Below are 65,670 nucleotides of genomic sequence, written 5' to 3'. Positions count from 1 at the left end.
AGAAAAAGAAAAAGGAAAAGGAAAAGGAAAAGGAAAAGGAAAAGGAAAAGGAAAAGGAAAAGGAAAAGGAAAAGGAAAAGGAAAAGGAAAAGGAAAAGGAAAAGGAAAAGGAAAAGGAAAAGGAAAAGGAAATGAAGAAAAAAGAAGAAGAAGAAGAGGAAAAAGAAAAAGAAAAAGAAAGAAAAAGAAAATGAAGAAGAAGAAGAAGAAAAAGAAAAAGAAGAAGAAAGAAAAAGCTCAGGCGGAGGTTCCTGACCTCACTAGGAAGTGAGGTGAAAGCAGGTATGGTGGAAAGCAACAGAAAGACAAATGACAGTGCGAAAGGAAGCTGGAAATGCCTTGTAGGAAAGAGAAGACAGAAAAATCTGGGGGGATAAAAGGGTAAAGAAATAAATGAAAGCACGATGTGTGAAATACAGAAGAGGAAAATAAAAGAAGCGGTTTGTCTTTTCACTTCAGGCATATCCCTGTATGCAATCTTGCAGGCATTCCTTAAAGATTCCCCTTTTAATTCTATATTTCGCCCCAAAGATAACGCATACACGGTTGAGAGCATACAGACTATTCAGGGGCAGGAGAAGCTGCTCCATCAGCCTGACTAAGGACACTCTGAAATGACAACAATGTAAATGGATCAATTTTGCAGTAGCCTTTAAAAAAATAAGTCAGCCTGAAGTCTAGAATTCTATCAACAATAAAATCATAGTATGTGTCTCTGCTCCATATTGCGCTTCCTCGGGGTTTGGTGTCTGCGTGCACAGGTCCCGCTGCACAGCCCGACAGCGTTGCAGCGAAGAACAGCGTGTGCAGCTCCTTGGCTGTTCTCTGCCTAATCTGCTTTGCTCCGCGGCACAGAAACCACCCAGCTGCCCAGTTAGGAGCTACAGACACCACGGATCTCACTTCAGCAAACAAAAGCGTTTTGTCACGATCTTATGTGAACTGGGGCTGTTTAGCCTGGAGAAAAGGAGGCTGAGGGGAGACCTTATTGCTGTCTACAGCTGCCTGAAAGGAGGTTGTAGCATGGAGGGGGTTGGTCTGTTCTCCCAAGTAGCAAGTGACAGGATTAGAGGAAATGGCCTCAAGTTGCACCAGGGAAGGTTCAGATTAGACATTACGGAACATTTCTTCATGGAAAGAGCTGTCAGGCATTGGAACAGGCTGCCCAAGGCAGTGGTGGAGTCACCATCCCTGGAGGTGTTTAAAAGACTTTTAGATGAGGTTCTTAGGGACATGGTTTAATGCTAGAGTTAGGTTATGGCTTGACTCAATGATCCTGAGGGTCTCTTCCAACCAAAATTATTCTGCGATTCTGTGATTCTATATTGATGAGGCACAACTTACTGTGCAGATGAGATGCATGGCCAGGTGGGTTCCACCACATCCTAGCACCAGAGCAAGCTGTGGGCAGCGGTCCCGGGCAGCCCCGGTGCAGCCATGAAGTGGTGGCGTCCTGGGACCGCGGCCCACGTCCTGCTCGGAAGCACAGGAACCAGCCTGCCTGTGGACATGAAGCCTGTTGAGATAGCAAGGAGCTGGCAGCTCACCAGGAGCTCACCAGCTCTGTGGTCTGATGCCCTGACCGGGAGAGCTGGGACACTTGGATGTAGTTTTAGGACACTCTTCTCCCCTCTGGGCCTGTAAGGAGGTGGCGTGTTCAGCCACATCTCCCACAGCAGCCACTGCTCCGCACGCTCAGGCAGCCCTGTCAGCGGCACGCAGTGCTCCCTAGCCAGCCACCACACGTGTCTGCCACGAAAAGGCAGCGCAGAAGCACCCCAGGACCCAGGTCAAGCTTTTGGGTTGCAATGCAGCCACTACACACACTCAGTGGCATTCTCACAAGGCAATGGCAGGGCCTGCAGCCGATGAGCAAAGCCACTGCTTGGACAACAGGGAGTAGACACAAAGTACTTCTACAATACAGAGCAGCCATGCGAGATCATTAGAGGAATATCTTGCATTTTCTTTTAAAACTACCTGATGAACTGCCGGAGGCAGAGCGTAGATGCTGAGGATCAGGGAGGAGTGTTCTGGCGCTCAAAACGCTGCCATTAGCAGCTGTACAAGGGCAGCTACAACCTCACGTGAGGACACAAGCATTCATCATCCCCTGCTCTGCCAGTCCTTCCTCACCTTCTTGTTCACCGTTTCAGCAGCATCCGAGCACAAGCAGTGGTGAGGAAAGCTCCTTCATGTACGCCTGTTTCCACATCTTGGCATCCACTTTATGTTCTCATCTAACCCCGACAGGAATAAGGGAGCTTCACACATCAGGAGCAACAAGACCAGTAACTACAGACGACATAGTGGAAAACAAGCGTTCTGCATTTAGTGCAAGAACAAATGTAGCGAGAGACGCTGATCTGGTAAATTCATACACTAACATGCTCAGCCAGGAAACACATATGACCGTATATGCTGGGAAGTATGTTTCGTTTTGGATCAAAATAAGAGATCAATTAATCAAAGTTATCCTGAACCTTCTCTACTTCTCAGCCTGACATGGGGAAGGGACAAATGAACCAGGGAGCAGACACTTAATCAGGGACTTCACATTTCCAGACTTTACATGTCCCAAAACCCCTGTGGGTACTGGTCCTAGCACTTTTGCTCCTGGCCCTGCAAAAGCACCCTCTTAACAACTTTCCATAGACACCCTGAAATAGTTTTTCAGGACCATCAGCAAAAGTCTTATTTGTCCAAAAAGAGAGACAAGTCATTTTGAGGAAGGGACTTTTGAGCTTCCCAAGAAGTTACGAGAAGTGAGATATTCATTGCATTGCCTGCAACCTCGTAGGCAGCTTTCTCAAATCTTCTAAACATGACTGTTTCAGGGATCATGCTAAAAATGGGTTAGGAAAGATGTAATTACAGTGAAGCCCATTCTACATGTTACAGACAATAAATTAGACTAGAATTGCTTGCAGGCACAGAGCTTGGCTGATGCTCATTCTTTTGTTAAATCAGGTGCAGGGCCCTCACTCTGCATAGGAGTTAAGGAGAAAGTAAAAAAATCTCTCCATTTTCTGGAAAATGGTAAAAACTTTACTAAGAAAATTATTTTGACTGAGACTAGTTGATATTGAGAGTGCAGACACATGAATGCAGTACAAAATCAGTATGGTAAAATTCCAATTCTGCTGCAGGCTGTACCTTTCAAAATACAATGAGGCATCTGTCATATTTCTCCACTGAAACAAGAGAAGGTTGCATTATTTAGGAGAAATCATAAAGCAATGTTACTTTTGCACTATTAAAGAAAGAAAAAAACCAGTGTGTTAAAATATAACACAGAAACTAGGAAAAAGCTTAATTCATTCTAGAAAGCACATCAGAATAACCGATTTGCTATTGTCTAAGTTAAATAATTATTAACTATTCTAAATCTTCTCAGTACATACGATTTAAAAGTTTAATCTAAAAAAGCACTTGCCTTTATCTATTATACATACTTAAGAACTGTCACTCAACTTTTAGAGTAAGAAACAAATCAAACTCTCTTTACTTAAAAATTCCACGGGAAGCAGTACAAAAAAGTAGGTATCAGAAAGTTGAGATTTCCCCGGACATTTTCAGCAAACGGTTCCAGAGGAGCTGTAAGTTGTGAGCAGCCAGAAGAGGTGGCTGGAGGTGCTGGTTGGGGCAGACACGCTGCCCTTCAGCATCCACCCTCCGGCAGCTGCTCCAGCGCCGGGTTGTAGTAACCGGACTCCGAGTAGCTGTCCCGAGAGAGCTCAACCGCACTTCACTCGGATCAGGCTCTCTTGGGGCTCGTCAGCTTCTTAAACATCATTACTCCAATGTAAGTGCTGATGGATTAAACAGGATAGAACTAACATTTAAGTATTTTACGGGCACACCCTTTGCTTTTAAATCTGACTCTTAACCTGTGTGTCCAGAAGGCACATGGCTCTTGATGATTAACTGCAAGCTTTATTCCAGTTTATTAAAGTACAGCTTTAATTTATTCTAACATCTAAGGGAGCTTCGTTACGTTTGTAACAACGTAACAATGAGCACAGTATTTTTAATTTATGAAGCTCAGATTTTACTACTACAGTAGTTTTAAAAGAAAGGTGTACCTATAATTAAGTGCATAAGTCTTTCAAATAAGTACTTCTGAATTAAATGAATCATTTGTGTATAATAAGGTGTCTTTTAGATAGTTAATTCAAAACTTTAACAGATATTACAGTAAAAAGAATGAGGCATTTTCAGTCGCTTGAGCAAGCCCTTTTGAAAAGTGACAATGTGTATTACTCTTCTGTAGATTTTTAACTGATACAAATGCTCATCTAGAACAAGAACAATGAATAACTTTACCAAGTATTTGCAAACTTTAGTAATCCACTCAGGTGAGGTCAAACATAATAGATAATGACCAATTTTAAAATATAAGCACCAGACACAAGATGAGATTCAAGTTGGTATATTCCATTAACGTAAGCATCAGTTCAAGACACATCCTGTTAGGAGTCTGACGTATCCAGCACAATGCGGCAACAGATTTAGACATACTAAACTGTACCCACTTCAAAAATGTCTAAGACATAGAACAAGTAACAGCTCAGTCTGCTCCTCCCTCTTCCCCATCACGCTCAGTCCAGCTCGGGATGGCTGAAGCTGTGCCTTCTCATCTGCATGTCACAATCACAGGGTCATTGCTCTAAATCCCTGTTCTACAGTAACTCCTTCAAATATCTGAAAAAGTAAAAACTTTCACCCAAACGGTGTCTTTTCTGTCGCCTTAACCCAGGACACCATGCTCAACTATCTCCTGCCTCTACTGAGCCAGCGCAGCCTCCTGGGTTGCTGGTATTTCGAAGCAACTATTACAACTTAACCTTTAACATTCCTGTCTGTTCTGCTTTATCACTGTGCTACTGACAGGCAGCACATCTCCCCTGCTATCATTCGCCTGTCCTCAATTTTTAGACAACAGATTCACGGATTGAACTGCAACCAATTGTAAAGCTTTCCATCATACTAAGAGGCTACTCGTCCAATTGATTACCTTCCCAGATAACATCTCACTGGAGTCCTTGCTCAGGAAGGAAGCTCTTACTCTTTTGAAAGTCCACAGACACCATTTTTCTTGTCTATAATAATGCTTAGAAACAGCTGTTGATTTTGGCTTTGATCAAACAGATTTGTCAACTTCTGTACTCCATACTGACAGCCGGAGGTGCTGAACTTTATTTCATTCAACTGAAAGCAGCAATATTCATCTGGGTATCTACTCAACATCTCTGTTCAACATATGTATATGTTATGGTGTCTTTAATGTAGTGGCAGTACCCAATCTCATTTACACGTTGTCTGGGACAGTTTAAAAACACAGTTTATAAATAAGACTGAGCATGAGAAACTCGTGGGATGGCTGAGGCACAAGCTGCTGAAGATGCTGGATTATAAAATGATCAGAAGACATTCAAACAATAGTAACCTTGCAAAAGAAGAATGACAGGAGGACCTGGCAGTTACCGTTGCACAAGAATTAGGATGCACAGTTCCAGGTACAAAAGTAGCTGCAAAATCTGTGAAGCCTGGAGTGGGAACATGGACATGAAAATGTGAATGAGAGGCTCAGGCATAACAAGAGACTCCACAACAGCCCGTTTAGAAACGATGACTAGAAAAACATCGACTGACTGCTCCTTTTATTTATTAACACAATTTTTTCAAATAAAATAAACATGACTTTCTAGAAATATATTTGCTGTCATACAACGGTAAGTAAAAAAAATAGATACTTTAATTGCAAAATCTCACAGTGTAATTAGATGCTAACGTGCTGTCCAGCACGCTCAAAGTATGTACAATTATGCCAAAAAGCGGTAATTTCATAGCTTCCTGTTGGCTCTGATGCACAGTGAGGAAATAAATTGTGATAAACAGTTTCCTTGGTAACTTTCCCAGCTGGAAAACAGTGACTTAAATTATAGATAAAATGACACAAGTAAAGTGCAGTAGTAGATCTCAGCTTAACTATCTTAACAAAAAATATGCATGCAGGCAAAAGGATCAGTAGAATTTTAGATGTAATACCATGGTTTGGTATCCAACCAACTAATTTACACGTGATTAATAGTAATAGTTTTAGACCTTTTTACTTCCTTATGACTGTGTTGTATTTTGGCTTTTTACAGAGTTTTTTATTAAAAAGCTTGTGTTCTATCAGACACACATCATCATGGATTGAAGAGGGCTGTATCCTCAGAAGAAAAGAGAATAACCTTAGTACAAAATGGTAACTCTGGGGAAATTCCACTTCTCTGTAATGAGCCAGATGACCACATGACCTGAAAAGAAACGGGTAGAAAAAAAGGCCTGAATTATAAGTGTATTTAGTTAGTATTCAGCCAGCATTTATACATTTGACTGTAATTAGAGGAAAATGCCAACATTTTATCAGCAGCATAAATCACAATTCTGGTCGATTCAGTGAAAGGATCCATTCCTGCAAAACCCCGAAGCAGAGGACTGGACTGAGACACGCTCAGAGGTGGTGCAGACACGGGAAGAAGGAAAAGGCTGTAGAGCTTGTTCCAGTACAGATCAGGATCATACTCAACCAGGCAATGAAAATGTTCTTTGCCTCGCAGGACTAATGATCCAGTGTCCATTCTGGCAGCTTTTAGCAAATGTAGCAGAGAGTGACAACGGCTGCCTTAACTCATCTTTAGAATTGCCAAGGCTGCCCAGTGCAGACACCCCGGGCTCTTTTCTCCATTCTCTTCCACTCTCCCTCAGGTCCCCTCTCCTCCTCCTGACACTACGCCATGTGATTGCAACCCATCCGTTTTTTCTCCATTGTCTTTGTGCACTAAATAGAAAATATCTACCTAGAAGCAAGAGGGAAAAGTGAAGTTCAAGCCAATGGAGTAACATAGAAAGCACTGGGGCAAACATTGGCCAGGTTGACAGAAAGTAACCAGTGCTACAGCAGACTTCTGCTTAATTATCTTGTAGCTTTCATGGTGAAAATATTAAGGAAAATGATGGGGCGATTTTATTGATGAAGTATCTAATGAAAATAGCAGACTGGACTAGCTGGTACCCAGTGTCAGACTGAACAAAAGATGACACAGAGGATGGACCGCAGAGATAGCTCTGTAAACAGTAAGTTCCGCAATTCAGGTTGGAAAACTCCCCTTTCTGGGTTAGCCTCAAATTTGTTTCTATTAAAAGGGGTAAGTTTAAAATAGTATAAAATCCAGCAATTTTTTAAAAAAACAAAACCTTTTACACTTGCAGGGATTTAGGTGCTATTCACCATATAAGCTCTATGCACCTTCTAGCTCACTAGGTATTGCCTTGGGATGTGGGGAAGCAGAGTTTAAAATTTCCCCTCTGTCTGATTCAGAGCAGCAGCCTTAAATATTCACCAGAACAAGGACTGGAACCTGTCTGTCCCAATTTATGGGCAAGTGTGCTAATTACTAGAGTATAGAGTCATTTGCTCGCTCTCTCTAGCCCAACAAACATTTACATTTTACCTCAAACTGGAGGAACAGACGGACCTGTCCTGGGGTGCCACACAAGCTGCACTTTGGGGAGCGGAGTCTGTCTAAAGGCTCCCCAAGTCTGGCAGACTGGAAATCTGAAACTGGGTCTCTCTCACTGTAGGTCCCATCCCTGACCTACCTCACATTCCTCCAAAACTGCCAGCGACTTCTTACAAAAACTAAATTAAATCAGATATCTCGGCAGTGTCAGAGCAAATTAGCTGACCCCACAACCCAACACATTTGCTAAATTTGATCTTCACTGAGAAATGTTGTTGGTTTAATCAAATCTGCATTTTTGGGCTAATATGAATCAAGACATTTTACTACATCCTAGTCCTAACCCTGACATTCAGCAATTGCAGTTCTTACGGCAACTTAGGTGTCAAATCTCAGTTTTCACTGGGGGGAGGCAAGGGGGTGATATTGTTTATTCCAAGGCAAACACATAATTACATCCTCGCTGTAGAGCACCTATTTGATCAACTGGAGTTACGCTTTTCAGAAGAGTACTTAAACATGCACACGTTTTTGCCCCATTTTATGCTGGTTTTGTCCCATTTACCCTAGGAGCATCTCTGAAGAGCTAAAAAAATGCCAAATGATTTTCAATTTAGATGTGACAAGGGAAATACATTTTTCTCAACATTTTTCACACACCTCATTAAGTACCACCTAAAGATATCTATACCACATCAATTTAGAATCCAGTTTAAAATGGACACGTTTAAATTAAAAGAAAACATAAAAGCATTTTACCAACCATTTGACCCATCTCAGTTTTGCTGATCTGAAATCATACCTTAGTCCTGGGATTAAAGTCCCAGTTAGACAACACTGATTTTTAGAGAAAGATTTTAAGTTTGTATGTATAATAGAAGTAAAACCAAACACTTGCATAGGATAAAACCTCCTATCTGAGGGAGCAGACAATGTTTTCCAAAGTTAAGTAAGTGTCAGATGTATAATTAATTACTTGCATTGCAAATGATACAATGGGAAATTTAACCAGTAAGAATTTAAATTCAAATCTTGTTTCATGAAAGCTATGACAGTTTGCCATTAACATTTTAATATATTACATATGAAAATGTAGGCTTAAAAACAGACTTTGCATGAAAGATTATTCACACAAACATACACCGAAATATCCACTCATTCAGTGTGTACATAAGATTTACGCAAACTTGTGGTAAAAGGATTATTACCTCTCCTCCCTTCAAAAAAAACTTCTTATTCATACAAAAGAATGAGTCCACACAACCAAAGCTCTTGTAATAGAACACTGTGTTTACCTTATTCCAACCCATTTCTGTCACGGTGGATATGTGAAAGGTAATGTGAAAAGGAAAATAAAGATAAGCAAATAAATCCACTGAAAGACAGAAAAGACTGCATACACGTAAAAGCCAGTTATTTTCAAGGGGAATATTTAATGTTTAAAAATCAGGAATGCATCTCTAAGTTTTTGTAGGGCTTGTTGCTCTCTCAAGCACACCGTTTGGAAGTACATACCTGATAAAGATTTAAGATGTTATTCAATGTGCTAATGAAATCTCATTTCACATTAATGTACCTTGACCTCCTTTCCAAACAAACCACACACACTACCCCGCACACATGAGAAATTCAGGAGAATCCAATCTGTCTGCAAAGTTCCTATTTTCCACTGGTACCCACCGGTATGTCAATCTTCTGGATGAGGATTTAATGATACAACCAGTGGCAGAACTGAAATCTGGCACGTGATCCAGAAGCCCTAAACTACCCAGGGAGTTTATGAGAAACACTATTTTTGATATATTTGATTCCTTGGTGTAAAATCTGCTGACTTCCTACAATCCCTCAGCAGAAGTTTTGCTCTGTGTCTCTGGCAGCGGTTCTCTGCCAGCACCCACCAAATAGCAAATTCACCAATTTTTGCAGAATTTAGCACAAAAGGGGAAGATACTAAAGAGTGAGAAGTTTGACACAAACCAGGCAGATACTGAAATATCTCTGTAACTCTGTATATGGCTGGATTAGCTGGGCTATCACTCTCCTTGCTACTTAGGTCCTTTAAAGAAAATAATTTTACTAATGAATAGCACGACTGTTTTGATATACTCTTAATTGAAAAAAAATCCCTTTCACTTGTGAAGTCAGGATTTGGGAGCAGTTGTCCAGTAAAGACAAACACTAAACTTCTTTAATAGCACAAAATATTTTATTTTTCCACATTTCTTCTTTTACTTTTCCAATAAAAGAAATCGATTTTTACTTTTCTGCTTGCAAAAATACAACTTGATTGCTGATATACTTTGACGAAATAGTGATAGAGTCCTTTTCACTCATTTTTTTAAACACATTCTAGAGGCATTAATTGCCTGCTTATTTTAACTCCGACTGCTAATTTTAATTTTGATTAAAGCCACCACAAAAGGACAGTGAGTTAAAAATTAGTTTCCTATGCTTTTTGGAGGGTCAGGGGGGAGAGGAATGGAATAGTTTTCCCCTTCCCAGGAGAGATGTCATGCAACTTTTTTCCAAAACACTATAAAGAAGGAAGCGAAGTGAATATTTGTATCATACTGCTACTCTTACCATGCGACTCTAGTTGTTGATTTTGTCTCATCTCGTCTCTTCTCAAAAGCTCACTTTGATCACTCTTCTATTACAGTTTGTCTACTCCCAATGCAAGACTAACCATTCTGCACACGCCCCTTTCTATGAATTTTAACTATCTGTGAATACAAAGCTGTGCACACCCCCCATAGCTGTTATTTGTAGAAATCTATAGATGGCACTTTGCTTTCAGGAGAACTTTCCAAAATGTATTTAACAAAGATTTGAACACCTACCTCTCGCGACATAGTTGAACTGTACACAGCCAATAGTCAGGGTTCATGGCTGCAAGTACACCACGTTTTTCTTGCAAAATTCCCTTCAGGCTGTGCCCATGAAAACAACTCCCGTCTGTGTTTTCTTCAGACCAACTTAACTGAAAACTTGAAGGATTTGGCTTTTCAGCAGGTCGCACTGAACCAAACAGCTTGCCAAACTGATTTTGTAAGTTCACAACCATTTCTGTACAAAGAGATACAAAGACAAGGCAAAAGTATTAAGTATTACAATACTATTGAGAGGTGAATAATACAGGAAGAAAATAGAGTGGTTTTGCCTTTTTTTTTCCTTTTTTTCTTGAAACCTCTGCAAGGAATACTGAGGAAACTTGAAGGTCTGTATGTTCTCTCCCCCATTCAATATAACATTTAACTCTGTCACATGCTTTAGTGAAGTATTTTGAAAGATAATTCAAAATGTGACATCTTTCAGACGTGTTTCCCAAATAAGGCATGTAAAATCCACTTGATACTGCTGGTATTTTTATTCTCATAGAAAACACAGGCCAGGATGCCTTTCGCTGTATTTACCTGGTTGTATGCTATCACTAGGACTGGCAAAGATTTTTTGAGCGGTTACCTGTGTACCAGAATTAAGGAACCCTGGTTTCATACACATATGGATTTAAGGTTAAACTCTTCACAGTGCAAATTTAAACTGGGGAAAAAACAAAACAAAACAAAATAAAACAACAAACCCCCACTGCTAGTGAAAAAACAACAAACTTTCATAAGTTACTACAGCTGAGAGGGGACAGAAGGTCTGATCATAGATCAGTACACATAATGTGACTGCCTAAGCCTTCTTTCCTTAGAATAAAAATCAGGTTAAAAACCACCATTGTTGCAGCTTCAACTTCTTTTTATGACCTGTAACCAAATAAACTCATTCATAAACTGGGAAAAAAAAAAGCAGAAAAGACATCCCAAAGTAATACAAGGACTGGGAAACTTCTCTTTCAAGAGGACACTAAAATCTAACATCAAAAGCAAAGGCTGAGAAAGGCTTCTGAAAACCTGTATGGGGCACCTAAGTGTTCTAGAGCACTCTGGTCTCTACTATTTTAAATTTGTTTTAAGATGAATCTTGCCCAGTTGCAATGGCACCATGTGACATTCCTGCTTGCAACAGCCAGAGGTAAAGCTCCATAATCTAAGGGGTCCCCTTCTCGCTCAAAGAGAAGCAGAGCCAGAAGAGGAATCTAGAGTGCCTCAGAAATGGTGAACAATAAATCATTATTCACTTTGGCTTATAAATGCAGGAACTAAAGGGCATCTGAGCAAATGATCAGCTTGAAATAAATAAACATAAATGTGTTCTTCCACGGAACTTGACTTGACCGTAGGATCACCCCTACCAAATTTTGAAGAGTAAGAACATTCATAGTATCATAGAATCATAGAATTGTTCCAGTTGGAAGAAACCCTCAGGATCATCGAGTCCAACCATAACCTAACTCTAGCACTAAACCATGTCCCTAAGAACCTTGTCTAAAAGCCTTTTAAACCCCTCCAGGGATGCTGACTCCACCACTTCCCTGGGCAGCCTGTTCCAATGCCTGACAACTCTGTCAAAAAAACCTCAATGGGATTGTTGAAAGAGAAATCCAACATGAGTTATTCAAACCAAATAGGACTATACAACCTGTCTAGAAGTCCCTGAACCAGTCAGTTCCAGAAAGTAAGAGAGTATATAAAGGGAAAAATATCACATGCCACTCTGAACATCTCCAAATATCTCTGCTGCTTACTAGATACTACTAAATGTAGAATGAAGAACTTCAAATCTAATTTGTTTGAATAAAATTCTGGCTTTCTGTATTTCCACAGACAAGTGGGGTTTATGTTGTTTTGTTTGTTTGCTTTTATGTCACTATAAAACCCAGTAATTTCTCCTAAGTACTTCTGGAACTGCTAAAATAAAGTAGGTGTACCTGCATTCTGAGCACGTACAGCTGGCTATTCAAGTTCAGACAAGCCTTCCTCACTTTCTACAGAAGACTGCAGGAGGGAGTGGGAGAGAAGAGGGACATGCAAGGTCTACCAGAGGACATCCTGGGATATCCGCACCAAAGGACACGAGGAAGGAAAGGAGAAAGGGGACAGGAAAGCTATGGAAAAGCAACAACAATTCACAAAGATCGTGGTTATGGAAAGGCAGCTGACAAACCAGTGAGGATGAGGACAGAGTACTCAGCCTGAGACAAGGTTCAGCAGGTCATTAGGAAGACTGGCAAAGGAAGTTTCAGTTAAGCATGAGGAAAATGTCTGAAGAATTCCAGCCATGGGTTGTAAAATAGTACTACATTAATTGTAACCACAGATGAAAGAGAGAAGATAAAGTATTTTAAGATGTAAATGTTATCACAGTCAGAGCTGCAGATTCTCTATGATGGGAAAAGTTGGTGCAGACTTCTGCATTGCTGAGAACAGGCAAAGTTTACTCACGTCTTCTCTTAAGAACTTTAGATTTCTTGTCGGCTGAATAAAACAGTGGTTTTTCACATCTCCACTGATACCTACCAGTAAGAGACATAAGAATTGTTAGAAAAAAGAAAGTTGGAGCAAACAAGTAAAAGAATAGTAATTTCTTACAAATACTGCTAGTACGGTAATCAGTTTTCAGTTGTATAAGTTCCTTGTCACAGAAAATGATCATTTAATTAATATGCTAGATAAACATTATGATGTAAATAGAAAATTAAGATAGGGATTCAAACTGTTCATGCTAGCTTGCTAGATGGAAATGATTCTTAACCTTTTAAATTTTTGTAGGGTCAGAATTTCATGTAAAACCATCTACCTTGAAAAAGAAAAGTACTTTAAAACCTCTTACTTGGCTCTTTCTTCATCCAATTTCTTTTGCTCTGCATCCAATGAACATTTTATAACCTTGTACCACTTTTTGAACTCAAAATATGGATGACCTGAATAAAACATTCACATTTTAGGTTAGGAAGAAATCGAAGAAACATGTAACATACAGAAGGTGGTCTCCATGCAGTTAGACCCTGTGTCTTCCACCTGTATGCAAGCCTATCCTGAATTCTACATGCTTTAAGAAGACATACTTGATCTAACCATTCTGTAAGAAAGAGGAATGCAGAAATGCAGTGAAAGAACAGCATGTCATAGGAAGTGCAAGGCAGCTCCTTAGCTGAGAATAGATTTCATAGGTTTAGCACAATACAAACATTTTCCCTCCTTGCTGAAAGTTAAGGCAAGAAACTACCCTCTCTCTCTCTACCGAGTGAACTAGATCTCCATAATGTGAAGTGGCCTTTAGCTGTTTGAAAGCTGACTTCAAGGGATTAGTGAAACTATACATCAAGCTTAGGTTTAAACAAATAAGATCTAAACAAGCTCAGATTAAGATTTCAAACAGTTTCATCAGCTCCCCGCTGTCTATCCTACCGTCCATGAAACATCACAGGGCAGGAAGGATGAACTAGACAATCGTATTCACTTCGCATCAGCCTCCCATGTTTTTGAGCACAGGAACTTCATTCATTGATATGTGAACAAATATTTACCAGCACATGTAAAACCATTAAGGCATGTGGCATTCCAGCAGCCCATCTATCATCAACACTCCCAATGGGCACAGGACTGAAGCAGAACAACCAGGAACAGTAAGTATAACAATTCCAAACAGAACTACAGTATAGATTTATATATTATATATTTAAAATATAATCAACTCCTATTACCCGTGGGTGGATTATCTGCATTGTGAATTAACCAAGCTTTGCATTTCCCCATCACCCCCGCTGCACTGCATGCGGCGCTTGCATCATGCTCCTCTTTGCCAGCCAGCTGTTTAAACTGTTCTGAATGGTGAACAGAATGGTTACAATCATAGAATCTCCTGAGCTGGAAGGGACCCACAAGGATCATCAAGTCCAACTCCTGTCCCTGAACATGACAACCCCACAGATCACTCCATGTTCTTATAGTCGAGCTTACATACTTTTTGTATTATCTGCATTTTGCTGTTCAAGTTATCCTGACACAAATACGGATGGACTCCAAATGCAACAGACAAATGAAGGGAACAAAGATCCTTCAGTAGTTCTTAAAATTCAAAGGTGTGGGTACAACTACTTTTATGAACTCCTTAAACCCCGAGGGCTTTATGTAACTACTCCCAAACTGCTGGGATGGCAGTTGAAGGGCATGGGGAGAAGAGCAGAAATTTGTATTAAACATCCTATGAATTATTAAGCCTCTGTCACAAGCAAAACCATTGTCAGAGACACGATGCTACACTATAACAACCGTGTACCTGGCCAGTACTGCTCATCTGATGTTCCTATGGCTGAGCTGACTAGAAAATGCACAGCTCTGTGATACACACATACATAAATACATGTCAATCACATTTTATTTGAACATAAATAGTACTGTGTTTGCCTGTATGTTCTATGAACAGCACACACAGACATACTAGGTAACTGCAACCAACTGTACGGCTTCCAGTCCGTCTTGAAAAACTGTAGGAGCTGAAATACTATTTTTTTAAATTAAAAAAAAAAAAAGACTAGAGAAAGGATAGTTAAATTTTAAATGGAGCCAACATAAACTGGATCTCGAAAACTCAGTGTTAACCATTATTCATTTCAGCACACTGACTTTGGGAAAACGCCGGAGGCAGTTTAGAGCTCTGGCACTCGTCAGCGCTCCAACAGACATTCCCACATCAGCTCCACTGCGCAGCTGCTGTCACCCCAGCATGGTCAGGACAACATAGCACAGCATATACATCATTTTGCACCAGCTGATTTTAAAGTAAAAAAATGGGCAAAGAAGGAGCTGTTAATTCTCAAGGGCAATGAGACTTGTTAATAAGGGAGAAACCCCATTAAGAGATCAATGGCTTTGCGCCTCAGCCTGTGAGCAGCTGCACAACTTCTGCTCTCGTCACTATTACATGCTTCAAGTTTTCCAGGGAAATTAAAAGGAAAGACATAAGATCCAAACTAAGTTTGTGTATCCACTTGAAAATGAGAATTACCAGTTTTAGTTAACAGTGATGACTATCTCCAGATCCAGTGGTAACTGTGCTCACACATGGCTAACGCCAAGTTTACTATTGACTTAAATTTTCAGAAAGTAACAGAAGGGTCAAAAAGGACCCAAAACTGGACAGAAGGCTTAGAAGATAAACCACTGTAATACATCTTTGATCTTATCTCCAACTGTGATCTGGATCAGGCCACGGAACATCTTCCTGAAGATTTATAATCTTTTATTTGGTCTTTCTGCCCTCAAAGAACCATGTTCACACCGTTATCTCCTCCATCTTAATTGCTGCTAGCTTTTTCACACTCTCTCAGGATTATTTGGACTAAGTAAGCAGATTACATCTGAAATATGTTACACACTAAGGCATTTTATTTAACAAGACTAAACAAGTTTGGATTTTATCATAAATGTGGTCTGATGCCCCTAATAAGTATCTGCTATTTACAATAAAAGTGAGTTCCCTCTTTACTGCATATCCATTCATCCTCACCTACTGTGCATAAAATTCTAAAATAAGAGGTGAACATGCACAAGGAAAAGCAGAAAGGTACCCAGCAAAATGTGTACCAAATTCCCCTATCCAGTACAATGAGAATTATGCAGGCAAACTGAGACGATTTTATGTGAACAAGATCTGTTTTCTCTGAATAAAGATTTGCCCTAAAAGAATAAATGACAACACCAGATTTTGATGATCAATGAAACAAGTCTTTCTAAGCCTGATTACAAAGTTACGGCATTTACAAAACCATAAAGCTGCTTCTACCAGAATATTTATGTACCTTCTTTGTTATTTTTATTTCTTTCTTCAGCAAAGTCTGAAAGTAACCTAAAAAAAAAAAAAAAAAAGAGTAAAATTAAGGCTATTTTGTAGATCCAAATACTGCACTGTTCTCATGCAGTTCAAACACAAGCAACAAAAATTACACCTTAATTTATTCCAAGGTTCAGAGTAAAACTGTCGATTTTTAAAAATAAATTTGATATCTAAAATGCTTTCAGGTGTATGTTTTATGCTACTGAACTTAATCAAAATTCAAATACTATAAATTTAATATTACTAAAGAAAGAATGACCCAAGACAATCATTTGCACTATTTGAAATCTGGGCTTTGCTACAGATTTGCCTGTACACTTACCATTCATAGTGATCATCTAATAAAAACAATAATTTGAGCACAACTATAATAAGTGCAGCAGCAAGAACATCATATTTCACTTTTCTTGTTGACTTATTTCCAGGCACAAGAGTCAGGAAATCCGCTTCTCCAATACAGATCTTTTTCACCACTCGACAAGTCCAATTATGCAATTCATCTGATTAATGCAAATAGAAATATAAAATGAGTATGCTGAGACAAGCTAGAAGTACTTTTACAGTGCAAATACGTTGGTCATTTGAGGAAAACTATGCTTACGTCTTTTAGGACCATTAGACAGCAATTTTTTTCAGGCTGAAAAGTATTGGGTATTTTAAAAAATACTAGGCAACCTTCACTGTGCTTACATGGAAAACAGGTGCTACTTATTATATATTCACATGGAAAAACCTGGCATTACCCTGCGAAGTCTAATCGCACCCGCTAGTGCGGGTTATGCCAAAAAGATCCTACAAAAAGATCCTACTACAGCTCCAAGAGCAGCAGTGCGGTATCTGTATAGTCTCTTACTACTCTGTGCTTATTTTTCATAGATACAAATCCCCCAAATTTCTCACCTTTCCAGTTCAGCAAGAAGTACAGGAGCTGATTACATCACCGTTGGATTCCACAAAGGTTAGCAACATATGACTAAGTACAACCTTAATCCAGCTGTACCTTTATACTCGCTTGCTGCTTACAGAGAGTTCAGTAGGAACTACTTTTTAGTCCTTTTGTACAGAAAAGTAAAAGCTGAACAAAATCTAGAAACCAGATTTTCTTATAAATACTTTCAGTATATTTTCTTTTCTTTCAGATAATTAAAATGGCGTTTTCATTAGTATTTAGCGTCCTAAGAAACACTGCTAATTGAATGCTTTTTTTAGGAATTGTTAGACAACAACAATAGTCCTTTTCCAATTTGTACAAAAACTGTTTCAATGTGATGAATAGCCTAGTTGTAAGGAAAAGTTAAGGATAATATATTAGTCTTTTACAGTAATTTTCAAAGAGTACTTAGCTTTTTATTTCTCTTTAATAAATCTGAAAATGCCAGATTTCTAGCTTTTTCTTTGATTCAATTGATACTCTAAAATCTGAAAAATAATGTGATCCTCTACAGGATCACAACGTGAGTGTAAATCTACAAAATCTGAATTTTTGCTCTGGAACTTTAGCCCTAAATCTGTTGGTTATCTTCTCTTCATTCAACTGTGAGTAAACAGAAAGGCCAAGCAGCTTTTTTCATTGTAACTAATTGCAAAATAAGACAATAAAACTCCCCAAACTATAAATTGTCGGAATGCTTTGGAGAAAAAAAAAAAAAAAAAGTAATTTCCAGGCTATTTGTCTGCATAACTCATCTTCAGTGACAGTGGTATTTGATAGGTAGTATGGTAGCCCAACAAACAGTTCACATACTAGGACTTATTGGTCTTTCTTTGGCAATTCAATACTCAAGACTTAAATGAAGGATAAACAAAAATATTCAATATTTATGCGATATATTATTTCAAAACTAAATTGGAAATCAAGTGAGACAGCAGCTCATCTGTCACACAGCATTGCTCGTTAATGCTCAAATGAATGCTAAAATGTAATATCACAGACTATATAGTCAATATTATATATGAGACAATTCCAGTGCTAAGGAACTACGTCCAAACTTCATGAATCACTTAGTTAAAGATAATGAATCACGTGACTTCAACTAGTGCCTCTTAGTTCACATGGATACTGAAAGATTTGAAGTGAAGTATCCACTCCATAGCCATAGAGAGCCAGCACCAGAGTGCCCCTGCATATCTGGACCTATAATACATACTGGAAATGTTTGATGAAGGTTCTTTCTATAGAAATTATCTTTCAGTTCAAGCTTAAATAGGTATAAATTAGAAGGCAAAGAGCGGGCAATTTTGAAGCAGTAATTCAAGTCTTTTTGCTAGAGTTTAATAAACCAAAGAAATATTTTATCAGTTCGAGCTTGGGAAAATATTTACCAGGTAAATTAGCTTCCATCAAGTACTTCATGCACAGCATGTCTGGATGAAGAAAGCAGCTATCTGTTATATCTGGAAAACGAGGCAGGTCTAAAAATGCTGCAAGCTCAAGCATTTTGTCATATACTTCTTCATAAACGGGCCACGACTGAAAGACAGAGTTAGAGGGTGTTATATATTTGCTCTATTCCCATATTTGTTACTGATTTAAAATTAGTTCTCTCTTTTAAATTCTGTATTATTTAATACAGAATTATTTATACAGACTCTTTTAGTACTCTCTATGATGAAACGCAGATGCAAGAATGGAGCCAGCCTGCAGTACCGTAGAGAGGAATGTGCTAGTTTTAAAGCTTATGAAATAAAGAACAAATATAGCAAGGTGCTTCAGACCTGCAACCAACCTATTACTTTTTTTTTGTGAAGCGATCAGTATGTCTCCAGATGCTCCAAAATTGAAAGTGTTGGAAAAAAAAAAAACAGAGATGCAACTGAGGGTGAACTCTCTGAAGAGCTCAGGGAATGGCAGGAGGGCGGAGGTTGGCAGGGACCGCTTGAGACCCTTGGGTCCAAGCCCCTGCTCAGGTCAGCCAGAGCAGGCTGCCCAGGACCATGTCCAGTTGGATTTTTAGTATCTCCATAGACGGCAGCTCCACAAGCTCTGTGGGAAATCAGCTTCAGTGTTTCACCACCCTTGCTGTACAAAAGAAAAAAAAGTTTGTTGTTTGTTTTGTTTGCTGGGTTTGGGGTTTACTTGTTTGTTTTTTCCCCTCATGCTTAAATGGAATTTCTTGTATTTCAATTTGTGTCCATTTCTCCTCAACCTGTCACTGGATACCACTAAGGAGGATCTGGTTCTTCTCCCTTTCACTCTCCTTTCATATCACAGCCCCCAAGTCTTCTATCTCCAGGCTGAACAGCCCCAGCTCTCTCAGCCTCTCCTCGTTTGTAAGATGCTCCACTCTCTTAATCATCTTCATGGCCCTTTACTGGACTCACTCCAGTATGTCCATATCCTTGTACTAGAAAGCCCAGAACCTGACCCAAAACTCCACATCTATCTCAGCAGTGCTGCGTAGAAAATAACGATCACCTGTCTTGATCTACTGGCAATGCTCTGCTTAATGCTGCACCAGATTATGTCTGTCTTCTTCATCACAAGGGCACATTGCTGGCTCACATTCATCTTCACAGCATCTTGTCCACCAAGACACTCGGGACCTTCACCGAAAAGCTGCTTTCCAGCCAGTCGGCCTCCAGCATGTACTTGTGCCTGTGGTTTTTGCTCTGCAGGTACAGAACTTAACATTTCCCTTTCTTGAACTTCATGAGGTTCTTGTTGGCCCATTTCTACAGCCTGTCGAGGTCCTTCTGTATGGCAGCGTGTCCACCTGGTCTGTCAACAGCTCCTCCCAGTTTTATATTGTCTGTGAACTTGCTGAGTGTTCAGTCCACCCTGCAGCAGTCCACTGAGCTAGTTCTTAACTTCATCACTTTGTCAATGAGGATGTTGTGGAAGACAGTGTCAAAATCCCTTCTAACAAAGAACATCCACCAAGACTTCTACTCATCATAGGTTACCAAGTCAGTCAGATGATTTCCCCTTCATAAATCCATGCTGAGCAGTCCTAGTTGCAGTCCTGACCTTCTATGTTTGGAAATCATTTCCACATTAATTTGCTCCATCGTCTTCCATACTAGTATGAATATGATCGATATGAGGCTGTAAGGCCTTTATATCTCCAGATCCTTCTTCTTGAAGACAGGGGTGATGTTTGCTTTCTTCCAGTCCCCAAAAAACTCCCTCAATCACCACCAAATTTCAAAAATGGACAGTGTCCTTGCAGTGACAACAGCCAGCTACCTCAGCACTTGTGGCAGCATCCCATCATGGCCCAAGAACCTTCATACCTCCAGTTTGTTCAAATATTCCCTAACATGCTCCTTCTCCACCAAGGATAAGTCTGCCTTCCCCTGGACTTTCTCACAGGTTCAAGGATCTGAGATTGCTGAAGGCCACTCTCATCAGCAGAGACTGAGGCAAAAAAAATAAAGCATTCATCACCTTAGCCTTCTCCTTGGTCTTTGTGACTATGTCCCCATTCCCATTCAGCAGCAGGCCCACATTCTCTAGAACCTTTCCACAGAATCTTTACTATCATTTCATTAAATATATATATATATATATATATAAAATTCCATATTGGCATAGTTATTCATTAAAATAAAACTGCAATTCTCTTTGCAATATTGATGTCATGAAGAAAGTTCACCCAATTTCTACTGATGGTTTCCTGCTGGAGAAGAACATAACTTACAGACAGATTTTGTCATGCTTACTCAAAATGAACTCAGCACGACCTGGTGAAGTTTGCGTAAGTATGGACTGTGAGACTTGACCCTAATTTCTTAATACGTGAACTGCTTTATTAAACATTCTTAATTAATTATATTTTAAATGATTACTTGAATTTACCTCTTAAAGCATTAATTTTCAGTTGTTCAGGCTACTTTACCATTTCAAGTGTACAAAAAGCAATGCTTTATCTGCTTGTGTTGGTTCTATTTCAGCAGAACACTTTATCATATATTCATATTTATCAAGTCAATTTGTGCATTTGGTACTTTCCTTTAATAGGAATTAAGCAGGGGTTTATACTTCGTGAACCAGTTCAAAACCCTCCTCAACAAAGGTAAATTCAGGTTTCTGCCTTTTTAATAGACCAGATTAAAAAGAGAGAAATCATGTTTACAACAACAAGAAGACTTAAATAATGTCTTTTTATTCAATCATTTGGTTTCATCTATTTTAATGTAAGCTATGTAGCCAATGCTCAAATGTTATTGTTTTGAATGATTGCCAACATTTCCTTTTCTATTTTCAAATGGTCTTCCCTCAGACTGAAGTTCAGACCTGCTTAACGGTGTGAACATGTGCTTAAGCAAATGAGTAATTCTACTGTCACTTACTATTACACATGCAACTTTTTTTAACAGTTAGGAAGTTGTATCATGTTCAGTATATGTTCTAAACAGTGTTAAAAATCGGCTTAGACTGCTACAGGACTATCTTGAGAAACAAGAAAAACAGGCATTACGAGACTCCTACAGAAGACCAGGCTCACGGTACTTACAATTCCTCTTTAAAAGCAGAGCTCAATTGAATACCAAAACAATCTTGGAACAAAAACTGCATCATACGTAAGTACTCTTGAGCGTAGTTGGAGAAAAATTAAAGTCCCAGATAATTCAAATAAAGCTATTACAGAAATACTGTTCCTAATTAGATATAAAAGAAATATGTTTTAATGAAAAGCAGTTGAATTAGTAGCTTCTTAATAATATATCACAGATGAAAATAAATTAAGACACTGGGAATTCAGTAATCTGAAGCATTCCCATTCTCAAACATGAAACTGTCACCAGTGAAGTTATCTGAACGGTCTAATTTAACACAGAGGTACTTTAAGGAACATAGCCCTTAGCTGGACTACTCAAGGCAGAGCCTGCACCACCTTGTACCCGAGCTCCTCTCACCGCACCAGGGTAAGGAGACAGCTTTCCTGTCCCACGTCCTACTGAATCATCCCTCCTCCTCATGCCAAACAACAACTCTTGTTTCAAAGCTTTTGTTTGCAATCCAGAGAAGGCAATTCAGTTAGTTTTCAAAACGGCTAGAAAACGCTCTTTGCTTTGCAATGACAACTGACGATTTTTTTTTCTTTTTGGAAGAGCGAACACAAGCGGTGTAAAATGTACAAATAAAAACTAACACTGAGAGCTCTCACTTGGCCTACTTTAAAAGATTGTTAACAGACAAAAACTGTTCTTAGTTGATATGTGTTCATAAAGAGATTTAAACATAATTGGAAGTGCAGACCTAGGATGGACATACTAATCCACCGTAAAGACCAAGCAAAGCAATTGCTACTTTCCAGGGCTTAACCCCCTGAGCTCAGAACACCCACTGCAGTCCTCATGTTTCTACAACACAGCGCTGAGTCATGACGACGCAAGCTGAACCAAAAACCACTTCCAGCAGCACACAGTAATCTCTTGAACTGTAAACTGCAAGAGTAAGCTGGATCCAACACAAGATCCCATCTCAGTAGGACACCTCACAGCAAAGGGCTGAGAGGTTCAGGGCCGCAGAGACTGTAGAGTGTTTCAGTAATCAAGCGCTGATGATTTTTACCCGTTGCTATATACTCTTTTCATAATCTGTTTAATTCTGAAAGAGCTGTGAGCTCATACAGCAAATCTCTTCTGCAAAATTCCATATTGTACTGGGAGAGTTAGAAAGAACAACCAAATTCCACACAACAAACATAGCAAATGTTAGGACAATATAATAAAAAAAAAAAAAGGCAAGATACAGCAAACAAAAAGCTTCAAAATTAATAAAAGTTATCATGTTCTACCTAGCTATGTACCTCTGCCAGAAAATAAGAACCTGATAAAACAAGCTGCACTGAAAGTCAAGCAGCAAATCTACTAAGGGAGCACGACCCAGAGCTGGGGCCTCCTTTGGATGACAAACCTCTGCCTCCAGCACCCTGTGATTATACCCCAAGGACAAGAGGGGACAGCGTTAGATCACATGCCACACACTCTCCAAGTAAAACTTTCGCTTATCCAATCACAAATTAAAGAATTTTGCGTTAACACATTTTCAAGTTGTGTTTCTGTGCTAAATATGAGGACAACTCCCCCATCCATCAGCAAGTGGAGTTACTGAGCTCTCACCCTGTTTGGAGAACCTGGGAAACACTCTGCATATAAAGCTCAGTTACAAACCCTTGGAGGCACTTAATAATTTCAGGAAGACTGTCAGAAAATCCCTCTAAAGTTATGCCACCCGCCAGCCTTTTCAGGTGTGTCGCAAGCTGGGATTTCTTCAAGTCTGATCAACAACGCTGACAGAGTCTACAACTTGTCTAGATTGGGTACAGAGGTTACCGAGAACTCTTCTTAACAGCTTTGTCTTTAAGGTCTTTGTATCTTATTCCCACATGTGACAAATAAGGTAGCTTCAGGTCTTCTCCAGAAGATCAGTACTACTTGAGAATACTTCGTTTTCTTTTCCCCCTGCTGACTTCAGCTGAGCACAGGAGAACAAAACACACACTGTCGAGGTGGTGAAATAAGTGTCTACAACAACATTTTCATGACGATAAATATTCATTTGACTATTAAAATTGGTTGCCTTTATCTTTCAAAGTTACATGGAATTTTTCACCTGTATTAGAAAAGAAGAAGGTGGTTTTCAGAAGCAGATGAGCCAAACTATTAGCATGATAATCAGATCGCAGTAACAGGTAATTGTTTCGGGTAAGCTAAGATTGCAGCCTCTCCTACTTGTTTGGACAATATCAGAATGTTGCTGATCAACAAGTAGAAAACAGTGCGCATTGGCTGGCTTTCTAGATTAATTTGCAGACTCCATAGCTGCTTCTTTTAAATGTGGTCTGACTGACTCTCTTCTGAGATGACTGTACAGGCCATTTCCTTCTCCTGTATCAGGACAATGTCCCAGCAGGCATTACTCACGTATTCACAGTTCAGTTTTATTGCGATAAAGTTCTATCCTTTTTAAAAAGAATTATAGAGTTGTTTTATATTCTCCCTTTTATACTTTTTCTCCTCCATCCTCCTCTCCTGTTCAGTATTTTTTCCAAAGCGCAGTTCCTTTCCTCGTCATTCTTCCACCTGTGAATTTAATCCCAGGAACCCTTTCTTCCCACACCTGCACATTCTCTAAGGCTCTACCCTCACCTGCGGCTCATGTTCAGCAGTGGACATCTTTCCCCAGTGATTCTTTTAATGATCATGTAACACTGGAATCTAATAAGGTCCGACTTAATTTGTTATCGGCTTTTTGTAAGTCTCTGGGAATCTTTGACACTTAAGAGTTTAGATATGCTTGCAACTATGGAAAAAAACAGCAAGGCTTTGTCATTTTTAAGATGACAAATGCAACCTAGACCAAGTTTCAAAAAGAGTGTACTGAACTTTTCAGGTAGTGGACTAAGAAAGCTAATTTAACTTGAAGGTTTGGAAAATATCAAGTTATGAGAGTTGGAGAAAGCGTTTTGCACCACAATCCAGCATTTTGGTTCAATCCTTGCATAAAGCAAGGCATGTCCATAAAACAAATGATATTTTCTGTCGGAGTAATAAACCAAATGGATGCCCTAGGGTGTGTGAACATTTTTGAATGCAGCCTGCACTGAAACACACATTCCCAGGAACCCAAGCTAGCTCTAAATTTAGGTAAGGGAAAATCAGGCACCAACAACGAGCACAGCAGCCGAGTGCTCTGTGGAGCCTGGTTCACCTGACTTTGCTTCTGCTGCTGGACTGGTTCAGATATATCTGGTCATCTGCAGCATAAGGCTGATGTGGGACGACGCCAGCCACAGTGCACACAGGTTACATAAAAGAATTGACAGTACAGACAATAACTCTATCAGCTGTGAAATTTACACCCAAATTAGTATTTAAAATTGAATGAAATGACCTTGTGAACCAGTTGTTATATACTAGATTCTTAATGTGGCTGGCAAGCCAAAACTCCTAGATTACTAAAGATTTTTTTTTTTCTCTATGTTTTTTGTGTATTCTCACAGTACTACCAACCTGGCTACCTCCCATATAGACACCAACAAATCTTGTTGATGTATATTTTTTAAACCACATTTGTTTTTCCCCTCTATCTATCTCTCAAAGGACCATCACTGTCCCATCTGGAACAGCAGCAAACTAATGGAACAGCCATTACACAAAAATTAAACGTGCTTTATCATTGTGTATTATTTTGAATACAAACTTTAAGAAGTGAGCAAAGCTCACTAAAATGTTTTTGCTATCTAACCTAGCTGGAAAAAAACCTAATGTAGTCAGCTCTGTTGCACAGTTAGAGTCTGTGCATGCCTTCATGAATGCCTTGTCGGAGCATGGGGTATACAGAACAGACATGCTATGTTTAAAGGGACTCTTCAAAGGTCCCTTCCAACCCAAACCATTTGGCGATTGTATAACAGTGTGAGCACTGTTACCACGGCTGGACAGAAGTGTCCCAGACTTGTGAACTGCTGGTGACTCCCCAGTGTGATGGAGCGGGGAGAACCTCTGTGCCCTGCGCTGACGTGCTTCCCCAGGTCACCATCAGCAACAGGAGCCCCGACTCAACGAGCCTCGAGTCTGACTCGGAGCAGTCACTTTTCTGTGGACTAAGGGAGCGGATACGTGTCTTCAACCCCTGATATCCATGAATCACATACAGATGCTGATGTAACAGCGAGAGGGTGTGCCTGGAATTATTAAAAGGGAACCAAATGACAAGAAGAACAAAGACGGGTGAAACTGCTACAAAACTCCATTTAGATAACTGCTAAGAAATACACAGCTCCTGAGACTTCTTCCAGTAGACAAGACATAAAGAGACCAAGCACACAATTAAAGTTGCTGTGCTACAAGCCTGCCATCAAGCAGAAAGGATAACCGAAAGGTTAAGACAGGAAAACCAGATCAATTTGTCCACCTTGAAGACAGGCAAACAGGTCACCCAAATCATCTGACTGGCAACAAATGGGCAGAGGAAAAAGACCAAAAAAAAAAGTCAAGATAAGATTTGAAAATCATAGAAGTCACACTGGCAGCCTCTCTCTTGCCCTCTTCTTTGATAACTGCTCCAGCTGAAACAGCTACTACATCTTAAAATCCCAAATTACTACTGCTCATTGCTGCAGAAGAACAGAGAAGGATCTTTGTACAGAAAAAAAGATTTTAGAAGATGACTAAATAAACAATGTTTATGCATTTTTGACAGAAAAAAAAAATCTATGTGTGCTAGGATATTATACTGCACTAAAGTGACACAAGCAGTTTTTACTAAAGAATATAAGACAGCACGTGGATGAGCCAGCAACTCCCACACAAGACAAAAAGTTAACTGAACATCAAGTATAGAGATACTCCTTCCCTAGCAGCAAAAGAAAAAGAGACTAGATTTTCCTCAGATGTAAAGCAGACCTTTTAATAGGCTACTTTCAGAAGCCATCTTTTTCATTACATGATTCCTGGTTAAAGTGGTTTTTGAATAAATTACTTTCAATATTATTAAACCAATAGAGATGTGCTTAAGCGTTAGCCTGTTCACGCTCACAAGCTCTGACAAACATCGCTTTTCTAAAAAAACGTAGTCTTTCTACAAATTGAGATTGTAATCCAATAAGGAGCTGAACTGTCAAAATGTGTTGAAATATAAGAGTTTGGGAACAAATTTTATTGAATTTCATAAATATTTTGGTAGGTTTGTTTTCTTTCTTCATTAAGTAATGCTTAAAGACAGGTATGGACAAGCTGGAGTTTCTGTTACACAACAGCAAGCTCCCATGATAAACTTGATTACAATAACCCTTTCAGCAGTGAACTTCCTCCTCAGCTTTTTTTTTTCCCCTTTCAAATAAAAGCCTCGCCCTTGATTCTTTTCATTCTGCACTGCTGTCTATCCTGAACAAGTACTGCATGCACCTGTTAAAATGCACAAAAAATACAGACTTAGACAGAAAATATATCCCACAGACAGAAAGACACCTACCTCTAACAAAACTATGATTACAAGGTATCTCAAAACACCAACAGACCAACGCAGGAATCGCTGCTTGTTTTAGAAAGTAAAAACAGCATAACTGATTAGCAGAATTTGTATGGCTAGAATTTTATACCTCTTAGAAGATTATTTTAAAATAAACAAGAATGACTGGCTTCTAGCTTAATTTGAATTCTTTAAATAGTTACAACCAAAAAAAAAAAAATCATACGGCAATTAAGCTCATTCAAATTTTAGTCAGGAAAAGAGGCTCTTGCACATCAGTCCTTGAATGTTTTTATTAACAGAAAATGACCTCAGCAAACAGAGGAATTTGTCTAAAAGCCAGTCTGGTGGATACACTTTCCAGGGAAGCAGAAAGCCATTGTCATTCCAGTCTGAACACTCTGGGAGAAAACAGAGCAAATATTTTGACCTACATTCAGGAGTTTGTTAAGAGATTTAGTCAGAGTTACTCTGTTTGAATGAGACCCAAACTAAAATATAAACATGAAATCCCCCAAAACCTGGAGCGGGAGGCAATCCAACAGCAGCAGCTTCCTGTGAGCCGCGCGATGACCTGAAGACGTGAGTATTAGCCAGCAACAGATTATTAAGTGATACGAAATCCTTTTGAAAAGCCAGTGTGGAAAAAAAAAAAAAAAGAAAATACAGGGATAACTTGACAGGACTTAGGAAATGTTCAGGTTTCCCCACGCTGGTGCCACAAACCCAGCCCACTGCCTCGGGCAGGTCTCTTTGTCCCAGTTTTGCACCTTACGACGGAGCAGCACAATCGCCACCCCCAGAGCCCGGCCCTGGAGCTGCCGCCACCGTCCTGTGACTGGGGGGAACGACCAGCGACAAAAGAAGAAGGAGAACCAAGTATTCTGCAACTGCGCTGGCTTCGCACGCTGTGCGCTAACGCGGCCTTCGACTCCCACGTTAAATGAAGGAAAAGATATATGGAGCAGCTCATTACCCTCTGCATGTTAAACTGAGACGCTATCTTGATTTAGAAACAATATGAGATGAAATGATTAATGACTACGCCCTAGTGCGCTTAGGCATAAGTCTCGGCTAAAAGCAAATTCATTCCAGTAATTCCTAAATTCCATACGCTTAACTTTAAAACCTTAATCGCTATTCAAAGACATGAAAAGAGAAGTTAGTGTTAGCTTCACCTATTCACAAATCCAAGACCTGTGCTTACTTTTAGGGCCAAGAAAAATTGCACAGAAATGAAGGCTGTTCAGAAATATTACAGGTGAAGTGCAAAAACCCTTAAGCTGCCATAGCTCTGCCATTTCAGGATGGCTCCCCCATGACCTAGAATTTATTTACTCTTACATGGCTTTTCATGTTTCTCCTCTTGCCACATTCCTAGGCCAGACTTCTTGCAAGTGCTCCTTCTTCCTCCTGATGTTGAGATCATCACTACTACAAAAATACAAGCATGCAGAATCTTTTATCAAAAAGCAAAGTTTTTGCTTAAGAAACCTGTAGCTTTCGTTGCTTAGGATTTTTTGCCATAGGCTAGAGATAGCCCTTTCATGCAATGATTTTGCATACTTCTTCCATCTAATCATACTTCAACATTTCTCAAGTTGAATAAGAAACATCCCCAGATCTCTAAATCTGAAATTTTAAAGGATGGTATTTAATTCACCTAATTTGGAGGCTTGAACTATGACTTAAAAAAAAGAGAGTTGTTGTGAGATAACTAGTTAATGAAAAATGAAGTTTTACGATCTGAAAAAAAGTCTCCCTAGAACACAAAAGCTACAACCTGAAACTGGAACTGAAATCCCCAAACAAACAAAGTGTCTGTACCACACCAATCCAAGAAGATCTATTTAGCCTTGCATCCAGCAGCGAGCAAGAGAGATGCGTAGGGAGGAATTTCAGAGCCAAGGAAGCCACAACCACACGACCAAATGCCTGTCCAGCTTCACACCATTGGTGGCTGCGTCAACAATGAGATCCCCGCACTTTTTCATTCCAGATCCCTTTTCCTTCATTGCGTTTGGCCAGTCATTATCTGGCCCTCTTAACATCCAGAACATCCTAACGTGAGGAGTTTTCACCAGTTACCCACAAAACGTAGGAAGCCACATTTCCTGGTGTTTGATTCTGAACCTGCAGACCAGCAACCTCTTCTGACACCTCCCAGTCCTCATATTAGAGAAGACCTTCAACACTTGCTTCCTAAACAATATATCACCCCAGCGTCCTCTTATGCACCTCATCTTTAGGCTGAAAGATAAGTAGTTGTGAGTTTCTGCACCTCTTAGTTCTTCTATAACTTTGAGAAGAGGGAGGGTAAAAAAAGCAAAAAAACCCAATCAGAATTCCATGGAGTATTTAAAAATATGGGTGCATGATAGATTTATACATTAACAAAAAGTTGATCTCCATTTCCTTACTGCAAGTCAGGAGTTATTTGAAAGTAATTCCAATGTAGCTGGGTTACAACAATGGCATGTTTGAAAACAGCATCGTGAAGGGATTACAGAAACATGCATAATTAATATCACACAGATATTTAAATCAAGCCTGGTACATGAACACAATAGCGTTGATAACACCAGCTTTCAAAGAATGCTACAGAGTTTATTCTTAAAAAAAAAAAAAATTTCTTCCTATTTAACAAACATAGTAGCATGGTCCAACCCACTTCATGGGTGTGCTTGGACACAGAACAGATATTGGTAGAAATAAATATGTCCTTAGACAGTGAGACAAAAAACATAAAACCCTAGAACAGTGATTCACTTCATCTGCCCCTCCTAGAAGAGTACTATAATTAGGAGACTAAACCCACACCCAGAAATAAAGAAACAGAGCACTTAAAAAATACTGTCAATTTTATAAACTTCTATTCACATACCCAAACTCTGTAACAAAGTAAATGCTAATCCTTCTGCTTTTAAGCTGATGAATTACAGTACCATAAATAGCATGTTTGATATGAAACAATCACAAAGAATCACAGAACCACAGAACCATTTTGTTTGGAAGAGACCTTCGGGATCATCAAGTCCAACCATAACGTAGCCTAACTCTAGCACTAAACCATGTCCCTAAGAACCTCGTCTAAAGGCCTTTTAAACACGTCCAGGGATGGTGACTCCACCACTGCCCTGAGCAGCCTGTTCCAACACCTGACAACCCTTTCCATGAAGAATTTTTTTCCAATATCCAATCTGAACCTTCCCTGGTGCAACTTGAGGCCATTTCCCCTTGTCCTATCACTTGCTAAATATATATCAATTTCTAACATAGCATTTGCTGTATGGAAACACTCAGCCACATTGCATTCAATTTAGAGTACAAACTGAGGAACAATACCAGCAAACCTGAAGAAGGCATTAGCCCAAAGACAGGACAAACGCCTGTATTTTTAGCGATGCTAAAAACAGTCATTATGTGATTTCTAAGGATCTTCAGTGGCCAATGTTACAACTTTATATAACTTCATGCCTCTGCTAGAGTTTACCCTGGCTCTACGTAGGCAGAAGGGCAGATCTGAGCTGTCTGCTCTGTAGCCATCCCCAAGTGACAACGTTCTCACAGACATCGTGCTCTCCCCCGATTGCCTCATGGCTTGAGCATACAGTATAAAGCGTAAAGATTGATGCAAAAGTACTTAGGCTTTGTTCTTGGTGCAAGGTGGGAAGAACAACCACCGTGAGCAAACGCCGCATGCAAACTCTATGAGCTTGCCCAGCCCTCCAGGAAAAGAGCCGAGCGTAGGCAAGCAGGGAGAAGCATCAATTCTCTAATATTAAACAGTCCCTCTGCTAATCTCTGTCTATCCTTCCTCAGTATCTACATGAAGTTATCTAATGAAAATGCTCTCAGTAAGCAAGAGAGGTAACTACTTTTCAAAGCCTCCCAAGGAAGATCCTATCTGTCTAAGTTTAGGCACTTCAAACACAGGAAAATATTTTATGAATTTGTGATACGCTCCTGACTGTGGGAGACAAAACAAAACAGAAGCAGTTCAAAGTATCTAACAAGAAAATGCGAACAGGTGTCTCCGATGTGAATAAGCCAAGCAATTCACTTAGATATAGAAGTGTTAGACAGTTTTCATGTGTTATTCAGTACTGTGTATTCAAAGAACTGGTTTTCAAGAAACCTGTCATACTGATGCTACTTCTGGTCAGAACAAGGCCAAATTATCCAACCAATACTAGCAGCATAAATTGCATGCACCCCATCCTCAATTAAAGAGGACTGAATGCCAAATTACTTCTAAAATTGAGCCATTAGCTTCAAAACCTGAAGACTGCAACCAAGTCTTAGTTTTGGTTGTATAAAGCTGGTAATCGTCAAAATATCACTCAATCTTTCCTTAATCCATGAGAAACTCTCCAATTTTATGTCTTCCTCCAGGCTACCTGACAGTTCTTCTGCCCCCAACATTCACAGGGAAATCAGAATCAGGAGGCGTCTTGAACTACTTAAACTTGTCCGCTAAATTTACAAAACAAAATGGCTTTTACTATGCTTGAACAATGCCGAATTCATTCAAATACATTTTTGTGGCACATCCCCATTTAATTCAAACCAGTTTTTACCGAGCAACGGAGTTGTTAGATGGTCACAAGGCAAAAAATGTCTATACAGCGCAAGTATTAATAACTGTATTCCAATTATAATGTTGCCTGTAACTAAGAGAATCAGAAAGAAGGTTGAAATCTGAGCTTTGATATCTTCAACCTTCTTGCCATAGTAAAACTCCACAATATTTAACCATATTGTAACACAAACGATTAACGTTACACATTCCTGTGTAGCCTCATCTAGGTGTTCCTGCTCCGGCAGGGGATTGGACTGGATCATCTTTTGAGGTCCCTTCCAATCCTTATTATTCTGTGATTCTGTGATCATTTTGAACCTGGAAGACAAGTCCCGCACTGGGTAGCACTGCACAAAGATACAAGTCCCGAGTTTAAACCTTGTTCTCAAGTAGGACAGTAAAAACTACAAAAATGTGTAGCTCCTAGATATGAAAGCACACGCTTTAGTCCTCTCCAAATACAGTCCTGGCAGGTCACTACACTCCTAGACAGGTCTGTCACATCCCTCTTTTTATCGTGGGATACAGGGAAAACCACAAATAAAAGATCCCCTTTTGAAAGCAGAGGGTGAATCTGACTGCATAGTGCTGAGGGACAACCTCCTGGATAAAAAAAGGCAAGAAACAGCACTATAGATATTCTGCAATGAAACAAGAGGTAGAGGCGACTAAGCTGTAAGCAGCAGGGAAAGTAAAACAAGAAAAAAACCCCAAACCTTGAATTTCAATGCCACAGGTAAATGGGTAAGTCATGAAACAAATATGAAGAAAAAGAAAGACTGTTCTGTAACTGGAAAAAGAATAGAATTCCATCTCATTAAAATCATATGTAAGGAAGAGAAAAATTATGTTTGCAAAAAAACAAACCAGTATCTGATAAAACTGAGTATTTTACAAAGTAGAGGCCCAGATAATTTACACACAAGAAGCTTCAAGGAAACAACTGAGGAGCTCTCTGAAACACAAATGTTGTTTTTAAATAATCTTAAGAAATTCTAAACATCAAAGGAGTCTCCACATTAATATGCAGTATTTAAAAAAAAATGTAAAAGGGGAGATTCAGGAACTCTAAAATGATTAGCCTGGCATGAATCCTGAACAAAATAATACAATGGCAATGGGAAAAATGGAAGCTAAAAATATCCTGTCAATCAAGCAGCCTTCATAAGGTCAGGAGAGGAGACAGACTGAAGCTTCAGCTCCCACAAGGAAAACAGCACAATCTACTGGCGTTGCTGCTCGGAAAAACATTTCTCCTTCTTTATGGGATAGCTAAGGGGGACCCAAAGAAAAAAATCACCACGAAGTCTCACTGGAAGACCGTAACCCATAATTGCACTCAAAACCCAAGAGCTGTTCTGCTGGAAAGCAAAGTGTGCAGGACAAAAAAAAAATCCTGGCAAATTCATCTCAGAAACTGGATCTCTCAAATCCTCAGCAAAAGTGAGATTTGATTGAAGCTGACATACAAAGATGGGTGGCAGAAGGATTACTGGCAGAGCAATAGGGTTACAAAAGTGCTGCCAATAATAAAATCAGGCAAAATTTAAAAAAAAAAAAGAAGACAGAACAAAAAGCCATACAAGGCATAGGATATGGTAGAGAAGAAACCACAGAACTGGAAAGTTTCCAGACAGCGTAGAGAAGAATGATCACTTCTCAATGTTTAAAGCAAGCCTTTCATTCCCAAATAAAAGAGGAAAGAAATTTAATAACCCGAGCTGGGGAGGGGGAGGGCTGCGTGTGCACGCATGCGTGCAAGGTATATACTCCTCCAACTCAAATACAATAAATCCAAAGCGTCATACAGAATGAAACACTCTGCACTGAAGTGGCACATTCTCAAAAGAGCTAAAGTTCTCCAGTCTACTTTATAAATACATTACGGTATCTACTTTAACACCTATCGCAGGGTACTTTAAGGAAAAAGACAACCCTGGATGAATTGGACCTTTTCGTAGGGCAGCAAATATTTCTTTTCAAACTCTTCCCGTCAAAGCCAACATCAGTTCATGATGGAGCATGAATATAAATTCTTGTTAAACTGAACACAATGGAGAGCTACCCAGAACTACTGGCCTATTTTTATACAGAAAGATAAACCTGGAAAAAATTCTATATATCAGGGAAAAGAGAGAAACAAGAAGCCTTTCAGTTAGGTGGGAAAAAGGGGAGAAAATCCTGACCCGTGCTTTTGAGTTGCATTATTCTCCTCCTCTTGTCCACAACACTAATTTCTGACAAGACAAATACATTGCTGCCACTTTACCAGGGTGCATTCAAGAGTTTTCCACAGGCAAAGGGAAAGGAGGATGCTAACATCCCTCTCAGCTGGAAGTTTAGAAAGCACTTCTGTATCATGGAAAAAGCCAGAGAGTAATGCTAGGAGTTACTGAAGAATCAAGACATCCAGGGATGGAAATAGATTAATTATATAGAGCAGATTTCAAATGAAACAGTGCTTCTGTTAATATGGGTAAGTTGGAGGTAAGATGTGTAGAAGGAAACAAAATAATAATGTACAATAAGACAACTGAGAAGTAACCTGGGTATTAATTTTCTCACATTGCAGGGTCAAAGCTCCCTAAACAGTACATTTCTTGTTATAGGGAGCAATACTCAGTGGATTATTAAAACCAAACAAACAAAAACAACACACAGAGGAAGACAGAGAGGAATGGAATTAAATCATAAAACAAAAAATGAAGCATTTTTAAGATACAGCTTCCTAAACAGCGATGTATACCAACAACCCTGTCAACATTGAAGCATTCAGTGGCCCTCTCAGGAGACGGAAGGTTTCAGACAGGCTTAGAATTGTGCAGCTACTTCCATCTATGATTAAGAAAGAAAAATAAAAAGAGAGAAAAAAAAAAAGAAAGGCTTATACAGAGAAGCCTGGGTTCCATGACCCCACTCCAGGGCAGAAGTAGCAGCAAGGATAACCAGGTAAACACCCAGTCCTTTTGTCTTTGAGGGCCGGTTGGTGGACAATTTCTAAACAGAATTCATCTAACGCTCACCAAGCTAAACTTTCTCCTAGCCCCTCCATCCTTTAGGGGCAAAAAAGCAAACAAAACCAACCTCACACCAGATTCTTTGTAAGTTTAGGGAAAAAAATAGTTATTTTAAAGTTGGAGGAGAGATTGAAAGAAGGGAACTTGATTGAGTCACACATCGGGCTCCTTGCCAAGTCCAGATACTTCTGCACCTAAAATACGAGCATTCCCCAAGCTCTTCAGAACAACAGGATCTGAAGGGTATTTATGAGGTTATACCTGTCCTGTTCCACGCAGCACACACTCCAAAATGATGTGTTTGTTATCTTCAATACTTCGGTAAATCGCGTTGCCCAATGGCCATGGGAGTGACTGGCTCACCTATATATATACACACATAGATTTAAGTTTGCGCGCGCGCGCGTGTGTGTGTGTGTGTGTGTGTGTGTGTGTGTGTTAAGAACATGAGAATCAAAAACAAAACTTATTTTTGGACATTGATTTTTTTTTAATCTACAATGCACTAATGTAAAATTCACCAAAAAACGATGAGTTTTATAAAAAGTAATGAAAGCTAAGGGTAAACTTGAGACAGCAAAGCAGAACCAACTTTAAAGCACAAACAAAATAATTGCACAGAAGATGATCAGGTCTTGAGTCAAACACAATCCTGAGTCAAGAATAGAAGGAAAAACAGACCTATGGCAAGGACAAGTTGTTGCTAGCTCAAGAGAAAAGGGATGCTTTAATCAATTTTGTATGAGGATAAAGATAAATCCCTAAAAACAAAATAGAGCATGTGCATCTTAAGGATATATCCCTACTTCAAGCAGAAATGGAAGAAGGAATCTGTGTGTGGCTCCACTGGAGGACAGATACTATCAATAAAAATGAAGCAAGCTGAAAGGAAATTACCCACAGAACTTCCTACATACTAGTAATTTACAAATTCGTTTTAACTCCTACACTAGCATGCTTATAAAGAAATAGATATCCTCTGCAGCAGAAAGGAAACTTTATCTACTGCATAGAACAAAAATCAAAACTTAAGTATCTTATTCTCTCGTGATGCATAAAAAAAGGTTTTAATCAAAAGGGATAAGAACACTTGGTTTAGAAAAATGAAATTTTGCAGAGGAAGATGAAAACTTGCTTTTCTTCTCTTGTACCTGGAACTTAGAACTTGTGAACTAAGAATTAAGCAGGAGCGCCCTGTTACTGCTGCCGTTTGCCCTGTGAGCCCTTTGATCGTGCATTTCAGTAAAACCCATTTACCAAAGGCTAACTTCTAATATACACATGATTTTAATAGATGAAGGGATAAGTAGAATGACTAATCAAGTGAAGGCTTAGGAAAGAGACTTAGAGCAATGTAAAAATAAACACATATGGAAGATAAACAACTCATTTTACACAAAAATCTTTTATAAAATACTTTTATCCTTCATAAAATACTTGTTAGGTATTACTTATCTCCAGCTGGAACCTGATGCGTGTCTAATATGACATTATGATAAAGAAAATCTGAAGATGTGGAAGCTCCTTTTCTCTTTATTGATGAGGCAGTTATGCCCAGAGCTCTGAGACTTCCAGACGGAGATGGCCCGATACGATAACCTTTTTGGTACGTATTTTAAAGTTCAGTTTGGGCAGAATGAAAAATCATCCCCTTCCTATTAGTTCTTCCACTACTACAAACATGAAGGGCTTATTTTCCCCCTGCATTGAAAATGTGAAACAGAATACAAGGCATATTACATAGTTGGAATCACAGCATACTTGAGGTTGGAAGGGACCTCTGGAGATTGCCGAGCCCAACGCCTCTGCCCAAAGCAGGGGGAACTACAGCACGTTGTTCAGGATTGTGTCCGGTCAGGTTTTGTGCATGTCCAAAGATGAGGATGCCAAAGATGAGGCAGCCTGCTCCAGCATTCCCTCACGCTCACAGTAGAAGAGTTCTACGTTTAAATGGAATTTCCTGTATTTCAGTTTGTGCCGTCGACTCCTGCCCTTCCACTGCGCACCACCTAGCAGAGTCTGACCCCATCCCCGCTCCTTCCCATCAGGGGTTTATACACATCACTGAAATCCTCCACAGCCTTCTCACAGATAAAAATCTCAGCGCTCTCAGCCTCTCCTTGTATGACAGATGCTGCAATCACCTCTAATTGCAAAACTGTACGCAGGACAGGGAAAAATTGTCAGTGATATGGACTTCCATTCCTGTATTACACAGCACAGAGGTTCATCAGCTGGGAAGCCTGAGACTAGTCACATTCCTTGTGTATGAAATACTACTACTAAATGACAAGGAATAAAAAAAAAAGCCCTTGTGCATGTAAACATACACACGTCACTACACAGAAAGATAGAAAGGAGATGTGACTCACCTAGTAATAATTGTTGCATTTAATTTTTTAAAGCTATAACATCTTCAAACTCATACAAATTCAGTATATTTTGAGTATTTAGGATATTTTGAGTATTTAGGAAATCGTTACTGAAAAACACACTTTAAGCCACTGAAAATGTTTTTATATGATGAGCCTTATCAAGTTAGGTTTTATCTGTACCAAACTGATAAAATTATACTTAGTATGACTTCAAATCCTTCAAGCCATTAAGACATAACTATTTCTTGATTCAAATTCAGTCTGCAGGGAATTAGCACAGGACACAATTAAATGCACTAAAAACCTTCTCAAAATAAAAAGGAGACAATATTGAGTAGTCCTGTCAGTTATCAAGATTTTAGAACATTCAGCTTACATTCACCAGACCTGAAGTACAACAAATAATGGCATTAGAGCATCTTACCTGCCTGGTTATTAACAGTCATAAGCCAGTAAAGGTTTTGAAGATAATTGTCTATAAAATATTATATACAGAACACCAAGGAGAAAAGAATGCATCCTGTATTTTCTGGATGAAGTATTACACAATCTGCCTTCCTGCTCCAGGACAGTAACCTCATCTCTTGAATTTCTCAAAACTCAGATGTCAAAACTAGATACAGTAAACTATTGGTTATCTCAGTGCTGCAATGATCAGCAAGATCAGCTCTGAAACACTCAGCTACTAAAGTTTTTGTAATTATCAGCCCAATGATGTAGTCAAAAATGTTAAAAGTAAATAAACCTAAGGATGTGTTACTACAGGAACACTGAAGGTAAAAAAGAGAGCAGATATTCCTAGAAAGTGAAAGCCACAATAATACTGGAGTGGTTGAAAAATAAATTGTACAATAAGCTTGCAGAACTTTATCTATGTACCTCAATGAAAACAAACTTAAGAGATTACTTGATTGGTGTGTATATCCACTTATACTTTGGAAGTGAGGGGTGCGGGTGTCGGTATCACAGACAAGCAAGATGGAAGTTACAAAAATTCAGCTTTTAGATCAGCAATTTCCTGCAAGCTAAACAGACGACACTAGATACAGACTCATCATAAGCAATGACAAGAGAAGTCAGATTTGTTTGGGTTATTTTTCCCCAGTTTGTGAAAAAAAGGAAAGTGACGGAGGGTGAAGGGGCTAGTCTTCCTCTTCTTTATAAAAGGTGCAACAAGATTAAATTGACCAGCTTGTGGCTTTCAAGTTGTAAAGTCCCACTGCCACATTAGGACACACTACGGTCCATAGTGGAAACAACAGAATAATCCGAACTGTCAGCTCTGGGAGAGCTGGGGCAGTGGGGTGGGGTGTGTATTTTATTTAGTCAGGCCAGAAAACAGTTCTAGGTAACAATTTTTAAGTGACAAAGACACCTCCAAAGGATGGAGGCAAAGGAGGACAGAGAGACTCAAAATTAAAAGAGTTTAAAAAGAAAAGAAGTTTATACCCACATTTCAACCTGATACATCTTTTCTATTAAGGAAATATCTAAGACAAAAAAAAGAAATTAAGAGGTTTCATATTAAATTGATCTCCTGAATTTTTAAATTTGAGGTCATAATTCTTATTTATCCAGACAGGATAACAGTCATATAGAAAACAAATGCTATCGATTAGCTTCTGAACAACTCATGACCTGCTGAATATAAGCTACTGGAGAACAGTAACGTTACTCACAACATCATTACTGAGGTCTTGGGCCACAAAGAGCTTACAGCAGACCAAACCCCAGCTTTTCCTGTTAGCAGAATTGCTGCCTTCTGCTCGTAAAAGCTAAGTTCCGCACACTTCAAATATCCACAATAAACTTTTTTCTGCAACATGCCATCAGCTGGCAATTGTTACCACCGTACCTTAAGTAAGAGAAATTCACATTTTACTCAAGACTGTCCATCCCTATTCAGCTTCCAAAAGGGCTGCAACCCCTTGTACGGATTTTAGGTTTGATATATTTCAACCAATACAGCAAGAAACAGACCAAGAGACAGCACGCAACCCATATTTTATGAAAATAATGTGGAGTTACAAACAAATTCAAGACATATTTTTAAATAAGCACCAAAATATTGCCCTTAGACATGAATCCTATTTCTGAGTGTTCCCAAAGCAGTTCTGAATACCTTTTGCTCCACAAGTTCTTATTGATTTTGTTTTAACTTAGGTAATCAGTTTAGTAAGACTCGTTAAAGTACTCTGAGTTACAGAGGGCAATGGTTTCCGCACAGGCTCCAAAAATGCAAAACATGAACTCTACAACATAAGAATATATTTAATCGATTTATTAGTACAGTGACTAAAAAACCTGAAATATCACAAGATGACTAGGTTTTGGTCATTTTTTAAAATCTTTCCCTTGCCAGAAAAAAATTACCTCTACACAAAAGATCTTAAGATCAACTCCATATAATTTCATCTTCTCCGGAAAATGCTGAAAAACATTCAAATACGGAATATGACCTTCAACAACAAACCTGCATTAAAAACAAAAACACAACCAAATCAAAATACTTTTACTACGACAAACGCATGCATTTATTCTAAAATTAATACACAAATCAACTTCTGATTTGAAATAACATCACTATTATACTGCCTGAACAATTGTATCTGAAGTTACACACCCGTAAATGCTCCACAGGACAAAAACTAGTTCAATCATTTAACAGGCTTGTAAGTTCTAGCTCAGATATGATTGACAAACAATAATGTTACAGCAGTAAGCTCACAATCAACACGCTTATATGGAGTTTGTTCTGCACATTCTTCAGCTACTGCATTTCTGAAACTGCTTTAAGCCTCCTTTGAATGGTATGGCATTTCTTTTTTTTTCAAAACTCTTAAAAGTAAAATTTACTTAAAGCTTTAAACACAATTTCTGCTGGAGGAGTTTCAGTCAGGTAATGTGGTCGGGAGGAAAGTCACAGAATGATGAGCAGATACACAGAGCTGAAATCCCATTAATGACATCTGTATTCTGATTTTTTTAAGTATTATTCAGATACGAATAGAAATTATTTTGTATACTAATAAATACACTTTTTTTTAAATTTGCACCCAAAAAATGCATTTTTGGTTAAAAACTGGCTCAACAGTATTATTCAGGATTTTTCTTGACTTTTTCATGTGTATACGTAAGATGGGACTTAACAGGTACCAATAAAAAGCCACCCCACACCAAACCCCTGCTCTTATCTAACATCTCAGCCGACATTCACAGCAGGCAACACCAGCACCGAACAAGCACAGATCCTCACAAGGGCACAGACGCTACTCTCATTCCAGATTAAAGCATATTAGTGGTCTCCCATAGCACTGAGCTGAACTACATTCCTGTCTCCCCTTCTCCAAAGAATTTAGCTAAAAGAGTACATTAAACTGGAATAAGTTAACATTTCTAGCAGAAAGACACTGTTCTTTAAATAATATTGGAGATTGGAAAACAATTTTCTCTCCTGCCAGCTGGGTTATCTGCACAGTATCTGTCTGATCTTGCTACATAGATGAGTAACTTCTTGGTCTATGATCTCAAGTCCCTCCTGGATTACCAGTGGTTGTAAGAGTGGGCTCTGCATCTGCACTCTGTGTGGGGCAGCACCTCCACACTTCAATCCACAGTTGGATCCAGTCCCATGGGCTGAAACACTGAGTTCCCCATAAAGCAAGCACAGCAATCTGCCACTTTAATTGAAAATGTGTTGGGGGGAAAAAAAAAAGAAGAAAAAAAAAAACAAACAAAACCATACCAGCCTAAGGCAGAACAACATCTTCACAGCCAGAGCAGCCACTGCTGAGGAGGATCCACCTCCCTCCTGAGCCCACGGCCACGCACAAGCCGACCTTCCCTCTCCCAGTGCGGTGCCCTGACCACCGGTACATCGTGTGTACCTGCTGAAGTCAACTAAAATTCTGTTTAAAGGCTAGTTACTGAAAAGTTTACAGTTACTTTTTTTTTTTTTTAAACATTCTCAACTGAATTGTCAGTTTAATTTAAAAATTGAATTCAAACCAGGATTAAAATGAAAAGCGCATTTCTTAATGAAAACTGTCTCTCAGTTAGAATTAACTGACCATTTCTAATGACTTCTGAAAATCAGCAGCAATCTGAAAAATCACATCACTCAATCCTTTTTATTCTGAAGCTCTGTGTACTAGTCCCTTAAATGAAGAGGTAAAAGTCGCTGCACAATACTTTCTAATCAAATTGTGATGTACCTTTTGCTAACAAAATTTAAACAGCTTTCCTCAACCAGCGCAGACAGCGTTTCCACACCCCAAGTGGAGGAGTGCACTGGGTCCACATGCTTGGTGAGGTTGTCCTCCAAACCCAGCACCAGTTGCTTGTCCTAGCACAACAGTTCCTTAGCTCATTTTTGTCAAGGTCACCTGCACTAAATTGAAGAATTCAAACTTGAGGGATGGTTTCATAGAATAGATTGAGGCAACCTAAAAGCTCAACATAACCAGTCGTACTTCCCTTCTCCTGGCCTGGCTGTGTGCTCCTGGTGCTCACCCTCCTGACCCCACCTGCAGTCCCGTGTCCAGCTCTGGAGCCCTCAGCACAGGAAAGACATGGACCTGTTGGAGAGGGGCCAGAGGAGGCCACAAAAATGATCAGAGGGCTGGAACAGCTCTCCCATGAGGACAGGCTGAGAGAATTGGGGTTGTTCAACCTGGAGAAGGCTCCAGGGAGATCTTGTTGTGGCCTTTCAGTACTTAAAAGGGGCCTATAAGAAAGATGGGGACAGACTTTTTATCAGGGCCTGTTGAGATAGGACAGAGGGTGATGGTTTTAAAACAAAGGAGGGGAGATTCAGGTTAGACATGAGGAAGAAATTTTTTAGAATGACGGTGGTGAGACACTGGCCCAGGTTGGCCAGAGAGATGGTCGATGCCCCATCCCTGGAGACATTCAGGGCCAGGCTGGATGGGGCTCTGAGCAACCTGATCTAGTTGAAGATGTCCCTGCTCATTGCAGGGGCTTAGACTAGATGAAGAAGATCCCTTCCAACCCAAACTGTTCTATGATTCTGTGATCTTCTTCCACAAATGTAACTCACAGTAGCAGCAGCACACTACCCATCACTCTATGGCAAGAAAGAAAGGTTTGCTCCCCATCATCTAACAAACTGAGGAGGCTCATAGATGGCTCCTAACAAGTGCAAGAGTTGGCAGAGAGAATGGGCTGCATCACATAAGCAGGAGGAGAGAAGAAAGAGAAGCAAGATCTTCCTCTTTCAGCAGCAGTGGCTCAGCTGATGATAAGCATTCACTGACACGCGTTAAGGCGCAATCACACAATCAGCTTTCAGATTTGAAGAGCTGGTACCAAGACACTGAGGGCAGCAACCTCCTGAGCCAGCACAGCAGCAGATATAAGAGGACAAACAATCAGGACCTTCCTTGGGGTGTGGTGGCGATTGCAGCCAAACCACTCCAGCAGCTTTGCTGCCTCTGCAGCGGGGAATCCCACCCTCCAGCCACTGCCATGCACCCCTCCCTGCTGACAAAAGCACCTGTGTGACTTCTCAGAAAGAGCCTTAGATTGAGAACCAGTCTTTTGTTTTCCAGGGTTTGATTTCAATCAGACACGTCTCCAGACCCAGCTGACTGCCAGCACAAGGCGGAAATGGACCGCGGTGAAGAAAATTAACCTGTGCTGAAATGTCCGGCGAAACTTTCTTTTGCAAAATTAGTTTTCTGCAGATCTACTTATTTCAACTAATACACCATGAACTGGATGAATGCACCCAGGGCAAGAGAAAGAGCAGGAGTGTTTATGCAGGACCAAGGCAACTGACACTCAAATCAGCTTAAACTGATGCTGGAACCAAATCCAGAAACAAACGATGTCTATCAAAATGGTTTAGAAAAAAAAAAAAGAGCTTCCACTCACTTGGCTGTGCTGTGTCAAAGCATTGTAACTGTTTAAAAAATAATAGCATCCTTCCTAGCTTGAAATTACTGTCTCCATACAAAAGAATGCTCTTCTTTCTCAGGCTCAAAGTTGTTTTTATGTTCTAAAAATACATGAAACGGTGTAAATACCCTACTATGAATATAATGTGCTGATGATTCAGGTTTTAAACACTTACTCCAAAAGCCCAGATTTGGAATAGCACTTCAGAACAGTTTCTTCTGTCTGCTGTTCTTCCAAACCTTTCATTTAACAGATGATCAAAACACTTGTGAGACTGTTGTATCAGTGAAGTGCCTGAAAACTCGACTGGCAGATACAGTACACAGTCTGTGTTCTTTTAATTACAGCAGCAGTATATATTAGTAAGGTCCAAGAATGAAAAAAATCCAAGGTCCTCTGCATGCTACAAGGAAATGATGCATCTGTTAAAGCCACACAGTAATGCCACCAACTGATTACAAGTTTGGTCTTGCCAGCACGGCTGGGTAGAAGTGCATTTGAAAAGCACTGGTTCTCAGAATCTCCAAGTCTAGCATCTTGAAACTTTTTTGTACATGCCAACAATTTTATTCGTTATTTAGATAAATAACATGCAGCATAGGGATTTTGTGACATTATTCACAATGGAAAAGGATTTAATGTGTTGCACAGACTTGAGTAAAAGGTTGTTACAAATGTTATTTTTAAACAAAAATGTCCCTGTCAGAGGAGGTAATTGTAGTGTTTGTCTGCTAAGTGTGTCAAGTAGCAAGGAGGAGTATATTTCTGGTGTTGTAAATCCTTCAAAAGCTGGCAGACTGCCCTACTATAGTGCCTAAGCATGTATCACAAGGGAGGAGCAGCAGTCAGCTGACTTCAGGGTAGGGAGAAGACCAAACTGAGGAAAAAACACGGCAGAACTTTAAGTACAACTGTAATTCAGATGGTTTAAATAAAACAATTTGCGTATAAAGATTTAAAAGGTAACGCGGAATACTTAATGTTTTCTCTGCATAGTTTTCATCTGTGGTCTGTCGCTATTTTGATCTGTGTATCTTAATGCATGCAAAAATGTGAGCATTGTCTGATTTTTAAAACTTAAATATTCAGAAGTTAGAAAACAAGTATTTTATGGTAGTTCACGTAATTTAAAATTCTTTCCCCTTCTTCATCAAACTTGTGAAAGGCAAAGACCTTAAGGGTAGGGAGGGAAGCATGATAATGTAATTACAGTCTTATATAACTATCGTTATCATGGCAAAACTTAGCTATACAAATGACATTTTTTTAAATGTCAGTTTCTGCATTTAACTTAGTTCATATGTTCAGTGCATTTTAAGTCACTGAATCATTCTGATTTACCCACTTTTAAAGGTATTATACGCATGAATTGTATTGAATGAAATGATACCTTCTCATTCAAATCACCTTATTTCAATTTCCAATTACTAGTTTCTGATTATGCCTTTCTGGGCTATATTTGATCATTCCCCCCCCCCGCCCCGCTCTACCTTTCCAGCTTTTTTTTACTGTTTCCTCTATGTTTTTCATGTTTCCTCTAAATCCTTTCAAGCAAATGCACTCATCTCCTAAATATCTCCATACAAAGGCTGTTCTCCAGGTTCTGAATAATTTTCCTGGATCTTCCCTGTAGTCCCAAATTTCTAGAGTGCCAAATACAACAATATACCATTAATAAGCAAACACCACTATTTACTTTTCCTCTTAACAGTTAACTTTGACAGTTGGATTTGCTGTTGTTGTTTGGTTGTTCATTTTTGGGTTTTTGTTTGCTTGGTTCGTTTTTTCAAACTACACCATTGTACTAAGACGGGAACTTGTGAGGATGTATTTCCCTCACATGACCCCACAAGCTTTCCAGAAACAGTTTCCACTATTCAGTAACCAAAGAATAGATATTTCATTATTATTTTTTCTCTCCAAACAAGATAGGATAAGCAAAAATTATCTACTGTGAACCATTTGCTCCACCACAGTAATTTACTACTTGGATTTTTGCTATATACAAACATTACCAGACATGATTTATATATTTATTTTATAATCACTGACAAAAATACAGAGTATGCTATGGTAGTTCTGACTCCTATAGAATTTCTGTAGGAATATCCTAGTCAGTAGGTCTATTTCTTAATCCACTAAATAAATACTCCTGTATTGCAGGCTGATAGTTTGATTTTGGAAAACTGTGGCATTTTGCTGAACATTTTACAAGCATCTTTTATGCAATAACAGCATACCCAGTTATGCAAACATGCAGTGGTTTGTGCAGTTCTGACCAATGAAGGCAACAGTGCCCCACTAAAGTTTAATCAAAGGGTTAAACACTGTTTTGCATAGAAATAAATTAGCTCGTATTAACTACTGTACTTCAGACATACAAACCTCCCCTTTTAAAAAAGTACTTGCAACAGAGCATTCTTCAACACTATCCTCCTCAGAAAGCTTGTACAAAGCTAGAGAGGCACAGGTGGAATTTGGCTCTGCAGAGGAGAGAGGCCACAATGGCAGATCAGGCTCTGGGGCAAACTTCCCTTGCATTTGTCACACTTTCAGCATCAGTACTAGTTATATGCACCGCAGGTGGGGATGATGTCCTCACTGCCTTGCCTTTTAGCTCCCAGGTTACATATTTGAAAAATAAAAATTAAAGAACTGAAATCTACCGTATCAACTGAATTTTGAATCAGTTTTTAGTTTATTTTGTCCAAGTTTGCAATTTGAATTGCCAACTTACAGTTACTTGAGTCGTTCTGTTCCTTAAATTTTAGCAAAGTAACATTTTTTGCCCCACAGAATTTCAACACTGGTTAAAAAGGTGTATCAATATAAAAAAATATCTTCCATGGAAGACCTAAGAATTCCTGAATTTAAACTATCTGGGCCTGATGTCAAATATTTATTACTAACAAGAAAAGCTGAATTATTTTTCATTCTTTAAGTAGAATAGAATAGAATAGAATAGAATAGAATAGAATAGAATAGAATAGAATAGAATAGAATAGAATAGAATAGAATAGAATAGAATAGAATAGAATATTTTAGTTGGAAGGGACCTACAATGATCATCTAGTCCAACTGCTGACCAAAAGCTAAAGGAAGTTGTTAAGGGCATTGTCCAAACACCTCTTAAACACTGACAGGACTGGAAGTAAATAAGGAGTGCGTTCATAGCCTTGTAGAGGGGAGAAGGGAACACCACTGTCAGCAATAGTTTTGACGGTCTCCATTTAGCATCAAACCCTACTATTAGAACATTTTATTCTCCTACATTAAACACTCTATCATTCTGAACTCTGATAATTACAAAGATATGAGGGTGAAAAAAGACTTCCTATATTAATTTCTGTGCCCAACTCCATTGTGTGAAGCTATTTAGCTACCTTTCATATCACTGTATACTGCTGGTATTGTTTGTATGAGCACACTGATGTAAGTCCTGGAGAATGTTTACTCATTTAATTCTGGCATGCTGACAACAGCAAGAATAGCAGAACTGTGACCATACACACCTCCAGTTAATCTTAAGAAATTGTGAAGGAGAAGGATAAAAACTTCTTTATCTCCAAAACTTTCTCCCTTACAGGTCGTTTAGATTCATCGCAAGCAACAGAGAGAATAATCTCCAAAAGCAGCAGCACAAATTGTTATGTCAAAGTAAAGATAAGACAACTAAATAGAGAGGAATTCTCACTTTTTCCGAGCAAATTAGTAAAAGGGCAAGAGTACAGATCTAACTTTGAAAAAATGTATTATTTACAAAAGCAACAAATGTTTCACTAGAGACTAGACATACCTTAAGAGATCAGATAATGTCATTGGTTCTCTCAACCAGAGTAACGCCATGTAACAAAACGAAAGGGTCATTGGCATTGTCATCCTCAGCTTCTCCTTTTGGTTCTTCATGAAATACAAGCTACCATCTACCGATCCAGAGCACACAGAGGTGCTCGCTTGTGTTTATGTTAAAAACAGAAAAGAAAAAAAAAGTAATTCATACAACATACACACAGTATACAGGAAACAAGATAAAGGAACATATGTGGACCCTTCTTCAGCAACTAGCAACATTTTGAAATCGTTACTTTGAGTAGCTGGGTAGTTTGTGTACTCTTCTACTAAACAGTTAACTCTAATTTATTCATCTCCCATGATATGAGATGACAATCTGTTTCATAAACTGCTGCTTCACTCAACTAAGACACTGGATCATATGAAGAGACAAAACGTGCTCTGGTACCCATCCAAACAGAACTTTGATTGGGAACTACACTTAGACCTGGACTTCTAGAAGGACATGAACTCCTATCTAACACATAACTAACAGTACTTACGAGCTGGAAATACTATTTTCCATTTGAGAGATAAAGGAACAGTGGGGAAGCAAGGGAAAATTCAATGTGCTTAAATCAATGCCTTGGAGTTGAGGATTAAAACAGTGTTTTAAACTTCGCAGTCAGGACTTTAACGTAAACATTATTTACATCACAGAAATTTTACTGAGGTTAACGTATGTAACCATCGGCCATACAATCTCTAACTGCAGAATGTAAATATTCTTTTAAAATAATGTAACTACACTAAATAAAAAACACCTCTAGAACAAAAATATAGCAAATGGTGAAGAAGGCGGGAAAAAAACAACAAAGAACAACCAACCAAACCTCCTTACTTCCCTACTGAGATGAATCACTGAAAACCAAAAGCAGCAGCAATGAGAAATTTAATTTAAGGGAGTCATTTATGAGTTAGGAACCTTTTCAGCAGTGAAAGCTGGGAGTTCAGGGAAGGAGGAAGAAAAAAAGAAAAGCCTCTCTTCCCTACACAATGACCCAGCTAGAACGAATGGAAATATTTTGTATTTAAAGCACAGCAGCACAAAATATCAGCATCGATTCTGTAGCCATTTTCTCACTGTGTTTACCCACAGACTGTTCACCTGTTCAGACAGAACAGCGAGGGCTGGATCCACAGCTCCCCAGCTGGGAGCTGCAGGGCCATGGCAAGCAGCCTGCAAAAAATAGTTTAAAACTTGAGAGAGCTGTGCAGCTCAGCCCTGTGGTTATGCTGGCAGGTGACAGCCAAGCCTGGAAGGTGACAGCGGTCAGCGGGGAGGTCCAGTGCCCACTGACATGCAATATGAAGACAGACACTGCAAATATCGCGTTCCTGAGCCAGATTTGGTCTTTGATGCCACCTACCGGCTCCTAAAATGGCAGGGACGCGGCAACAGGTTAGAAGAACTGGCTCAAACACACACCTGGTACAGAGCAAGACAAGGTCCAGATGACAGCATCCTGCAAGGTCTGTCTTGTACAGGTGCGCCAGAGAACAAACACAGCAACATCACTCAACCCTCTTAGTTTCACCTTTTACACGGATACTTATGCTTAGAGGCAGCCTCATGACTGAAACTTCATTATTAATTTCACATTCAACTCAGTTTAAAATAATCCTCATTATATTTGCGGCCTTAATGATGGCACACAATTTCCTTTTACTTCTTCCAGCTTATGCAAGGCGTGACAACACAGTTACACACATGTAATAACCTAAGAGCTCAACAGGCTTCTCTAGCAATATCTCAGTGCTATACTGAGTCAAATTTGGTATTAAGTCTACACACACACCAAAAAAATCAAAACAACAAAAAGTGCTTGCACAATGGACAAGCCACTGAGGAAAAAAAAAGGGTCCTGAGGTTTCCAGTCTGTAGCAATAACAGCTCAGTAAAAACAGTAAAGAAAAGGAAACCCATGAATCTTCACGATGATTTTTAATCAATTAGAACGCCTCTAGTATTACCTGTGTTAAATTTCAATACACAAACCAAGTCCTATGTTTGTCTGATTTCACCAAACTGTAGTTTTAGTGACTCTTAATCCATTTCAAGAGCTTTTAGTGAAATCAGTATGACTACTTAAAGCTGAATTCGATCTCTGAAAAAACAGACCAAGAGCACATTAAATTATGGCCTATCTTAAGACTATCTACCTTCACCAGTGCCACCAGTTTTGTACCTTTTTCTCCCTCTCTAATTGTTTCGATTTTTTTTTAACTGCAGACGATCAAGTTTCTCATTCTGATTCCATTTCTGGACTTTGCAAAATAAAGAGAAAAACATGAAAGAAAAAGATTGCATTCTTCTGAGGGTATACAGGCAATATCATAGAAAAACAGAAATGGGACATAAAGAGAACAGTAAATACAGAGAAAAAGAAACACTGAAAGAAACAAGAAAAGAAAAGGCAAGCAAAGAATAAAGCAAAATAAGAAAAACCATCAGAAGTTTAAAATTCAAGCAGAAGCTTTCAAATCTGCCTAGAAACGTATTTCCACTATCAGACATTGCAGCATTGACTGGCATTACACTTGGCCAATAGCATCAAACACTCTAATTTTCTGCAACATTTTAATTACAGAATGCTAAACATTTTCAGTATTTTCAAGTTGATGTCGTGAACAGAAAGGAGAAACTGATGGAATGCTAAAAGAAGATTTTTGACAGAAGGGGTTATAGGAAAAGTAGTAGAAAGAATGCAGAGACAAAAACACAGAAGTACCAAAAATACCGTAAGCAAAAAAATTAGAAAGCTAAAAGTACCTATGGGACAGAAAAAAAAATACTGTCCCCAAAAGAACAAAGTTTTTTTTTCTTGTTTTAATATCAAAGTCACAACTGACAGCTCTGCTATTAGTTGAACAAGTGCTTATTGTTCAAAGCTATCGTGTTTGTAAACATCTAGCTTTACAAATATAATAGCAATTTTTTCCCCACTCCAAACAGGAGGCGTGGAGCAAACCTGTTCTGAAACAGAACTTCCTCTCGCATTTCCCATTGTATTTCCAGGTCCTGTTCAACTTTTATCTCCTTGGGTGGGGGTTGGGGAGAAAAGTCTTACATTTCTGGTAGAACATAAAGTATTCTAGTGGCAAACAGGACTGAAAACTTTACACTTTCCAACCAGTTCCTCCAATTCATTGTACATGAATACACTGCATATACATATTAATTTATATTAAAAAGCTGTACAAAAGTGGTTTCCAGACAGTTCAGTTCGTTGCTCCTACCTGAGACCTTGCTAGTCGATGAGACGAAGCTGGAATCGGTCTGTAGATCCCCCTCGCTTTCAGAGAGAGACAACAAGTGAAGGACGCTGGGCGTCTCTGGTTCACTCTCCACATCAGTACTGCTATCGCACACCTGCTTTTGTAAACAAGTCACTGTTAGCTACTGTTTCCATCTGAAGACCCAAATAAAGCGTAACAGATGCAAGATCAACAGTAAATGAAGTTTAAACCCAAACTGTTCACATGTAAAGAAATTCTGCAAAAAAAAACATTTTTAAAGGATTTCTCCAAATAAGAAGAGATCTAGTGATTACATTAAATTTCAGTCTGCTACAGTGACGAGGAAGTTGGTAATACATAGAAACAAAGCTTGATTAAATAACTGACTTTGAGAGAGCAGGCAGGAAAGGATGGTAACTGGTGATCCATTTGGTATTTTAATTTCTGCTCTATCTACTGACTATCTATGTCAAGACAAAGAAATTTTTTAAAATAAGCAGTTTTCCATACTTGGAGATTTATTTTTCTCTTGAAATAGGAAAAAAACCCAACAATAAAATGCACATGGTGAACCCTGTTTAGAAGACAATTTTCATGCTTAATTGACATCAATACAAGCTAGATATGTAGCCTGTTCAAAGTAGGTTTCTGTTGTTGCTTTTTAAAAAGATACCAAACATCTCATGGGATTTGAGCCTTTCACTTACAGGTAATGCTTTGACAGTTTCCCCATCTGGTCTGTCACAATATGCCTGTTTGCTCTTCTGAAGGTAAAGCCTCCAAAAATTGCACAGAATTTCATCCTGATAAATACAAATGGATAGTGATTAGTACAAAGTTTACAAGATCATTAATTGCTAAGAGAACAGAGCTCAATTTCTAAGTCTGGAATCTGAATAATGTTCCACTTCTAATTTTATTAACTATGTTTTAAAATTACCAGAGAAGCTAAGTTTGTTTTCATATGCTCAATGTTTTTAAACAGGGAGTTGTTCAATTCACTTTAAAAACTACAGTCTTTTGAAATAGCAGGTCCTGTAACACACAAACAGCGTGTGTACAGAGCATGTACAACTCACACTGACATCTACATACCTTCATTTGTGGACATACTCCTAATGCTTCCAAAGCTTCAGCTTGTTTCTTGAGTACAAGCTGAAAGCCTTCACAAACATACCATTCACAGCCTCCATCTAAGTACCAAAAAAAAATTGTTAGAATTATTTTGGGTTATTTTAACCTTACGCATGCTTATTTCCACTTAATATTCTGTTCTCTTGGTATTAGGACAGAGACATGTCTCCCTATTAAATAATTTCAGATCCTAGAGGATAAACCAGCTACAGTGAATACTCCATTAAGTTCCATTTATTCACAGTCTTAATCAAGAAGAAAAGCTACTGAACAAGCACTGTTCTCCACACATTTCCCAATAATAATATATTTCACTGTAACTTCTAGTGTGGCAATTGAGTGGAGAGTTGTTAAGTGACCAGTTTTAAAATAACTGACAACCTGTCATTAAAAAATTAAATATGATCATTTCTTTCCCATCCCCAGCAGAGAAAACTGGAACACATTATGGTGGTGAGTCAGGCAAAAAACAACCAATATCACCACGTTCTTCACCATTCTCTCCCACAGAAACACACACATTTACATGAAAGAAACTTTCTCAGATATTCCAAGTTTCTAGCAAACCTCAGCAGAACATGAATTTCATAAGAAGCAGGCCTGCTCCAATCTATTCACTGTTTCCTCAGACTGCATTGTGTTTACTTTTCACACCTACCTCTCTATTTTTACTTCTCCTTTTCTACAGGCTTTTGGTTTTAGACATTTTCTCCGCATTTTCTCAACTTCCTTTTCATTCCCTCCACGCCTGTTCTTCATTAATTTTCCTTCCAATAACACCTTGCATCTCACCAGCTTAGAAGTTATCTGCCCAAAGCTTCTGCCCTGCTTCAACGATGTTGGCTTTAACTGTTAACCGCAGATACAGTTTACTCCTATATATGCCTGAAAATAAGCTGCCACAGTATAGTGTAACTGTACTCACAGAGGGGACTGTATGAAGCTAAGAGTTTCTATCTTAAGAAGCCTGGGGGATGGCTCATGACCTTCCTAACAGGAGAAATAAAAAGCATGAAGTGGTACACAGCTCCGACTTTAGCAGTAATACAGGATAAAGACAAGTGGAGGTGTTGAGGTGGTTCCGCTTTTCACTCCCTTCACCTACACACAAGTTGTTCTTTTAAAATGAATGTATTATCGGAACCCACTGACACCGCAGTAGAGCGAAGATAGGCCAGCATGTCAGAGACAAAACAACCCCATGCTTCATTTAGCACTGATATGCATTTTTGCTTTTTGAAAGTGGCCACAACAGTAAAACAATTACCCAGCCATTACAGCATATATACATAGCTCCAGCAGCAGCCTTACTGTGACACCCTTATGATATATATCATCACAGATAATGACTACTATTCTTCTGAATCAGGAAATCAGAAGTATAGAAGTGACTCTGGATGAAAGATGTAACATTGGTTTAGCTACTGTAACTGCACAAAGTCTCTTCCATGTAGGTTTGTGTGTAGGTTACAGGACCACGCACCTGTAACGCAAGCCAGACTGATATTCTAAGAGCTGGACCACCAGCACATCAAACTGATACAGACAGCTTTTCTGGTTTTGTGATAGTCATCATAAGGAAGGAACAAAGAGGATCACCACATCTGAATGCATGCCACCAGCATATTCAATGAGTACTGCCTTCCACAAATCAAAGTGGCAATAAGTAACACGCAGCTCCGTTCAACACAAAAAAAACCCACTACCAGGCTCACAGAGGTCACCTGTGGCACAGGAAGTCACCAACAGTGACTGCTGAAGGTTGTGACAGCATTTGGGAGATATATTTTGTTCCTACAGTTTTTCCAAGCTATCTGCTTTTGGCCACCGCCAAAGACATAATGGGCTAGCTAAACCCTGGCTGAACAGCCACTCTCACGCAAAATACAGAGGGAAACTCATACATACCAGTTTTTTCCTTCTTTCTTGAACCTTTCGAGATTGTCTGGACTCTTGTATTAGAAATAAAATCAGTGTTTATAACTTCTCTAGTTCTCTGCAAAACAGGAATACATCTTAGCAAGAAAAAAAGCCAGGCCTAACTTGCACAGATTGTCTCATTGTAAAACATTACCAGAGGAACTTGTTCAAATTTCATAAACCAAAGGGAGACAGAACATTCTGAAATTTTCATTCAGAAATTGCAGAAATAGAGAATTACTATGCTGGACATTCAGGGGACGTGCATCAGGGTTTGTCTACACTGGTAGGTACTGAAGCACAGCAGCACCCAGGCATTATCTCTAAGGCATCGCACAGCACAGCAGCACTACAGCTGCAGCAACAGCATCTTCAGGTGGCTCAGTGCACACGTTGTGATTTCAAGGACCATTAAACAGTGTCAAGTGAAGCATGAAAAAGGAAGAACCACAATACTGCCAATACTAATGCCAAGGAGGAATTTTTTTTTTTTTTAATATAAAACCAAGAAACAATTAAAAAAACCCTTTTCTAAGGCCAGTAGCTTATCTTTTTACCTCAGTAACATTGTGGCAAGATCTGCAATAAAATCTGCCTCCATCAGTGAGACCCCAGTTCACTTCCGAACACTGAGCACAGCGTTCATTAAATTCTCTCTAAAAGGAAACAAACAATAAGTTCCAAAGGTGTTCAAGTAAAACAAATGGCACTATTACCAGGCTGCTTCACAGCATTTGAGATTATTCAGAGGGGAGAATATTTATGCCCTTTACATTAGCACTAGGTAGACAACAAGTAACCAGAGCATTTGCTAGCAACCATAGATAACCGTGAACAAGTAATTTTAGCCGGCACACACCAGCTCTTGTGTATGTTAACATTAGTACAAGGGGAATAATAATCCACACATGACATGGCTTGAAAAAAATCACCCATCAGAAATGGAAGCAGAGACAAAAAGCAGAGAGCGGAAGATGAAAGTAAAAATAAATGTCTAGAACTGTGAAGACCCCTGCAGCTGGAGACAGGCTGCACAGGCCGGTGAAGAGACGTGCCCGCAGAATGGGACTCTTCTTGGAGAAACCAGAGGAGGAAGGAGAAAAGAGGGGAAACAAGAGATGTTCTAAAGTGTTTGTCAGAAGCATCCCCCCACGGGCAGCTCCCGTGGGTGGCCCCGCACCCCCGCCGGCTGCGGAGCACCGAGGCCGCCACGCCGAGGGGTCCGGTCAGGGCCTCGCCCGCCGCCCCCGGGCCCCGGCCGTTCCCGGCGGGCGGGACAGGGCCGCGCCGGGCCGGGGCAGGCAGGGGCCGGGCAGGCGGCGCCCAGCGGCGCCTCGGCTGTCCCGCCGGAGCCGCACACAGCCCCGGCCCGCAGCCGCTGAGCGCCCGGCGGGGAAGCGCCTCCCACGCGGCTGCCGTGCTCCGCCAGCTCCCTCCGGCCCAGCGAAACCAGCCGCCCCCGCCGCTCCCCGGGCCGCACCGCTGCCTCCTCGTCCATGCCGGCAGCCGCCCCGGGACCCGCACTGTGGCAACCGCGCCGAGCGCCGGCCTGGAAACTGCAGCCCTGGCACTTGCGTTCCGGAGCCCAAGCGGGGCCGCCCCCGCCCCAGCCTGGCTGCCTCCCCTCACCGAGAGCCCTGCGGGCGGCTCGGGGGCGCGGAGCGGTCGCTGCGCCCCGGCGCTGCTCGAGGTGGTCGGGGGTGTCTGTCGGCGGCAGGGCCGTGGCGGTGGCCGGGGCGACAGCAGCGTGCCGAGGGGACACCGGGTGCTTCCCTGAAGGGACACGGGTGCTGCACCTCTGAGGGGACATTGCGAACTTCATTGAGAGAGCTGAGTTTGTTCAGCCTGGAGAAGAGAAGGCTGAGAGGGGGTCTCATCAATGCTTATAAATATTAAGGGTGGGTGTCAAGAGGATGGGACCAGACTCCTTTCAGTGGTGCCCAGTGATAGGATGAGGGGGCAACAGGCACAGACTGAAACACAGGAAGTTCCGTCTGAATATGAGGAGGAACTTATTTACTTTGAGGTGCCAGAGCCCTGGAACAGGCTGCCCAGAGAGGTTGTGGAGTCTCCTTCTCTGGAGACATTCAAGACCCACCTGGACACATTCTGTGCAGTCTGCTCTGGGTGAACCTGCTTTAGCAGATGGGTTGGACTAGATGATCTCCAGAGGTCCCCTCCAACACCAACCATTCCATGGTTCTATGAGGGACCATGGGTGGTTCGAGGGTACGTGGGATGCTTCACTGAGGGGGCACAGGTTCTTCCCCACTGCGGTGTCTTGGGGACCCCTCCAGCCCCAGCCCCTGCCATGGCCCTGCACGGAGCTGCATCCTCTCCCTGGCATTGCCCTGGCTGCGTGCACATGGCGGGTGACCGCTGAGGCTGTGCCGAGGCTGTCGGCAGGGGAACTGTGCTACTGCTTGTACAAAAGGAGGCCACAAGAACTCTTTTAACTACGTAAAGTGCGTGGAGATCCTTGAATGAGGAAAACTATGATCTGAAATTCACTTTCAATTAAAAAAACAACCAACCCTCCAGATCTTGATGTAGGGCTCTAATTTCTTGCACGCTAATAATAATGTTTAAAGATGTCTAAACGCCAAGATCTGTTATTGCAGTGAATTTGCCCACAAAACTGGAGAACAGGTTTAGGCCCCTTTAAAAAAAAAAGGGGGGGGGGGAAGAAAAGAAATCTTCACTGAGTGAAAGCATGGGAAAAAATTAAAGCTAAAATATACATAGAAAGAGGTGAGGCTGCCTTGACAGCTGTGGTTACATTGATGTTGGAGGATATGTACAGAGCTAGAGGGGAACTGTTTATGTTCAAGACAAAAGTTATTACTCATGCCAACTGTGATCTTTCTTCAGTGTGGGTTGAACATTTGTATCACCCATTAAAGAGAATTACGCACATAATTCCTGACACGTTAAAAAGGAGATTGTCAGCCTCACAGAAATGTAGCTAATACTTTGATGAAACAGATCCTATTTGTGATTTTAATTTCCATATTTTTCGTTTGTGGAAATAGAGTTCTGGGAAAGCAGGGCTATTTTGTGTGACGGAAAGAGTTTGATCTTTTTGTAAGATGAAATATTACCTTGAAAAATATCAGAGTAGCTTTGTCTGTGGTAAAACAGGAAGAGTTGTGTTCCAGTTCATCAGATAACGCATTGCCCTTACCGAGAGCGGTGCTGTCTTTGACTCCACGCTGTGAGCAGGCAATGGGCCTGCTTGGTGGATTTAACTAAATTGAAGAACTTGTTTAAATTAAGCATGGAAGCAACTGCTTTGATGAGGCAGGACCTTGGAGTTAGGTCTTCTGTTTTCTAATTACAACTGTTCAAAAGAAATTATAAAGAAAGTGTAATCACAGGACTCTGCCAATTTGTCAAAATCAGAACACTTTTCATGGCAGCAGCTGAAGATAAGCCAGAAAAGAAGAAAAGATTGGCTGACTGCACAGGGTATAATTGGTATATTGGTATAATTCTGGGTGTACTGGTGCAATGTGCCAGTAAAGTTTTTGAACAGAAGTGCTTACTCTCTGCTTTTGGACAATCCACGCTACTCTTCTGAGCTGCATTGTCCATGCGGGTGAAGCAGAGATGTGAAAAGCTACCAAACATCAGGAGGGAAGTTGTACAAACACTAATACTGCTATTACTAGTTACTTATTAGTATCCAGTCTGTATATAAATGCAAAGCTTCTATCAATATTTCTTGAGACCATCAACTAATTAGTGCAAACTAGTAATCTAGTAGCAAAAAATCAAAGCATAATAGGGGTAGCAACACTTATATCTATTTCTTAAATATTTTTTGAAATGACATGTATAAAACCGGTTTTTCAGCATATAAAATTATGTGTAACCTTTGTCCCTAATTACAAGTTACCCAAGCATGCTGATAGGGGCATGATAATTTAAAAGCCAGGAGACAGACTGTCTTCCTGCTTCGGCTCACTTTTCTAATTAAGATCATTATGCACAGTAGTCAGATTGATTCAAGGCGTAGATAAATAATACGTCCTGTTGTTTCCATTGATTTGAATTTTTAATGAACTGGGTTCTATTGCTGATACCACATTTCTGGCTCTTGACTGCAGACCTTCTATGTGTGAAAATGTAAAAACTGCATATCAGACTAAAAGACACGTCCCTCGGCCTGTCCTTTGGGATGTTGCTCATGAAGTTGTGCTGGCTCCAGGATATGAACTTCTGATTGTCCCCAGAGTCTTTACCCATTGTCAGACACCTACTACAAAGAGTCAGAGCAGAAAAGCAACCTCAGCTGCTCTAAAGATTGTGCAGATGAACAGAGGGCAGACCTACCAGACTGAAGTTTATACAAAATATACATCATTATAAGCACCCACAGTTTGAGTTTTGCACCATCTCTCCATGGAAGAACTCGTGTTTAAAGGCAGACAGAAAACAAAAAGGGAAATCAGGAAAACAAGAAGCAAATGTCTTCACTCTAACCAATCTTTAGAAGCGACCTCACTGTAGAGAGGGTGAAGGGGAAGAGCTGTGCCGAGCAGAAGTGTGGTGGAGACGGTTGTGCAGGGAGCTGGCAGGAGAAGGGACAAAGGTGGGAAGAGCAGCAAAGCTCAGGGGTTGCAGCAAGTTGGGCAGGGGAGGACAACCAGGGAGGGGCCAAGCTCAGCAGAGCTTTGAAGGACGCGACAAGAAGAATGAATTTAACATTACAGCCTGGACACACCCAGCACTGCTTTGCAATAGTATTTATTATACAGCTTCGACTCTCAAATTTTATTTTTTAAATAGACTTCTAGCCATGCTGTGGAAAAGCTGAAAATATGAAAATTGAAAACAAGAGAAAGCAGGTAACTTTTTTGCCCGAACTTTACTCAAATTTTCTTGAGCTGTTCTTAGGATGTGAGCAGCATAATGTTGAATTTTTGACTGCCAGAAGCAGCAATACTGCACCTAAGAGGGAGGCAAACTTCTCAAGTCTTACACACCAAGTATGAGGTTTGCACCATTGGCGTCTGCTTCACACATGTGCTGCAGCCCAGCCCATCTCGCAGAAGGACCTTGCGTTGCCACAGTCTTGCTCTGGTTTCACATGCGACTGTCCTCCCCACAGAGAGCTGGTGATCATCTGTGGTCCTCTCACCAGCGGTATTTGGAGACACAGACCGCAGAGGAGGACCTCACATTCAGATGACCTGCTTTAGGAGGTAAAACTCTTGAGGTTCAGCCTCCCCATGTGATCTGAAACCATGCGAACGTGTGGTCAGCAGCAAAGTCGTTTGGATCTGCCTGGGCACACTGATGTCCTGGTTGGAGCTGAGTAGAGACCTCATTGCGGTCTTGACCTTCAAAGGCAGGATCTTTTTCCTGAGAAGCGCCAAGCTGCTATCACCTTGTCTATGCTATAATAGCACAGCTTGCATCCCACAATTTCTGGTGACCACGTTGACCTGATCCTACAGAGCTACAGAATGGAGGAAGGACACTTCTAGGAGAGAAGGTGATCTTAGCAGCCACAAAGGAAGAGAGCAGGCAGTGTGTGTTTCCATGTTCCAGTTTTCATTCCCAGCTTATATAATGCCTTTATTTTCTCCTTTTTCAGATTTTATTGAGCAGCTAATATGAATCATTCCTTCAGATTGTAATACTTTAACAGTGTCAGTCTTTTTATAGTTTCCAGGAAAAATACACACCTTACTGAAGGGGATCTTGAGTTCCACTGTAGCCTTGTGTGTCCGTAGAGCCCTGAGGAGCATTCTCAGGATCGTTCTCAGATGTGTTTAATCCACAAACACAGTGATATTTTTAAAGGAATTGAGAGCCACCTTGTGGAATTCGTGAAGGGGCTTCAGATAATACTGCTGGAGAGCAGCTACTCGCTGCCAGGAATTCAGATCCAGTGGGATCCTGGGGGTTGTTAATCTGGTAAACATACACGTCTGCGCATATTCAGTGAGCGCACAGCTCCTTTGCTGATGGAACCAGAAGTATATGTGTGGGTAGGGGCAGGCCGGAATGTCAGACTCATGGGAAAATGCAGCAAGCAGCAGAATTGGGGAAGCAAAGTAATGGACTCATGTCCTACACAGCATTGGTGGGAGGGTGGTGGTGTTCACAGGGCATTTTTTTCACCATATAATTAATTAAGTAGTCAAAAATGCTGATACGTTTTAGAATCATTATATGTAGATTTCTGTCACAGGCTTATTTTCTCCTGCAGTTATTCATTAACATCAGGAATTAGATTGCCAGAGTGCAAATACTGGTCCATGATCCATAACCAGAGAAACAGCAAAGATGGGATCACTGATGGACATAATCTGTAACTGGAAGTATTCACCCATCATTGTTTCTGCATAGTAGAAGAGTAGTCTTGGCTCTGAGGTTGCAATAGGGGCTATAAAATGTTTCTTTTACCATTTTTCTCCCCTCATTTCTCATGTTGAACTCTGAGCTACTTGTCAGTACCAATATGTGGATACCAGCACGTGGTTTTGCCAAAAAAAGAGGTATCTGATTTTTTTAGCACCTTTATACAGCCGCAACTTTACTTAAAGCACATATTGTCATTAGCTGATGTCTTAAAAATGTATTTCCTATAGGCCCAAATTTTAAAAAGTCTCTCTAAGTGGTAGACCTTAAACTATCTAACAACTCATACAGAAGAAGAACGGACTGAGACACTGGAGCCATTCTCCAGGTGCTAGAGAAGCCATTGCTGAGGTACATGGCTGGTAATCTGCTGGTAATCAGTCTGATAGTTGAATCATGACACAACAAAGTCCAGAGCAGGACCCTGAACACTGAGCAGTCTTATGTGCTTTTACCCATCTTCTAGTGAGCCAAGTTTCAGCTCCAGAAGCTTTTTTAATTAGTTGCACACTAACGGAGCTCTAAGTTAAACTAAATTTCAGAAAAGGTACCACTTTCAAAATCGTTGTTAGCCAAACAATCATTACTATCCCAAAGCACGCTACAAAGCAACTAGCATGTGAAAGCAACTTGAAAAGTCATTTTTAGGCCAAGTCTTAACAGACAAGCCCAGCAAGCCCAGCATATCCTTTATGCTTAATAGAGTTTAGATTTCCCTTTTGTTCAAACATGGTTTTGGTAAACAGGTGATATCTATTGCTATCCTTAATGGTTGCTTCAGACTGGTTTAATTTTTCCCCCAGTAATTTAAATGTAACCACATATAAGCTGACATGTGGTAGCAGGAGAAAATGCAAAAAGACAACAAGGCTATGGTAAGGAGCCAACACCTTCTATTCTGGTTTTGAAAATATGGAAGTCTCAAAAAACCCTGCAGCTTTTCCTATCGTACTTCATTCCATCATGCTTCCAAGAGGCCATGGTGCATGGATCCATAGAGCACAGGAAGCAGTGTTCAAAAAAAAAAAAGATACATGATTCCACGTTCAAATACAGAGATGAAGGAAAGCCAAATCCAGAAGAAATAGAAATGAGCAGAATTGAAACCCATGTTTTCAGAACATTCCCAAGCTTTGGACTCCAGTCTGCACTTCTCAAATTGTGTCTGTCAAGAGAAAAATGCAGCAGCATTCAGGAGAATCCAGAAGAACCAGCAGGATCACCCTGGCCAGGATGCTGGACTCTTCAAAACCAACATGCGTGTTCACGGTTACAAAGGATGTTTGATAAATGCTGTTCTAAACTAGACATGGCCCAGGCAAAGTGAATGTTCTACAAAGAAAATTAAACTGAAAATAATACATTCTTAAAATAAAGAAAAATACTATCTTTCTAATTTTCTATTCTCCATCCACAACACACGTTTTTTACTATAGCTTTCATTTTAAATACTTATGCAGGGTTGTGGGGTTTAAAAGAAGAGTTTAGAAACATATATTTTCTGTTCTAACTACAACATTTTACAAAATTTCAATTAAATTTTGAGGACCCTTTGAAATTCATTAGCTATTTTTAAGGAGGGGGGGGGCACTATAAAAAGTAGTTGTGATTGCTATTGTAATAATAAAAATGAAAATATAGTAAAACAGAGGCATCGGTTTGCTTTGACTTACGATCTTATGTCCCCAATGGCTTTTGCCCTCCTTTTCTCATCATCTATTTCCTGTCCTTTCCTTCTGAAGAAAGAAAAGGTCACCATCCCTATCCAAAGCCTGATGAAGCCTGTAAGTTACAGCACATTGTGGAACCCAAATGGCTTCACACCAGTATGAAAATGTTGTGCCTCAGCAAGGTTCAGTGAGCTCGCCTGTGCGCTGCAGCATTTGTGGTGGTGCTTACCAAATACACCACGATAGCAAGGGGACAGAGCCACGACAGCTCCTTTTTGTCTCACCCCTACATAATATTCTTGAAAGAGCTTATTTCTGTAGATACACAGAAAGGTCCAAGAGGAAAGCTTTGTTCCTGCGATGCTGGAGACTGCATCTCTTTGGTTCAGGTGTTGCTTATATGACGGAAATATCAGAAGTGCAGGAAGGCCCTGGCCAGGACTGAGGCGGACCTGAGACTCCATGAGGACCTGTTTGAGTACAGCACATTGAATTGCAGCCGTGTTTTATCAGTACAGTTCTAGAAAATTTTTGCCTTAAGAGGATGCATTTAGCAGTGGCAAAGGGATCAAGTGTTATAATAGGAGAAAAACGCTGGAACCAATTTTTAAGAGATTTTGTGCAATGAGGATGAGAAGAGGAAAACTAGGGATGAGTCATGCTTTTTTATAATTTATTAATACATTTCATCTTAAGACTTTTTTAAACAATACAGTCAATACATGAGGACAATGATTTAATTATGATTGAAAATTGTCCACCTGGTGTCCTTTTAGTGCATTGTGTTCCTGCACTAGGTGTTTTCCTGCTTTTAAACGTAAAACTATTTGACTGCTCATTAAAGTACAAGATTCAAGATCCCATCCAAAGCCCATTAAAGAGAGCGAAAAAAATTTCACTCATTTCAGTGGATTTTGGATCATGCCCTCTTGAACACTGACTTGGGCGAGGTGTATGTATACATACAGTAGCAGTTATCACAGATGAATATATTTATCCTTAGCTCACCCTTGGGAAACAGAAGTATCACTGTCACCACTTGCAGATAGATCTGTAGATCTGCACATGAGTTCTCTTAGTCGGGTCAGCACATAGTCCTACAGCACGTAATTCTGGAGCGATAGCTTGCTATTGCATCAGGGACTTCTTTCCCCACTTTATCTTTGTTATTTATTTATTTAAACCTTCTTTTCTACTCCTGGCACGCAAAGAACATATAAATAATGAATTTTCTTACAGCCCGCACTTCTTGGATCAGTCTGCACACAGCAAATGTTTCACATTGGCTACAGAGGTTTAAAAAAATAGTGATTTTCTTTTCCTGTCTCTTCTGCCTACCTAGACCACCCCTTCAAATGAGCTCTCTTCAGAAGAGACTTTGAAACCGGAAAGGTGTGATGCAAATCCCTGACACATGGAGTGCTTCAGGAATCCCACCCTTGCCTGGAGGAAAATCCAGCACATACCTGTGTAATAAAGTCACCTTCGCTTAGTGGTCTGATCACACTCTGAAGGTAGCGTGTGAAATCATGTGGACTCACAGAGAAGGGGTTTGGGGCTTGATTTTACACAGGTTTTTTGTGTTGTTTTTATATGTGAGTTTTTTGTTTTGGTTTGGTTTGGTTTGTTGGTTTTGTTTGTTTGTTTGTTTCCATGGTTGCCAGATACAGGCTTGCTTTCTCACATGAATATACTGTGTGGTATAAAGGCCATGTGCCCAAATCACTGCTGCCTTCACAATCTTTGTTCCATTTCTTCTTTTAGCCACTCATATGAGACACTAATTCAAGAGTATATGCAAGACAGGGAAGGGATAATTAATCCTACTGATTTAAAAATCCTAGTGCACTCTAAGTACAAGTCACAATCATCGGAAGGGAAGAAAAAGGAGATCTGAAAGTCAGGCCAGGAACCATATTTTCATCTTATCCCTGTCCATATGACAAGGGCAAGCAAACCCAAACAAAGGCATAAACAGCATACACCCATCCCCAGAATTGCTCACACCATTTAGGCAATTTAGAGAAGTAAACAAAGATAAGCGATCTGCATAGAAGCAGCTTTAGGTGACCACAAATGGATACCGCTGTTTAATTCAATCCTCTCTCACCTAAACAAGTTTGTTTTCTCAGCGGTGTTTATTTGTACTAGGGAGTGCTAGGGAAAAAAATTCCACCCTCCTCCAGATTATCTACTTCACTGTTGTGAAAATTCAGTATTTCCCCAGCCTGAGAATATATTCCTCCTACAGACACACACTGTATTTTGCGGTCTTGCCAACATTTGTTGGTTGGTTGTGTTTTTGCCCTGTAGCTGACAGCATTTTGCCAGGACTGGAGCTGGTCTCCTGAATGGGAGAAACCCTACAAAGCTCAGTCTGGAAGGGAAACCCCATCTGATCAGCATTTTGGTCTCAAGAGGCAGTGAAGTGGGGAAAGAAGAAATAAGACAGAGGTAGATATGTGAAGTTTTGAAAAAAATAAATCAGAGGATAGTGGCAGGGAAATGTTTTTCCCCTTTTTAGTAAGTCTTCTGATGCTGGAAAATGGAAATGTTGAGGAAAAACTTTTATGTGAAATATTTTTTAAAATAACAATGAAATAATTGCTAGGCTAAAAGGTTGAAAATTGCATATGCTTCAAGTTGTCAGAGTGTTTTTTTGTAGCTCATACATATTTTAATCTTTTTCACTTTCCTATGAAAACATGCACTATTAGGCAGTGACACATTTTGGTGATTCTGCTGGCCTGGGTACTGGAGGCCACACTTATCTGCAGTCTATACTGAACCATATATTTTTAACCTCTCAGGTATGGGAATTTAAGAGTAGGAAGAGCCCATCCGTTCCACTTGCCTTCATCTGTCTTCCTTCTTGTCTTTCTGTGCAACTCCAGACCCAGGAAGGTGGAATAAAAGAGCCCATGGTGTTTTCTCCTCTGTCTGAAGTTTCCTGAACTCCCTGAGCAGGCAGAGGAGTGCATGTGGGGCTGGTGTATGGGCTGAGAATGGAAAGGGGAAACAGATGTAGGATGAGAACTTCTGCACCAGGGATCACGTTCCAGAAATGTGGGGGATACCGCAGTTCTCCCTTATCTACACACAGGGACAAGAGTCCACAACTTCTTCTCCAAATAAATTGGGGCTAGTTGCCTGATACTTAGGACCTGGCACATGAGCTTTGGTCTTACAGAGTGACAGTCCTTGAGATGTCTCAGGCTCTGACAGGGTAGTGAGAAATAGTCTGTATTTGCCTTTCTACTGCACCCCAGTGCATTCTTTTGCCTGGCAAACAAAAGGTCTGCACGTACAAGACAAATAAATGAAATTGGTGCAGAATTAACATTTGAAGTGAAAATCTGTTCACTTTCCACCCTTATTCATTCACAAAGCCATGAGAAAAAACAACATGTGTTTTATTAGTTAACTTTGTGATTTCTAAGCTTGCAGAAGGGTTCTTTCAAGAAGATTATATACAAAAGTATGTTAAAATAATCCATTCCCAAAGCAAGTCTGAAATAACTTTGAAGCACAGGCTGACAACAACAGAAAGTACTTGTATGTGACACTTAGCTTCAAAAGAGTTAGGAAGGTGCTGGCAAAGGCACAGAGATTATCTCCACCCACACAGGACAACATACATGGCTGAGTAGCTCTGTACCAGCACACAGGGAAACAAAACAGTCTAGCCCAGGATTATCCCTGTGAAGGAACAAGTGCACTCTGCTGGGTGCAGATCAGAGACCTGCAATCAGGTCTGAATGCTCCATCCTTATGTCTTCATCACTCTTTGGGCAGGGTGTAACTGTTGGGAGAAAGAACAGCTAAAACATATAGACATTCTGCCTATGAACAAAGATGGAAAATACCATCCAGGTTTTTACATCTTCCCTTGATGTCGACTGTCTGGGTGCCCCACGCCAATGCTGATCAGCTGCTGCAGAGCACACAGCAGCGCCTGGGGAGGTGGTGCTGGGCTGTGCTGGGCTGGCAGAGCTGGGAAGCTGCTGCTCCCTGGGTTTGCCAGGCGCTTTCCAGACGAATGCTGTTATGTGCTCCTTGCTCTGAAGACTTCATCATTAAGGAAGCTAAAGAAATACATGAGGAGACTCAGGAGAACCAAAATTAAATATACATATATATATATATGTATATGTAATATGTAGCTGAAATCCTCACAGCTCTCCACTTAACCATTTAGATTGGATATTAGGAAAAATTTCTTCACTGGAAGGATTGTCAAGCACTGGAACAGGCTGCCCAGGGAAGTGGTTAAGTCACCAGCCCTGGAGGTGTTTAACAGATGTGTAGATGTGGTGCTTAGGGACATAGTTTAGTGGTGGACTTGGCAGTGCTGGGTTAACGGTAGGACTTGATCTCAGAGGTCCTTTCCAGCCTAAATGATTCTATGATCACTTTCTGGAATGTCTTGTATTAAGAAGCAGGTCTTGAGGAGG

General features: G+C 40.1%; 1 protein-coding gene across 3 annotated transcripts; it reads right to left on the bottom strand.

Moving 5' to 3' along the window:
* Positions 1–5,648: 5,648 nt before the first annotated feature.
* TAF1B (TATA-box binding protein associated factor, RNA polymerase I subunit B) lies at positions 5,649–55,011 on the bottom strand. Of its 3 annotated transcripts, none has more exons than XM_082047638.1 (16): positions 54,655–55,011; positions 53,732–53,830; positions 53,163–53,250; positions 51,216–51,313; positions 50,828–50,923; positions 50,121–50,256; positions 46,846–47,002; positions 39,504–39,603; positions 35,017–35,118; positions 18,558–18,705; positions 16,558–16,735; positions 16,201–16,247; positions 13,230–13,320; positions 12,842–12,912; positions 10,352–10,577; positions 5,649–6,305 (listed from the first exon to the last, which is right to left on the bottom strand). In XM_082047638.1, exons 1-16 carry the CDS (start codon positions 54,994–54,996, stop codon positions 6,113–6,115), a joined length of 2,172 nt encoding a protein of 723 aa, XP_081903764.1. In that variant the 5' UTR covers positions 54,997–55,011; the 3' UTR covers positions 5,649–6,112. The 3 variants fall into 3 exon arrangements, with proteins under 3 accessions (XP_081903764.1, XP_081903765.1, XP_081903766.1); XM_082047639.1 differs by having other exon boundaries at positions 50,121–50,253; XM_082047640.1 differs by lacking the exon at positions 35,017–35,118 and having other exon boundaries at positions 50,121–50,253.
* Positions 55,012–65,670: the final 10,659 nt, after the last annotated feature.

The sequence above is a fragment of the Streptopelia decaocto genome (genome assembly GCF_964273445.1).
Source record: "Streptopelia decaocto genome assembly, chromosome: 3".
NCBI lineage: Eukaryota > Metazoa > Chordata > Aves > Columbiformes > Columbidae > Streptopelia > Streptopelia decaocto.
Note: the sequence above shows the minus strand (reverse complement) of the source record. Positions and strands in the feature narration are given on the sequence as shown.

Coding starts and splice junctions, on each gene's coding strand:
- TAF1B (XM_082047638.1), bottom strand. CDS start 54,996: ATGAAGTTCGCAATGTCCCCTCAGAGGTGCAGCACCCGTGTCCCTTCA. Junction 50,257..50,827: donor AAACTGTCAAAGCATTACCT/GTAAGTGAAAGG, acceptor TGTTTACAAAAG/CAGGTGTGCGATAGCAGTAC. Junction 16,248..16,557: donor TTAGATGATCACTATGAATG/GTAAGTGTACAG, acceptor TTTTTTTTTTAG/GTTACTTTCAGACTTTGCTG.